Consider the following 72089-nt stretch of genomic DNA (forward strand, 5'->3'; position numbering starts at 1 on the left):
AGATATTGTTGCTATATTTGTGCATGCTTTTGAAATAAGTGTAGTGATTTTTCATTTTTAAATTTTGCAAAAAAATCATTCAAAATTAAAATCTTTAAAAATATTTGATACTTAGGTAAATAATATATTTTCCATTAGTGACTTCCCATCATAATTTAAGTCTTTACATAAGGAAAAACACCAGAATGAGAGGTAAATAAAAAGATATTGTCAGGGTCTCCATCCTTAGACATGTGGAGAAAACATGAATCATGAGCACAAGCATCATCATCATAAAGGGGAAAAAATCAGAAGCTCTGTGTCCATGGATAATCAACATAGTACCAGAGCTGCGAGATCTGTAGAGGGATGTTAGAGTGGGGAAGGGAATGCAAAGGACGAGCCATAAGAGGACCAAGTGAACTATGTCAGAGTGGGGAAGCTAAGGTGAAGGTCAAGCCATCATGGTACTCTTGTTTTTGTGAAGAGGGCAATGACATTGGTGAAATCTTGTAATTCAGATAGAACAACACAGGTTTAATCACATCTTCTATGGCAGATTTTTTTTATTGCTAAATATTTTATTATATTGCGTAAAAATTGGAAGGAAAAATGTTTGTAACGAGATACTCTGTTTTTACATTTGATTTTAATTAAATTGTAAAAATTATTATTATAATATTAATTATATTTCTAATGAATTAAATGTTTTTCAAATCCCAACTCCAATAAAAAACACTCTTTGATTTGTGGTAAGGCTCTTTCAAAAGTATTTAATTTGGATTAAAAAAATGGGTTATGGGCTACATTTTTTTTTGTTGAATACTAAAAATATATAATTTATTTATTTTTTTTTTTTGGGTTACGGGCTATGTTTTTTGTGTTTACTATTAAATAATGATGAAAAGATAAAACCTAGGTAAATGATTTCTAAATGATGCCCATGAGTGTTGCCTATGCATAATTGTAAACAATAAGGGTGCCTTTACTTATGAGTGAAAATATGTTCCACTTACCTTTGAAGTGGCAAATTATTTTGTTGCTAGTGTAAAACATTAGGTGAATACTATACTAGAGAGTTCATGCAAAATCTCCATGTATTGTGGGTCCATTAGATGATGTAGAATTATAAAAGTTTCCATTGTTGGCAATATAAGAACCATCCTTTGAATAGTTGTCACATCTTATATTGTAGGTGACAAGAAGATCTCATTTCTCATTACTAAGAAAAATGCGCATATGGCACCAAGCCTCTTTGATATGTATAGACAAACTATGAGACTCCATGGAGATGAGGCAATGTATTGTTTCTGAGTTACTCCACAAATGCATATGTAGAATGTTATGCACTATGAAAGAACCTATGACAACTCATTGTGGTCCATTAAGCAAAGATCTCTTTCAACAAACAATATCATTCAAAACCTACTATTGAAACAACTAATATACAACAATAGAAGGACTATGCTAATTTGTCATCCTTTAGGTCTAGTTCAACTTGATGCCAGTAATAATACATTGTCTTGATTTACAACAATCATAGAGAATTTCCTAAATGAAATAATCATCAATAATAAAAAATACAAATGAGAATAAAAATATAAATATACCATATATAACCGTTAAACCACCCTTATAAACTTCCATTTATAACCGTTAGACCACAAACCTTAAGCCTGCCCCTCAGCCTTGAAATTCGGAAACCGCGTTTTCTCTCGTCGGAACCGGTGCAGGGTCCAACACTTTGGCGCAAAAGGCGTCAAATATGTCGTCATTTCTGTTCAAAGTGGTGCAGAGATTCGGATGGTCTTATTTGTGAGGAGGCGGATCCCGGCTTTCTGGCAGGTTTTATGGGGATGGACGGTGGAATAAAAAATTAATCACCATTATAAGGTACGGTTAATAGTTATATAAGGTATTGATGGTGGAGGTTGCTTTGATGTTCGTGTAGCATATATCAATATGGATGGATATTTTTAGTTCAGATGTTCAGTGACAAAGGTTCAATCTACAAGTTCTTAAACTAGCATTTGCACCTGATGTTGCAAAGGAAACGCCGTAAGGCATAAAGTGTGGAAGAATAGCAACATGTGAATGGGCATTGTTGAAAGCAAGGGTGGATGATAATGAGTTGCAATTGAAATTGTTAGTTATGTGTATGCTGAATATGGATATTTTGTAAATAATAGTGTGTAGAAGAATAGTGACATGTGAATGGACATTGTTGAAAGCAAGCGTGGATGATATTGAGTTACACTTGAAAACTATTAGTTATGTGTGTTTTGAATAGGGATATTTTGTATGTAATAGTAGTTTGTGGAAGAATAGCAACATGTGAATGGACATGCTTGAAAGCATGGGTGGATGATAATGAGTTATAGTTAATGTCACGTAGAGGTTATCCATTATCCATGTAGTAGTTGTTGTTTATGTGAACGTGTTTTTGTACATTATTTTAAGGTTTTTCAAATGGGCATCTTTGAAATTTTGGAAAAGAAATTGAATTGTTTGGCAAGTTTTGGCCTACTACTCATAAACATCAATCCAAAAAAGGGGTATGTGTTGTAGTATTTGTAAATGAGTAAACATTTAAAATTTGGTTTTATATGAAAAAAAGATTTAGTATGCATAATGAAACATTAAATCAAAACAATAATAATAAAACAATTTTGCATACCGTCATCTACAGATATTGTAAAGCAACTCTAGCCACATTTTGAATATTGCTACAGGGGCTTACGCTGTAAAGACTCCACATTCAAAACAAAATGGAAAGGTAGGATGAGAAACATATTGGATCATAAAGCAATAGAGAGTATAGTGGAAGCATGGGATCCTTATAATTATCGCTGGTCCTCCTTAAGCCTTACTAGGATTGGTGCCTTTTGGTGGCTTAGGCAAGAAGAGTGATTTTCTAGGTATCATTTTCATTTTGTTGCTCCTATGGGGCTTCTTAGATTCAGAATTTGAAGGGACCCAACATCGTAAAAGTGTTGTTTGGTGGCTTGGGCTTGTAACACATGAACTGGTACTTAGCCCCAAACAACTCGAGAGTGTACAAATTTCCGAGGACAAAGGATAAAAAGGAGTTACTATTAAAATTTAAAATTCCCGCTTAACAAACTCTACCTGGGATTCCTTGAAAATTTTAATTTACCAGCCTCCACATTTCATCAAAAGATAAGAGCCTTACTGTAAAATAAGGATTGAAACTGAAAAGTAATGAGCTGTTATCATTTTTTTCCATTCCACCAGTCACAAAACATTAAACATGTATGTACCAGTTCACTCTACATGATTCATGATTTATTGCAGAAATGGTAAAAAAACTCAATGCTTATTTCTTCTGATCTCAACAGAAATTTGCATTTTGAAATCTTATAAATCTATTAAAATAGTAACAATAGTACAAAATTATATCTTATTTTTGAGTGATCAGGAACTTTACGGCCCTAAAAGTTTTATTATGAGTAAAAGTTTATAATTTCATTGTCTTCTAACAGTTTTGTGTGAATGAACTCTAAATTTCTTGCACCATTGTGACTTGAAGTAAATGCACAAGTGGTATATTGTAGGGAGATAGAGTCAACCTGCAATTGTTTTGGAGAAACCTATAGAGCTTGTCAATCAGTAATCCTTCAAAAGGCCTAGTGCTCTTATTAGTCTTCAATGTGATTTTTCCTAGAAGATACACAAACCTTGTATTCTTTGCCAATTCAATCTACTACAATTCCTCATCTAAGAGTAGTTACTTTCTTCCACTGTATTTCTGCTTGCATAACTTCTGTCATGTGAGGAGGAATGAGTTCCTCTAAGCTTGAGATAGTCTTTTATGCTTTCAAAAACCTGGTTGATAAATTCAGAGCCTTCAATGTTTGGGGCATCTTTGTAACCATATTGGGCTACACATTTATATTACACTGTACAAAACAATTATTCAAGTGACACCTTCCATTAATTCCATTTCAGCAAACAACAATCTCAGTTGTATACCATGAACCATGTCGTCAAAATTTTGAGGTTCAGGGTAAATAACCGAGATTGCTTTTGTTGAAACAGAACTGATGGGATGTGTCGCTCGAATAATTGTTTTGTACAGTTTAATTTCTTGATGTACATTTGGATTACGTGGTTCATGGTATGTAACTGAGATTGTCGTTGCTCAGATGGAATTGATAGCAGATGTCTCTTGAATACTTGTATTGTACAGTGTAATTTCTCGATGTACATTGGCCTCAAATATAGAAAAGAAAGTATAGACACTAAGTGCTCACTCCTAGATGAGGATCTAAATTGGTGAAAGTTAGTCCTGGCTATTTAGTATTGTTTTTATATTACAGTACCATTTCCTATTAACGGACGATAGAAGATAAGATAAGACTAGTTTTATTAATGGCAGTGGGTGACCAAAAGAGAGGTCAACGGGGCTCAAAAGTACACCAGTTACAACATACTGTGGAAGTGCCCATTACTTGTCATTAGGTATAGATGTAAAAAGTAGAGGAGGGAGAAGAAGCATCCACATCTGTATCAATCACTCTGTAGCTACCGATGTGCTGCTTGATAATGTCACCTAGGGAGTGCCTGGGTAGTACCAATCTATAGTCTACATATTTAAATTAGTGCTGGAAAGGGGTTTAGCAAATTTCAGTCCTTTCATTAGTTGAGTAGGGTTTGATTCCCAACTTAAATCGTAATCTAGAATGAGATTCTTGATTTTTCCCACAAAGAAACTCTCTAAATTAGCTAATTTGTAAGTCTATTTCAATTGTTACCAACCTATATCCTTTCTGAGCTGGATGATAGGTATCACGCCTCGTTACCAAATGCATATATTTTTTATTATCTTATTTTTGAGCCCTGGGGTTGGCTTGATTGGCCTTGGAGTTAGACATTAAACTTCTCAGAAATGGGATGCCACAAGTTCAGCTCTTACGATTCCTTTGGGGTTATGCACTGTAATCAACGCTGATGGTCTACCTGGTTTACCATCTATGAATCATGGGGAATACTTGTAATCAATGCTGATGGTCTACTTGGTTTACCATCTATGAATCATGGGGAATACTTGTAATCAATGTTGATGGTCTACCTGGTTTAGCATCTATGAATCATAGGGAATACTTGGAAGGTCTCTGTGAATTTAACAACATCTATTTAAATTCAACATCTATTTAAATTTTATAGTTGATTGTATTGTGACATGTATTGTTTTGCTATCGCTAGTCAATCAAAAATTAAAATTATACATTAAATTGGAGCAGGTTCAAAGTTTCTTTCCATTTTCCAAATTGCATATGTTTATCTCAATTGCCTAACTTGATTGTAACTTGTGAAACAATTTCGTTTTCTCCTCTATTGGTTCTATTATGATGTTTCTACTTGCATTGATTTCATGGGTTAATTTCCTGTGTTTTATCTTTGGCATATGATATATATTGTTAATTGTAACAATGATCTGCATCTATGAACAAGATTTTTCTAGTTGTGATATATCGCCATGTCCATTTCTCAAACCTCAAAGGCGAAGATTCTCCAACATTTTACTTCTCACATATAATGAATTTCTTGTTTTTCCCCATCATATTTCTAGTTGAATATGTTTCATGCGTAAATCCACTATTTTTCAAATAGCTTAAACTGTTCATATATTTCCTATACTTATATGTTCATGTGTCTCTTGCACCTATCCAAAGAAAAAACGTCCAGTAGTAGCATCACGTCATGGCATAAAGCAATAGTGCTTCCTTATTGCAAAAATTGCATTTGCGACAAATCGTTATCATTTTTGATAATTTCCTTCATTTATATAAATATGATGGTTCTCAAATGACTCTTTAAAAAAAATTGTATATCAGATGAGATTTCTGACTCTGATGCACATCCAGTAAAATGCTTTTATAGCTGATCTGCCATTTGTTGTATTGGTTGTCACTTGCTATTTTCAAAGTTGCAAGTTCCTGATCGATGTTGCAACGATATCTAGCATCACCTCTAGGGGACAGTTTGTTCCTTTATACAAAAGATTGATATTACAAAGAGTTGAGAGCTGCATAAGAGCATCAGCCATAGGCCCCAAACCATTTTCATCAGCTGCAGATATATTGTCAGATTGTAGATTTTCCAATTCTTCATCTGCCACCACTGTGATGCATTGGAAGATTGCGAGCAGCCTCTCCAGAGGGAAACTCCGTGGACCTTTAAGGAAATTTTCTTGCTCCTCATGTTCCTTTCTCTCTGTGGATTTTACACTCCTATTCAGAAACCAACAAAAGAGAGTATACAATAATTACTCCAAAGTGATGCTTGGGATTGCATAATTATATGGAGGAAACGTTAACTTCTTGCTACCATGAAATGGGAAAGAGGGCATAGTATTCAGATGAGCTGGAACTTCTAGATAAAAGAAATCAGATCCTTCCTTATGTGAAACCAACTAAATTTATTTTTAAGAATCAGATGAATCATAGGGAATACTTGGAAGGTCTCTGTGAATTTAACAACATCTATTTAAATTCAACATCTATATAGCATCTATTTAAATTTTATAGTTGATTGTATTGTGACATGTATTGTTTTGTTATTGCTAGTCAATCAAAAATCAACATTATACATTAAATTGGAGCAGGTTCAAAGTTTCTTTCCATTTTCCAAATTGCATATGTTTATCTCAATTGCCTAACTTGATTGTAACTTGTGAAACAATTTCATTTTCTCCTCTATTGGTTCTATTATGATGTTTCTACTTGCATTGACTTCATGGGTTAATCTCCTGTGTTTTATCTTTGGCATATGATATATATTGTTAATTGTAACAATGATCTGCATCTATGAACAAGATTTTTCTAGTTGTGATATATCGCCATGTCCATTTCTCAAACCTCAAAGGTGAAGATTCTCCAACATTTTACTTCTCACATATAATGAATTTCTTGTTTTTCCCCATCATATTTCTAGTTGAATATGTTTCATGCGTAAATCCACTATTTTTCAAATAGCTTAAACTGTTCATATATTTCCTATACTTATATGTTCATGTGTCTCTTGCACCTATCCAAAGAAAAAACGTCCAGTAGTAGCATCACGTCATGGCATAAAGCAATAGTGCTTCCTTATTGCAAAAATTGCATTTGCGACAAATCGTTATCATTTTTGATAATTTCCTTCATTTATATAAATATGATGGTTCTCAAATGACTCTTTAGAAAAAAATTGTATATCAGATGAGATTTCTGACTCTGATGCACATCCAGTAAAATGCTTTTACAGCTGATCTGCCATTTGTTGTATTGGTTGTCACTTGCTATTTTCAAAGTTTCGTATGGTGTAAAATGCTAATTAAGTATTTTAATGCTGACAAGTATCTCTGATAATAATGGAGCCGAAGTTCTGGACAGACCCAGAAAGTGCCATCAAGAATGCATACAACCGGACTGATGGGAAAATTTTAGCAAAGGCAGCTGATTTAGGGCCCGGTGGCTCCACAGCAGTCACTGCTATTTTAGTTGATGGGAAAAAACTCTTTGTAGCAAATACAGGAGATTCCAGGGTTGTTATATGTAAAAACGGCACTGCTATTCAGCTGACTGTTGATCATGAGCCAAGTATTGAACACCAAAACATCGAGAAGGGTGGATTTGTGACACTCCTGCCAGGTACCACTACAAATGCTGTGCAGAGATTAATTTTAATGAGAACATACTTAAATAATTTCTAGCTCAAGAGTAACATTTGAATGGTCACAGGGAGAAACTGTATACTTAATGGCGTTCTTTTTTGATATATTAGGAGATGTACCTCGAGTTAATGGTCAGCTTGCTGTAGCTCGTGCGTTTGGTGACAGGAGTCTGAAGCAACATTTAAGTTCAGAACCAGATGTGAGAGACACAGAATTTCTCATTTTGGCTAGTGATGGATTGTGGAAGGCAAGGCATTTTTTCCAATCATTGACTTATTTGCATAGTTACTGTTAGATGCATATTTTTTTTGGCAAACTCATCTCATGGGAGAAAGCATCTAGGAAATTTTTTGATTACTGTATTGTCATTAATTTTACTCGAATACTTCATCTGAAACGCCGTAAGGCATAAATTGAAGAACACAAATGTTGTTGTGGTTATTCAGTTTTACAAACTAAATATACTTAACAAAACTATTGTAACAGAGTCTAATTCATATATGTTCCCACAGATGAGGAGGTTGTATTGTAAGCCTGAATGCAATTACTCTGTTCCCACAGATGAGGAGGTTGTATTGTAAGCCTGAATGCAATTACTCTGCTGAAGAATAAAACTTAATTGTCTTGCCCCTGGATATTTCCTTGACATGTTGTCAGGGTTTTACCACATAAATCCTGTGTATTAATCTATATAATTTTGTGTGCGACTTTATTGTGAATAATCTAATTTGCAGACTCTGAACAACATACCTGAGCTATTCACAACTCCTGGGGTTATGAGGTGAAACAGTTCATATCTTTTATAATTACGTGACCTCCTTGCCCCACAACATACAACATTTAACAATCAATAAATTGTCTTTCTCCCACAAATTGAACTGATTTACTTCCTCTGTAGCAGGCGACTGAACAACACGTCTAGAAATGGTCCTTGTCAAGGTCATTATCACCGATAGAGATATTTTGACAAAGGAAATTTGACACTGCACGCAATCTACAATCACAAACAAATAAGAGATGGATTAAAAATAAAATTCCTATTTCCCACAGCCAAAGTGATGATCAAAGATTTTAGTCGATATTTTCAATACAGCATAACAACACTAAACATTGATAAATCATAAACAAAAAGAGTCATACCTTCATTGCAAGTTCCTGATTGATGTTGCAACGATATCTAGAAGCACCTTCTAGGGGACACTTTGTTCCTTTATACAAAAGATTGATATTACAAAGAGCTTAGAGCTGCATAATAGCATCAGCCATAGGCCCCAAACCATTTTCATCAGCTGCAGATATATTGTCAGATTGTAGATTTTCCAATTCTTCATCTGCCACTACTGTGATGCATTGGAAGATTGCAAGCAGCCTCTCCAGAGGGAAACTCCCTGGACCTTTAAGGAACTTTTCTTGCTCCTCATGTTCCTTTCTCTCTGTGGATTTTACACTCCTATTCACAAACCAACAAAAGAGAGTATACAATAATTACTCCAAAGTGATGCTTGGGATTGCATAATTATATGGAGGAAACGTTAACTTCTTGCTGCCATGAAATGGGAAAGAGGGCATAGTATTCAGATGAGCTGGAACTTCTAGATAAAAGAAATCAGATCCTTCCTTATGTGAAATCAACTAAATTTATTTTTAAGAATCAGATGAAAAGAAAAACAAAAAAGGAGAAAAGCAAAGGATCAAAGGAACTAAAGTTCTTACTTTTTCCTTCGCTTACGATTATCTAATCCCCCAGACGAATCAAACAACGTGGCATCAAGAGTCGCAGGGTTCCTTGATGCAATGAAGGCAGAGATGAGCAAGTACTTGCCACAAACAGAAAGATGAAAATCTAGATCTTCATGTATTTCATCAAAACCTTGTCTTCTTGTCATGATTTTCCTTCTAACCTTGTCTCCAGAAGTAGGGACATTGAATATTTGGTTCAAGGCCGGTGCAATGTGTGGCTCAAGATAAGAAAACAGCCTCCGCTTTCCGTTTTCATCGGGAACCACAGCTTCTTTGCTAATTGGTTCACAGTATTTTTGAAACAAAGGTTCCAATGCTGTAGAGAGTTCTGTAACTCGCCTGCAAGCTCTACTGAAGGGCTTCAAAATAGCATTGTTCAATATCAGAAACAAAAAGAAAACAAGTTTAAATCAAGCAGCCACATATTTCATTGAAACTTTTAAAAACTTCGAAAGCCCCTTAACTTGAACAGCAAAGAGAACCGTGGCACGGTTTGGACACCTGAGATCAGAGAAGCCCAACTTTCTTGCTGCTGGGTGGATCTTCCCATACAAAATAAGCAAGTGTATAGTGTGCAGAAGAGACAGAACTTTCAGCAAACCAAACTAATAACCTCATTGACAGGAGCCAATCAACAAGATTTACACATTGCGACATACTCCTATGGACGCAGAGAAATAGTAGACACATGAACCCAAATTTGCCTCGTGTTTTTCTAATAAGATTTGAGCATTATTGTTTCATTAACAGAAATCTATAAGCATATTTGAAGAAAAAGGTAGGCACAGGTACTTACTTGAGAAATGAGGCATACAGCTCAGTATTAGGCTGCCCTTTGATAAGGATTTGATACAACTCATCATCAGTATAGTCCCGAAAGTAGACTGTCAATGGCTCCAGAGCACCAGTATGGGAATAGAAGGAATCTGGAGTGATATTGCTGATAAAAATCAAACCCAAATTGGGCATTCTTGTCAAATCAGATAGCTTGAACAATGCCGAGATGAGGTTGAAACCATTGTTCCACTCATGCAGAAGTTCAATATTGTCAAATATCAAGTACACCACCTCTGGAAAATCCAATCTCCTGACTTCTTTACTAAAAGAATCATTGTCCCTCTTCCCTTTGTCTTTCTGCGAAGGATCATCGCAACCAGAAGCCTGAAGCCCCCTTCCTGTATTTTTTTTGGAGGAACCCTTAAGCCCCTTTTCTGGACTTTTTTGGGTATTCTTGCGAGGGGAGCCCTTAAACCCTGATTCCTGAAACCCTTTCTCTGGACTTATTTGGGTATCCTCGTGGGGAGATCCCTTAAACACTGATTCCTTCAGCCCTTTATCTGGGATTTTTTGGGAATCCCTGGGAGGAGAGCCCGTAAACCCTGGTTCCCCATCTTTCCGAGATTCTATAGACCCACCTACCAATTTCTTTTCATATTTTTTCTCAATGGCCTGAATACAGGCTTCTTTCAAATACACAACAAAATCTGCAATTTTCTCGCAGCGCTTCGCACTGCTATAGTTATTAGCTTTCGTTCTTCTGTGGGATATCAGCTGGTTCAGAATGGATTCAAACAGCAGACGAGGGCTAAAACAAGATCTACAGCTCGCATAGGCAAAAGGGCGGTTCAAACGCTTAAATATATCTAAAACTACACTGGTTTTGCCAGTGGAAGGGCCCCCATAAACAAGCAATGGCGTCATAAAATCCCTTGGACCCCCAACGAGCGATATGAGCACTTTAATCTGTGTTTGTCGCCCGGGAAATCCATCGCAGAGGCATTGTTGGCTGCTGTGCGCCTGGTGATCCGCCTTTTATTGCATGTAAAGTGAAACGTTTTTTTAAAACATTTTTTATCAAATCAGACGGCTGATTTTTGTTCAATCGTCTAACAAAAAATCTAATGGCTACGATTAGGACAGAAAGGCAATTGGGGGAGTTCATTTCAGAGGGGAACGCCTTACGGCGTAATTAAATGAAAAAGGTTTAATCCGAATTTTCTACGTTTGTAAAAGGTTCAATCGGTCGTCTTTTTAGAACGATTATTTTTTATTGAAAAAATAATCTTGATGTTAAATGGATTTAGTAAGGTTTTTTTTTTTTTTTTAGAAAATTATAAGACAATTCGATAAATTAAATGTAGAATTTAAATTCTATTTCCCACTTGCTTTCCAATCAAATTAATTAGAAAATATATCCAGAAAATTAAAATATTCAAACTATGCTCGTAAAAATTATGAATACATACTTAAAAGAGTAATAAGGTAGAGGCTTTTGGTTAACTCTAAATTATTTTATAAAAAGTCAAGCAATTGTTTTCAAAATTTTCATTAAAATAATAAAAAAATATATGAAAATATATATTTTTAATTTAAAATAAAAATATTTTTATGACAATAATAATTTTATTTTATTATTAAGTTTAAGTTTTGAATTTGTGACTAGAAACATAATATATTTTAGTCATCGAGTTTATTCAAATTTTATTTAAACTTATTTAAATTTAATCATTCAACATGTTATTTATGGAAATTGAACTAATGTATTTACTAGTGAACATGTTTTGTTATATCTTGAGGAGTTATTGATACTCTTGAAAATACCATGAATTTATATTTGAAATTAGTATATTATATATATATATATATATATATAGGCATTTCTGGTCTTAATGGGAAGCCGTATTTGTTGATCGTTAATTAAAGTTCAAGTAATGTAAGAAATAAAAATATAATACTGAGAAACTACTAACAACTACTATATACTGGACTACATAAAGAAAGAAAACACCTTCTAGGAAGCATAACATAACATCAAGAGTCTCAGGAAGTAACTAAGATTGGGTCTTGAGTGCTTGTACCAGCTAGAGCAGGAGGTTTTAGGTCACACTAAAGATGACTTTCAAGGTGAGCTTCTCAAGCATCCAAAATAGCATGATAACAACATTGATAATGTTGCACCTGCTTGATTTCATTCAAAGATGAGATTATAGCATTGTGGTCTTCATGCTTCTCCTTCAAGACCTTGTCCGTGAGTGTTTTCATCTACCAATGGAAGGTTATGGAGTTTAGGTGCTAGCTCAATCTTCCCCTAGTATGGCTAGGGTTAGGAACCTAATAGGTTGCGCCTGCTTGGATTTCTAAATCAAAATAAGATTGATGTTTGTTGGTTGTTAGGGCTTCGAGTTGGCAAATTTCCTTACAAATTTCAGGGGGGTGGCAGAATGGAAGCTTGTTGCAGCATCATGGCCTTGAGCTTGGGCATGTGACCTTCCTTAAGGGCCTTTGTCCTCAGCTCCTTGATAGTTTTCCATTCATTGCCAGGGCATATTGCACCAAAAGAGGTATTCGGAAAGGTGGCATACCTACAACAGTTAGGGACTCAAATGATTGAGATTAAGAAAGCCAAAAAGGGGGTACATGGATTCCAAGGAAAACAAGGCCTACAAGTAAAGGAGAATGTATGAAAAGGAATGATAGATGAAAGACTCTTGGTAGGGTCTACTGCTCGCTAGGAGACACCAATATATAGGCTACTACCCAACCCAATTGAGCTCAAAACAAAGGAAACAAATATCCAACAACTAGAATGAAAACCAGAGATTGTAATTATTGAACCGGAAGAGTATAACCATACCCCGAATTGATCAGTTCTTTGAGCTTGAACCAATGAGATCGTGTGTTCTAGAGAAAGGTTAATGCCACCAACTCCTACAGAATCTAGCACTAATGTTTTCATCAGTATCCCAATATTTGCAACCCTTGCATGCCCAAAGCCTATCTCCTAACCATTGCTCAGGTGTCAATGCTAGCTTCAAGGTCCTTCAAACCCAAAATTCAGGTTGCCTTGCATGCAACCGTATGTCGATTTGTTTCTAGAATTGAATGCCAATGTACGAGCTTGATAGAAATCCCGTTGACTAAGTTATATCTCTACATATTCTCCACCGAACATAAATCTTCTTTTATCAAATTCCCATGGGAATTGTCCCACTTGCGGTGGGGAAAAAGCTTAGGCATACCAGAAAAGTGAGAGAGAAAGGTCTCTCCTTTCAAAATGGTCAGGCATAATAAAGATCAACATAGGAATGAGGATTAGTTTATGCAGTTCGCATGTGTGTTGAATGGGGAGGGTTAGCCACACCAACCCCTCCTCTTAAATGTTGTGGGAGGCAGTGAGGTGGCAGGCTCACCGACCCCGGCTCCCCTCATCTAACCTCCAATGTCCCATCTTCCAACACACTAATAAGGGAGAAAATCAGTACATATTTCCCCGCCTCTCCTCATCTAACCTCCAATGTCCCATCTTCCAACACCCTAATCAGGGAGAAAATCAGTACATATTTATAGATGACGTCATTTTTAACAATTGTATTTGATTTGTGTTTATTTATTTCAACATGTAAATGATATACCATGTTATATATAGTGTTTCAATAAGAGGTTTTTACAAAATTGAAGAAAAATACAAAAAAAATGTTTATTTTAAAGATATTTTTCATTGTTATTTTTTTTTCCTTGTAAATTTTATTTAGAGGGATGACTTGAACTTGGAGCTTTTGGAGACCAAAGTCCTGGCTTACATGGCCATCACCAATCCGGATACCTCACCTAGAGTAAATTTCATATTTTTGTTACTCAGTTCTTAAAATAATAATAAAATTATAATAGAAATTGGGATGTAACTTTATAATAGAATAGTGTTGTGTGTTGAAGTTCAATGGATCTTGAAAGCAAGCATAACTCATTAAAAAAGTCATTATTTTCAATATAAAATTATAATATGTAAGATCAAAGGAAAGAGTGTTTTAATTTAAAGATTGAGTTTTAACTAGCAATTGCACCAGATGTTGCAAAGGAAACGTCGTAAGGCATAAATTTAAGAAAAATTGAAAGGTTTCCTGCAAACTATTTACCATATCACCTAGCTATTGAGACATTTTTTTTAATTGTTTGTGGAATTGAAATTGACTTTTAAGCTAAGCTCTTATCACCTAGGTCTTGAGGCAATTTTTTGAAGTGTTTGTGGAATTGAAATTGACTTTTAAGCTAAGCTCTTATCACCTAGGTCTTGAGGCAATTTTTTGAATTGTTTGTGGAATTGAAATTGACTTTTAAGCTAAGCTCTTATCACCTAGCTCTTGAGGCAATTTTTTGAATTGTTTGTGGAATTGAAATTGACATATAATCTAAGCTATTAGTGGTTTTAAGCTGTTAGGTTTATTTTTATGAATAAATATTTCAACAATAATTTCAATATTAGAAGATTCATCTAAATACCATAATAAATAACCATATTAATGAGAAATTTATTTGTTAAAAAACAAAATTTCAAAATCGTCAATGTAAGATTTTGTAATTTTTGATAGAATATTGTCAAAATTTGCAGTTTTTTTGGGTTAAGTTTTGAAAGATTAAAAAATTGATTAAAAATTTAGAAAATTTTAATTTTAAGTTGTTGAATTTAAATTTAAATATAATTTTAGTGGGTATAATGATTGATAATATGTATTTAGTTGTTCATATGTAGTATGGATGACTAAGATAATTGTTGTTATCTTCTCGACCTAGGTCCAATATTGTAACAGTTTAAACAAGTATATTCTAGTAACAAGTGCAACTTCGTAGCGGCAGTCCCTGCCTATAAGAGACTATGCATGCACTCCACGTAGTTGTGGTTCCATTTTGCATGCACTCCACGTAGTTTAGTTTTGACTATGAATTTTTTTTAGGGGGTGAGGTATAAAGTCATGAAAGGTGGGAGTTGAGTCAAGTTTATATCAAGACTAACAAGATGGCAGCGGGGCAGCTAGTCTATTACATAATGTATATTCTATCTTATATCCTGGAGAATAATCTAATTAAAAATTAGTATAAAAATTTATATACAAAAAGCAAAAAATACTTAATATATAATTATTTATCTCTTTTATAAATTTATAAAGATAAATAAATAAAAATAATTTTAAAATTACCAAAAAAACAACATTGTACCATAGCATAAACAACGTGATAATATTATAGTAACGAGAATTCATTTAATATCACTCACTCGTTGTCATTACTAAGAGTTTAATGGAATCCATGAATTTATTATTCACTAAGAGTTCTAAGCAACTGTACATATTTTAAATAAATTTATAAGTTCCGTGGAGAGAGAAACTGTGAAGTGGAGAACAAACGCCCTACCCATCATGCAGAGGCCCACGAGTTAAGTATTGTGTGAGTGAAAAGGACACGTCCTATCAAAAGTTTTAGAAGATGGTCGCTGAGTTGTAACTCTATTCATATGGCGAACATGCATGATGCATGAGCTGTGTCCACCATTGACAGTTGTAATACACAATACGATATCAATGCCTGAATCAACAACTTCATTATTATTTCCATGAGCCCAATACAATGTCCCCTGAAACAGAAGATGGGTTCTGTGTCCACCACTGACAGTTGTAATACACAATACGATATCAATGCCTGAATCAACAACTTCATTATTATTTCCATGAGCCCAATACAATGTCCCCTGAAACAGAAGATGGGTTTCTTTACCTTTCGTCCATGGAAAATGCCAGAGAAGCACTCCAGAAAATTCAAGCATAAAACCTAGAGAATCCATGAGTTCAGCTGGAGAATACAACAACCCAGCTGAAGAATACAACAGTTCAGATGCTTTTGGTCCACTCCTGCCGAACAGATAACTGGTGCCTCTAGGTTGAGTCCAGCCTTTGACACTTTTGAGGATTAAGATCAAGGGCTCTCGCGCATGAACCAAGATTTGATCTTTTTTTTAGCTTGTTTACCATAGAGACAGTAAAGTAACAGTTTGTCACTGAGTTCCAGCGGCTCAAGTCTGAAAAATAGAGTAACGCGGAGATCAAGGAGATGTAAAAATCATGGGTGAAATTGCATGGGATTACATGAAATGATTCAGGCCGATTTGGAAGCAGTTCCAACCCAGCTTCAACTGATTCCAGCGGTTTTAGAATTACACCATATGTACCTCCACACACTAGAAGGGCTAAAACTACAAATTTGGAACGATGGAAATGCCGAAAAGCTTTGCAAATTCAGAGATAGTGACAAAGCGTTGCAAATTCAGAGACAGTGACAAAGCAATACAATGCCAAAGTGTAGATGATCATTGCTTGGACTCAATTAATGGGTTATTGTGGAATCTTTACATGAAAAACAGGTCACAACCTACACCTGTAGCTTTTGAACTTTTAATTTGTACAGAACATTATTCACTGGTAAGAACTTTTATTTACTAGTGCTTTTGAACTTTTGTTTGTACAAAACATTATTCACTGGTAAGAACTTTCATTTACTGGTAAGAACTTTTAGTTTGTACAGAACATTTTTTACTGGTAAATGAGGTGTTTTTTAATTTTAAGTTTTTACAGAACATTATTTACTGGCAAATGAGGAGCTTTTGAATTTTTCGTTTGTACAAAACTGAATTTTTCGTTTGTACAAAACATTATTTACTGGTAAATGGTAAATGAATTTTTTGTTTGTACAGAACATTATTTAATGGCTACTCCCAATCTGTAACTCATGAGTCATATTCTAACGCAATTATATGTTACAGTGTGTTTGAATAATGTTGAAATCATGTGCGCTTTCAGTGTATTACCTCTGAAAAATACGGGGTATATCCTCCTTCCCTCGAGCCGCTCACGCCCTCCCAAGCGCTGGAACTCCTGTTGCCACTGCTTGTGCTGCACGATTTTCTTTCTATTAGAACTTCTGCAATAACTATGGTCTTTCCTGAAACACCTGAAATACAGGTAGACTTAGATGCACGTTTAATCAAGTCTTGGGATATGGCAGGTCACACTCATCCATGGACAATGGCTGAAGAGTCTGCCTGCTGAATAAACCTTATTTATTGTAACATGGAAGAATGGACCTAGAAAAAACAAATAGCAGTCAAATCAGAGGAAAGTTGGGAGAGAGAGTATCACTGTACCCAAATGTACCCATTACTCTCGTTGTAACATGGCTCTTTCCTAATCCAAGAAGCTTTGCTAAACCAAAATCAGAAACCTTTGCATTGAATTCATGATCTATCAAGATGTTGCTTGATTTAATATCCCTGTGAACAACCTTTGGTTCTAGCGCCTCATGCAAATATGCCAATCTGCAAAGAATGCAATCAGGCTTTCAGAGCTAAAATGATGACAAGGAAATTAAATGCACGTCAAACAGGTGGTTGCCACAAAGTTTTTAATTCAATAATAGCCTTGAAGAGAAACAAACTTACAGCCTAATATCATATCTCAAGTTTTAGATCGTATCCAATAAAAATATTTAATGAAGTACAGTTATCTACGCATAACATAGTGGGAAGAATAATAAGAAGAAAGATAACAGGACACAGACGCTTTTGCAGTCCCAAAGATAATTTTCATACGGGCCTCCCAAGTCAGAAAGCCCCATTGCCTCATAGCTCCGTGAAGCCATTGCTCCAAATTGCCATTATTAACGTACTCATATACCAAAATCCTGAAAGGAAATAAATAGTGAACATCATTGTAAAATAGAGAATAAGAGAACAGTGCATTAGCACTTTCACAGATAATCAATTCTAGTTCTTGCATATACTATTTTTTTATACACAATAAAAGCGTGAAAAAAAAATGCTCCACATGAATCCTGCATTAATAGTTTGTACCTGTGAGTTCCTTCTACACAATAGCCAAGCAACCGTACAAGATTTTTATGTCGGACACGGCCAATGGCCTCCACTTCCACCCTGAACTCTTTCTCTGCTTGGCCTCTGAAACAAATCACAGAGAATCAAGTAATTAAGAAAAGAACCTCCAAAAAAGAGTACATACCTGCATTTTATAACAAGAAAGGTTTATTAAGAAAGCAGAACAGCAAAGACTGCACACATTATTTAAAGATAAAACAACTTACAAATTGTTAAATAGGTTCTTAACTGCAACTATAGTTCCATTTGCAAGCTGACCCTTGTAGACAATTCCATAACCACCTTCACCAAGTACGTTTTCCTTTCACCAAGTACGTTTTCCTTTGCAAAATAACCTGTGGCAATTTCTAGATCTCTTAAAGTAAACCAATAACCCCATCCAAGATATGAGACTTCAGGCATACCACTCATCGGTGAAGCTGTATTCGTTGCAAAAGATGAGGAGCCTCAATAAATAGAATGTGCCTCTGACCTTCCCCCGTCTACTAATTGTGAGACTCCTCCCTTCTGTTGAAGAGAGGAACCCCCTGGACTACTCTTCTTTGCATCAGAAAAACCCTTTACCCCCACGGGCACCAAAACTTTGTCCGAATTTTTCTTGCTGGAATTGCCCTGATTAGTGAAGCTAATTGCATCACCTTGGGGAGGATTGTTAATCCCTTTTCTATCAACCTTTACTTCTTTTATCTCCTTTGAAACTTTTGGGATCTGGTTAATGGGCAGCTTTTCTAGTATTCTCCTCGACTTTCTCCGAGAACCAAGCCAAAGAGATAACATAAAGAGAATTAAGAAAATGAATGTTCCAACAGCCAAACCAATCAGGACCCAGAGTTTCATCCCAAAAATGGATGTCTTCTTGGATAACTGAGCATTCAAGAACCCTCCAGACGACATTTTTAAAGTCTAGTTCCACTGCCAGAGAACAGTAATTTTCAGGCAAGGAATAGGAAGGTAACAATCAACGTTGCATTAAACCAAGCAATGAAGTAAAATGAAATCATCATACCACGAACGTTCTATCAGTGCCAATTGCCAAGGTAAACAGCTAAATTCCCCAGAAGCGCAGCTTGCATCTGCAACCAAACTAGACAGGACACACACTAAACCCATGTTTGAATGTGAACCTTTATAAATATCCCATCACCAGCCAAAATTGCTTTTACAAAATTAAATCTGTGTTATGGTCGATAGCTTTTCACCGATAATAATCTGAAAGTAGAGCTTGTCCGTTATGGACTTTTAGGGAAGCTTACTTCAATTTTTAAAACTTACTGAAGCTACATTGCAAGAATAACAATTTATAGGTATAAACCAATTTAGCAGCCAGTGCCTGCACACCCAAATGCTTTTGGCAGGCATAATCAAATGACACTTCCTGATTAAGTATGCATGGTATCGATCTAAGCCTAATCAGTAAAAATAGCATTGGCTATGGTTACGCGCAGAGGATAAAAAGAATTGACAGTTGAGTTTAAAACTATGGCTCTGCTACCTGTAAATTACAAAGTTGAAGAAACAATTTTTCCTTGAATAACGAATCCAAAACTAGGCTCTTGCATTGTTGGGGGCATGGGGATTAACAATGTACAAGCAGCAGTAATTAAAAGACGAAATTCAGCACCATAATATGAAAAAAGATTGCAATTTCGGCAATTGAAAATCACCTCTCAGATATGTGGATTACTCGGGTGGTCGTGAAATGAATGACCGTGCTTGAATTAAGAAACTCCCCTGAGAAAAATATCCCATAGTGCCCAAAGTCTCTGTATTCTGCCCTAATTGCCAGGAACCCCTGAAACATTTGCTAACATGCGCGCATGTATGAAAAATGTGTTCGCTAACCTGAATGAAGATAGAGGGCGGTGAATGAAGATAGATAACCTGAATGAAGATAGAGGGCGGTGGAATGAAGACATGTCGACAGCTGTAAACAATCGTGTCAGTGAACGATGACAAGTATAAGGGTGTTGCGTTCATGCAAGGTCCACACGCCAATTTTGAAACTTAGGATAAATTAAGTTGCCCACACCAAACTAACATCGGGGGTAAATACAAAACTTTGGCTAAATTTTTTTTGCACAGAAACTGCCCAACATAAACTTTGGTTAAATACTAAATAACCGGTACAAATTTACGGTCAACGCATGAATTAATAGTCAGTCAACCGCCGATCGAACGCTAATAGTCCCTGCGCTGCCGTAGGCAGGGACTAATAACTAACATCTTCAGGTTTAAAATAATTCCATTAAAACTTCAATATAAGTTCAAAAATATTCACCCTAATCAAATCTGAGGTATATTCTTATAATAATTGACTTAAATATAAGTTCAAAAATATTCACCCTAATCAAACCTGTTGAATAATCCATGCACACCAGGCGATATTAGCAATCACTACAAGTAGACAACCCTTGATCCAGTCCTTGTTGATATCAGTTGTGTCACCTGACATTATATGATGTCCATGGTGATGGACGCGAGGAGACCAAGGTATTGGTATAACAGGACCCTTGTACAAGCTCACAATCACCGACCCGCCTATGCAAACTGCGGCACCAAAGACTTTGACCTGGCCTGGCAAACGTTTAACGCTAAATTTCTCCAATCTGAACTCATTCCACAGAAATCCGAATTGACATCGCCATATCATAACATGCAGGTAATAAATGCTCCCTGGAAAAATTAGAAACCTGATCGTACCTCAACATGACGACCATTACGAAGGTCATCGCAGGTATCCCATTGCCCAACGCGCTCGCCAAATTTGGAAATGTATAATTAAGCCTCGGAAAGAACAAGTTTTGGCTGATTGTTATTCTGCAATATTTGTTTCAATCTTGGAATGAATTTTCTGACATTGAGTTCAACTTAACTTATTTTAGAAATATTCTAGAATCAGATTCCAAAATCTGGAATCAAGATAAAGGTCACCCTAAAATTGTTGATGCCAACAAATTTCATTACAAAATACTTTCAACATCCCCTAATAAAGCAAGAATGAAAATCCTGCAAAAGGTTCCATTACAAAATAAATTTCAACATACCTTAATAAAGCAAGAATGAAAATCCTGCAAAAGATGTAAAATGTTAGAGATGGCTACTCATTCCTGCAAAATGATAATAAAGGGAAAGATCAAACTACAATTCTAAGCCCACGATGATGTGATCAAACTTAAAAGTTTATTGAAAATACTAGATTTGTCAAGTACTACAATATTGTGAGGGGGTACGACACGGTCGTCAGAGAGCACCCCTTTAAAAACGTAAGAGTAGGTTCTGCAACCTACCTCGGTGTCTTTCTGGAACCCGTCTGTGGCTCTCTTGAGCTCTTCGCGGAAGACCTGCACACGACGAATCTTGATCTCATTGCCGGTTCTCAAATACCTGGATTTCAACAAATGTGTACTTAGTAATTTACTCCTGTAGGTGGTTGTCATGACTTCAGATGGGTCGTCCTTGAGATTGAACCGAACCTGGATGACAAAGACACATACCAAAATTCTCATCAAGATGATCCCCATGGCCATCTCTGCAACAATGATCGAAGTCCGAATTGAGGAAAGCTTCTTGGCTGGGACCATTGATGAATCTACCCTGCAAGCCTCAAAACAAGGTTCGGTGTTGGTGTCCCAAATTGCTCTATTTTTACCCTATTCCCATAAGCCTTAACCTCTATTTTATCTCTATTTAACCCTCTCATTCCTACACTAGTCCAAGATAATCATTTTTTTGTACATATACTTCGTATTTCATAATTAAGATTTATTAAGTGCTTTATTAATTACTTTACATAGATTTCATACCTTTTAGTATCTCTTGTAACTTATGTTTAACTTTCCTAAAAGTAATTGAAGAACTAAGTGTTAATCATTATTTAGCGTGATCAGTGCAGGCAGATTCCTGCACTGCCAACGATGTTGCTCCGTGATCTCTGTGATAGTTCGAATCCTTCCACACAGGAGTTTTGATCCACGACTCCTAGTTCGATTGCAGACTATCTGAGGTTGGATATTGGCAGCGTATAGTTAGGGATACTTGCCAAGAATATGGTCTACGACCAACAAAGTTCGTGCTTTATTATAACCATTAGCCGGTTTTGCAATGTTGTTTGTTAGTCCGTTCGGCCAAAAGGCTTGAATAGGAAATGACTGTAATTAGCAGAATATGGCTAAGGCCGAGAGACTGTATATAATGTAGATCGTAGGTAGAGCCAAGCTAGCGATATTTGAGTTTGTAATTTCATTTACTTTGTAATTTTGTATCGCCCTTGGTTCTGGGTTGGACTCGCATTATCATGTATATTTGTTGATCAAGTTTAATACAAGGAACGCGCCATGTTTTCTTCACGTTGTGTCTAATTTTTATTTCATGCGTGAATAAGTGTTGAACCATTTCGTTTCCTAAATGGGAAACGAGCTAGTTGGCTAGGGCCCAGCCAACCCAGCTCGTTTACCCTTGTGCTTTCGCCATTTAAAAGGTTTGTACGAACATTTATTCATTTATAGTTGCGTGGCTTGGATTGTTATTATGTTTATTTCAGAAGTTATGAGTTAAATTCATTTCATAGTCAAGCGTGAACGGATCTGTAGTTTGGAAGTTTAATTAAGTTTATTTATTTCTTTCAATTACTTTCTTGAAATTTCATTCCTGCAATTTTTGTTTTATTTTGCTTCCGCTCGGGTCGTGCAGAAAGATTCTTCCTGTACCAGTGCATGTAGTTTCCTGCACTTCGGTTTATTCATTTAAATTACTTCACAGCAAGTGTTACGTTCCCTTTCCTGCTTCTAATTTCATTTATTCCTGCAAGCAAAAGTATTTTTAATTCAAGTAATCATTCTTAAATTTAAGAGTTATACTTATGAAGGATCTAAGAATGTTTACATGAATTAAGGAAGGACATTATTACAAACACCATACTTTACACTTGCATTTTATGACTTAAGAAAAAGGAACAGAAACGTTATAAGTGAATTACTGAAAGTTAGTTTGATGCATGCAAATTACTTTGACTGCTTCTTTAATTATTCTGAATTGTTTTTTTCTTTAGAAGTTTACTTTCATTGCAAAGTTCAGTTTATTAAAGCATTCTTTTTCACGTGTAATTTACCTCTAAATCTAGCTTGCAATTGCAATTCTTTTCAACACGTCTTTTAATTCTTTCAAAAGTAAATTGGAAACTTTGGTGAAGGAAGCTTTGTCTTAGTGCAGGAGATGGTCTCTTGTCACAGGAACAGAGTGCTCTAAGCCTTGAGGCTTAGAGCACCTCCACAAAGACATAAGTCTTCAGTAAAGAAGGTAAAATATACTTTTTTACATAAGTACTGTACCTGCACTAGTGCAAGCAGATTGCAATAGTACAAGAACAGGTTGCTTGGTGTAGAAGGAAGATCAATTGGGAAATAGATATTTGCAAGGGCCCACTTGTTAAACTGTTAGCCATCTATACTGAAGATAAACATAGTATTTCATTTCAGCATTTAATATTTCTTCCAGTTGTGTGAAAGTTCCTTTACTTGATTTCCTCGCAAATTATTCTTTTACATTCCAGCACTAGAATTGCTTTGGTGTCGATTGCCTTTAAGATTGTTTTCTGTCTGATTTTGCAACATTTCATTTAAGAAGTAGGATTAGGAATAGGAAAATTTCATATCACTTTTGGAATTTCCTGTGCTTCGTCTTTAAGTTTACGAAACCCCCGGGTTGACAATTAAGTGTTGAATGAGCTTGCTTAAGTGCAATTCCTGCACCCAACACCCAGATCCAGCACAGATGCATGGTCGATCACCGGCTGGACTACAAGCCAAAGACTGATACATTCTAGCGAGGCAATCATGACTACACCACACAGACCTTTAAGGACCTCTGACAAATACTCTAGTACGCCCGAAGACGATGATGAATAGTCCCATAGAGAATTGTAACTAACTAATAAGTTTTGTAACTAACTAATATCGTTTTTCAATCTAATGGTTAAGATTATTTCTATCGTCTAACACTTAGATCAAAGGAACATAAAAGCATAGGTGGCATGGGAGGGAGTTCTTTTCAGAGGGGAACGCCTTACGGCGTAATTAGGAAATTTATTGGTGTATAGTCGGTTTCAAAACCATATCGGGTTTCTTTAGTCAATAGGCTTTATGAATGAGTAGTGGTTTTAAATAGGATATGGATTTCAAGAGAGCGAGATGATGGGTGATAGTAGTGCTACACCATAATATTGTATTTCTAATATATTTAAGTTTTATTATTAAAATAAAGGGATGAATAGTTAAAGTTAGCCACTCTATTTTGTATTTTCTTATAAAAGAATGTTTTTTTCGGAAGTATTTTATAAAACAATGTTGTGATGCATTAAACTAGTTTATTAGTATTTAGTTTTGTGTTATTTCTTATGTTTACCCATCAGATCCATCTTCGTTGACCATGTAAAGAGATCCAAGCTATTTTATGTTAACTCTCAAGTTTTTTGACATCGAACTTCTTTCACCATTTGTCTACTTGTTTCTTCTTGGGATAATGGAGGTACTTAGAAAGGAAAAACTATCTCTCTCATTTATTCTTTCAAAATACACTTATCAACTTATTCCACATCATCAACAAGAACTTCATCGCTCCTCCTAATAACTCCAATCACAAGGATGCCTTCTTTGTAGAAGCACAAATTTCCCCAGTAGTAGCAAAAAATTATTCAATATCATAATCAACTTCTTTAGGAGCACACTCAAGTGATACATGATTTGACGATGAAACGACAATATCTAAAGCTCAATAAAAAAATGCCTTAACCACTATCAATATTGCCTAAGACCATAAATTGGCCATACCACAATCCTATGAAACTACAAGATCTAATGCTTAAAAAAAAAGTCTCAACCATTGTCTAAATTGAACTAAGACTCTCAATTGGCTATGCCACAATTTTCCTGGTTCTTTTGATGGTTAAAGTAAAGGCTTGGATATGATCCTTCTCTTCATATATCTAACATCAAACCACACTATTATAAATATAAAAATTCACCTTGATATCCTTCCATATTTAAGGATTGGTTTCTTAATATTGAGATCAAGTTAATCATAAGGGCGACAATGTAGGCTCATGTTGCATATAACTCAATAAATAGAGGGTTCATACACAATCTTATTCCATTAGTACCCAAGACCATTTCTATAGTACACTTTGAGAGCATGTTTATCACATAGGCAATCTAGAGGGCAATTGAGTGCATTGGCTTCAACTTTCTTAGTTTTCCACTTAGATAGTTCAATAGTAACTTGAAATATTTACAAACTTTAGGTGTATCTCCTTAATTATGATCTATATTAGGTATTGATAATTAAATTTGATTGTGGATTACTTCATACTCTCCATCATGAAGTTGTATTGCCACATAGCTTTTCTCTTTCATTATCTTTTCAACGTGCTATGGTTGATGAAAAGAAGTTAGGAAAATTATCATTGTGCTTTCATTCCCTATCTTGATTCCCCTCTCCATAACCAACCTATCCCATAGCTATGCCTTCTCCCATGGTTACGACCTCCCCACCCCTTACTCATTAATTTCACATTCCATAAGTAATCTTCTCACAACACAACAATGTCCCATGCTTTGTAGTTCCCTTTCTTACCAAGACCTTGTTCTCTAACCCTAACAGACACTTGCCACTCCAAATGCTACCACCAATGTGGACAACCCTAATGAACCTATTTCAAACCTCGTCATAATGACACACCTTACATATCCCACTCACCCCAAGCTCTTTACTCATGATTTCTAGATTAAATATCATCTTACTAAGCTTATCATAGATAATGATGGTAGCTAAAAAAAAAATTCTTTATGGCCCTTATCAAATCATTGGATTTTTGGGTTGTCCCCACCCTTAACCACATTATTTAAACTGGGTGAATGACAATCCTTAGTCCTTTATGACCTTTCAATGCAACATTAAATTCACCATTTCCCTTCATTTTTTGAGAGATGATGATGTGTGAAGTCACTTCACTAGATTGTGCAAACTTACCACTAGGGATACATTACAAATATGAGTTCTCTACAACACATGCTTCTTTCACCAACACATCCAGCCTTGCCAAGGATGGTCAACATTTTTTATTCCAATCATTTTCTACATCCTCTCCATAAACATTATTTGGCAATGATGTTGTATGTCAAGTTTTTGTTCATATATTTTTACTTTTGTGTATTATCTAGGAAGTTGAGCCTAATCAAATTTCTTTAGTCCCCACATCAATAAAACCCTTCCTCTTTAATTATCAAGATGTTTTAATTAAACCCCACACATTGTGACCCTCATGATATATCAAGCATACCATCAACCTTATTCCTTGTGCCCCCCTTCCCAAAACCAACCCTATTTTTTATCCCTACTAAGATAGATAAGATTAACAAACAAATTTAGCCACTATTCCAAGAAAGCAAGATTTATCATAGCTCCTCACCTTCTAGATTGTCCACTTATATTATCCCTAAGATGGAAACCCATGGATGGTAGTTAGGAATTGACTATCGACCTATCAATAAGGTGACCATCAAGAAAAAGTACTAGTTTTCTCATATCAAGGACTTGCTAAACCATTTGTAGGGTGCTTTCTATTTTCCAAAGATGGATGTAACTTCAGGACATTTTCATGTTTAAATGAAGGAAACCAATGCTTGGAAGATAAAATTTAAGACCAAATTCATTCTTATGAGTGGTTTGTTATGCCTATGGTCTCACCCATGCCCATGCCACTTTTATGAGACTCATTGATAACCCATTCCATCCACACCTTGGACATTTTGTCATTATTTATATGAATGATATTTGTGGCTTTAGAAAAACTTGGAATGACTATGACCTCCATATTTTCCAATTTCTACATGTTTTGTGTTCCAAGCAACTATAGGTAAAACTCAAAAACTACAAGTTTGGATACCACTTCATTTCTTGCATGGGATTTTTAATTTCTACAAGAGAAAAACCAAACCTTCATAGTGGTAAGTCCATCCCACATTAGCCATCACCATACATTGTAATTGACCTTATAATTTTTTGGGTGATGTCAATTTTTATCAAAATTTCACAATTTTCCAAGCTATCTGTCCTCTATGTTGGAAAACGTAACTAGGTTCAGTCTTCGTAATATACTTGAAGAAGACATTTATTGGTTAAAATAAATTGATTTTGTATAATGTCCCATTTCAACATTTTTGAAAGTGTATTTAGCCAAGTCATCCCTCTTAGATTACAGATCAACCCAACTTGAAAAGACGTGAATTTTCACATGGACAAACTGTGACTATATATTGGCATAAGGACTCCTCCATTTGGAAACAATTCTGTGTATTTTCTAGGATGAGATTCAGATCTATATGGTAGAATTCAGGTGTCTTTTGTAACGGATTTCGTACCTCTTGTGGTGCACTTTCTGCAGTGCCTTTCTGTGATGGCATACAAACCTACTGTGGAGCCTTTATGTGATGGCATATGAGTCTACTGTGGAGCCTTTCTATGATGGCATGTGAGTCTAATGGTTAGCCTTTCTATGATTAGTATGTGAGCTCCTATGATGTATCTCTATGACCTATGGACAAATCTATGAAGGACGTTGGACAGACCTATGTAGGACCTTGGACAAACCTATGAAGGATGTTATGAAGGTAGATGTTTCCTTATGGAGGGCTAACTTGGCACTTGCGATAATGATTGTTTGACTTGTATTTTTCTATGAATCTATAAGGAAAGGATTGTTGAGTTTTCCCCCTTTGGGGGTTTTCCCTGGCCTCTGGCCTATCTATGGTGTATCTTGTGTTTATTTTATTGCATTATAATGGTAATTTCTTGATGAAGAAGAATAATAAAATAAAAAGAAACAAAAATAATATTCACAAGTAATTATAATGTTAAAGAATTCCCTTTTACACTGGAACTCCAACATGGTTTCAGAGTTAAGGTCTTGAAGAAGTTTATGAGAGATCAAGCATATCAAAGTTTGTGTAAGAAATTTGAGCCCATGTATCAGTGATCTGAACTGTCCCCGCACCTCTGAAGAAAAATCAAGAAATCTCGCATATTAATCCTAAGGTAGAATAAACAAATCTCTATAACAATCCATATGATATGAATTCTGTAGTAGTTAATATGAATAACTTTTGAGGTTGTATAAAGCATTCCTCTACAAAGTAATCCAAGCCTCTATGAAACCATGACTTTGATGAATCCAATTTCTTTTTGATGATAACATGAAAGGGTTAGCAATCTAAGCAAGTCCAAATAATATCTTTGAGTTCCTTGCTAAGAATTTGGATGGTAGTATGAACTTATCTAAAGTTTTCAATTGATCTGAGGTTTGTAGAGTTTAAACTCTGAGCTTATTTACAAAATTGTGTTCAATGTTGTAGCTTGAAGTCAAGACCTAGTCTTGATGTCTCTAAGAAGAAAGTTCTTTTGCACATCTCTGTGGCATTGAAAGCAAGTCAAATTTGAGTTTCCAATTGAGTTTGAATTCTACATAACAGAATGACAAGGATTTTTCATCACAAATGTAAGAAAAATGATTCTCGTGGGTAGAGATCCAAGCTTTACCCGAGGTTATAAAGGTTTAAAAACTAGTATGAAGTTGATAATTATGTATTCAAATTAATGACTAGATATACTAGGCCGAGACCTAGTTTTGCTTCCAAAAATAGTATAGAGTAGTCATTGGTTGAAGGTTTAACTAGGATTTGACCTAGTGTCTGACAAAACAATCTCTCGTTGACTAAGTCGAGACATAGTAGGGCTAAGATTTATGAAGAAAATACTATGTAGTTTAAGGAAAACATCCCTGGGGGCTATGTGAGTATAAAGGACCGAGATTCCTGAAATAATTCAAGATTCCATGATAACTTGGGAAAAGTTTTAAAGACTTTTGTATGTGAACTCTGAGATTCATTATATATGTGAGAACGTGAGGAAGGTTTGTTTCCCTTTATGAAGTTGACCTCATTACAATGAAGGAAAGAAAGTCTTGTGACCTTTTGGAAGATCACCTTGCTATGATTATATATTTGCAATCCATGTGAAACGAGAAAATGAACATTGCTAGCAAATCGAAGGATTTCTCTGTGGTTCGATGGCTAACAAAATGAGGTGTATCTAGTAGAGAAACATGACAACATCTGCTGAAGAGAATGACTTATGATTAAGGAAACCTTCATTATTGTTGGAAGAAGCCTTAGCTCTTAAGAATGGAAGATAATGAAAAATGATTCTATAGCTCAAGTTTAAGAGGGAGTTGTTGTTGTTCATAAAATATAAGTGCTCTATCTCTCTTCTTTTAATATTATTGATTTATTTAGTAAATATAATCTCTTGATTTATTTTCATTCCTTGATTATAACTATTATTTTATGATGTATCTAGAAAGAATTGCAAGCAAATACTGAAGACTGTCTAGGAGGCTAGAATAAGTCATAATATCGGAGCAAAGTTTGTGACTAGTCTCAGGATTCAGACAGAGCTTCAGAGGAAACCTTGAATCTTGAAAGGGTTGTGGATTCAGAGGGAGATTTGGATATAGAAAGAACCTTGAATTTAAAAGAAGTTTTGGACTTAGAGGGAGTAGTTTAATTCTCAAGTTTTGAGGTATGTCTTTAAGTATTATCTTTAAATTATATTTTATAGCCAAAGTTGTGATAAGCCTTTGACAAGCCTCTGTCCTAGATGAAGTACTTGCACTTCAGGGACAAGCTTGGACTTGTTAAGATAGGTTTTCTCAGTAAGAGGATAAACATCTTCCCTATGTGTCATGTTTGACCAGATTAGGGAATATGGTTCAATATCATCATGGATAAGAATTATACCTTAGGGAGAGTGATCTAGTATGGGATAGTCATTCTACCCTAGGATAATGGTCTGGTAAAGGACATTCATTCTTCATGTATCAAGGAGGAAGGGTCCTTTAGGCCCAGTTACTAAAAAGAGTAGGTGCCTTTCTTTGTTGACCAAGTCACTCTATAAGAGTGGGTGCCTTTGCCAGGCTCAGGTACTTGTTAAGTGAGTCATTTGGCCTAGAGTGAGGCCTATGATGTTAAGGTTTTTCCGAGATAATCGAAGCCCTATGATGTAAGGATCCTTTAGGGTTTTGACCCTGTGGTGTGAGGAGTTGAATGTCCTCCTTGGTTTGGCCAACCCTGTGTAGTTGGAAAACATATGTTCTTGGAGGTTTGATCCTAGTGATGGAAAACCTATACTAGTCTATGTACCATGAGGTTGAGTTGCCAACTAGATTACGGAGACTAGTTGTTGTACCTTATGCTAAATAGCCTGTATGATGGTACATAGGGTGTGTACCTTGGAAGTAGCCTTGATGGTACCTATATCCTTGAAATATATAGGGTTGGTACCTTGGCAATAGCCTAGATGATACCTAGATCCCTGAAAGATATAGGGTTGGTACCTTGGCAGTAGCCTAGATGGTACCTAGATCCCTGAAAGATATAGGGTTGGTACCTTGGCAGTAGCTTAGATGGTACCTAGATCCCTAAAAGATATAGGGTTGGTACCTTGGCAATAGCGTAGATGGTACCTATATCCCTTAAATATGTTGGGTCGATACCTTGGCAATCACCTAGATGGAACCTATATCCCTGAAATATATAAGGTTGGTACCTTGGTAGTAGCCTAGATGGTACGTAGATCCCTAAAAGATGTTGGGTTAGTACCTTGGCAGTAACCTAGATGGTACTTAGATCCATAAAAGATGTTGGGTTGATACCTTGGTAGTAGCCTAGATGTTATCTAGATCCTTGGAATAGTATGTGTTTTCTTGATGCCTTAGGTGGTACCTAAATCTCTAGATCAACATGTCTTTTGGATTGGCGTCTTGGTAGTAGCCTAGATAGCACCTAGAGTCCTAGAGAAACATGTTCGTTGGGTTGGCGCCTTGGCTATGAAGAAAGAGCTATTATCATTATGACCTTGGTCAAAGAAATCCATAGAGGCAGCTCAGATGAGTAGGTTCCTCTCAGATTCATGCTAATCTCTCTTTAGAGTGAGCTTGTTAGTATCAAGCCTAGGATGAGGCCTTTGGAGTTTCACCTAGAATATGGAAACTAGTTGTTTGATGGTGAAAACATGATCATTTTGTAGTACCATAGGATAATGGTACTATGTAATCCTTTTCTTATAGAAATTATGCAACCGAGAATATCAGGAAGAGTCATTATGAATACCTCCCGAATTAATAGGGAGTGTTGGAAAATGTAACTAAGTTCAGTCTTCATAATATACTTGAAGAAGACATTTATTGGTTAAAAGAAATTGATTTTGTAATATGTCTCATTTGGACATTGTTGAAATTGTATTTAGTTGTCCCACTAGCCAAGTTGGCCCTCCAAGATGACAGGTCGACCCAACTTAAAAATATGTGAGTTTTCGCATCATTAGACAAACCACTATATATTGGCACAAGGACTCCTCCATTTGGAAACAATTTTGTGGTTCTTCTTGGATGAAATTCAGATCTTTGTGGTAGAATTAAATTATCTTTTATAATGGATTTGAGACCACCTGTGGTGCACCTTCAACAATTCTTTTTTGTGATGAAATATGAACCTATTGTGGAGCCTCTATGTGATGGCATATGAGCCTACTATGGAGCCTTTCAATGATGGCATGTGAGTCTATTGTGGAGCCTTTCTATGATTAGTATGCGAGCTCTTGTGATGTATCTCTATGACCTATGGACAAACCTATGGAAAAATTTGTGAAGGACGTTGGACAGACCTATGCACAAACCTATGAAGGACATTGGACAAACCTATAGACAGACCTATGCATAGACCTATGAAGGACATTGGACAAACCTATGGATAGACCTATGAATGACATTGGACAAACCTATGGATAGACCTTTGAAAGACGCTGGAAAAACTTATGCACATGCCCATGGACAGACCTATGAAGGATGTTGTGAAGGAAAGTGTTTCCTAGTGGAGGGCTCACTTGGCACTTGCAATAATGATTATTTGACTTGGATTTTTCTATGACACTATAAGGAAAGGATTGTTGGGTTTTCTCCCTTGTTGGAGTTTTTCCCTGGCCTTTGGCATATCTCTGGTGTCTCTTGTGTTTACTTTCTTGCATTCTAATGGTAATTGCTTAATGAAGAAGATTAATAAAATAAACAGAAATAAAAATAATGTTCACAAGTAATTATCATGTTAAATAATTCCCTTTTATATGTATGCTCCAATTAGTTTCTTTTAGGTTGGATCTCAAATACCAAACCCACCCTTCAAAACTTGGAGTATCTCTTGTCATTTGCAACCACCCTCTAACCGCCTAACTTCCATCAATGCTTTGAGATAGAGTGTGATGTTTCAAAGTATGCTATTAGTGCCATTCCTATAACTTATCATTTAGAAGAATTAACATCAACAAAATTTAAGTACAACATACATGACATTATTTGTTGGGTAAAGAAACCATGGTTCACATAGATTTTCATTCTTTAATATTTTTCAATTCACAATCTAAGGTTTAGGAACAATTTCACCTCAAATGGGCCTCACATATCCAAAAGTTTCATCCAATGCTCAAATACAAGTATGGGTCACAGAATGAAGTAACATATTTATTGAGTCACCCACCTACCCTAGTCTTGCAACTTATGAAGATGAGAGTGGGCCACTTTTTATGATTGGAAACAACAATATAACATAGATCCAATGTTTGTTCCAATTGTACATATGCTCTACAACACCCTACAATAGTGAATCAAACATGATTTTTGGATTACATACTTTGGGTGGGGTGGTTGTATTTCCTGTATCAAATTTGTATGCCTACTACTAAGGTCTATTTTTTGTTGATGAGAGAAGAATGTTCTTTGCTCTATAAGGGATACTTTAGTGTCCAAAATACACTCTCGTATATATATATATATATATAAACATTTTGATTGGCCTCATATGTCCCAACAAGTTAGTGACTTTGTGAGGTGTTGTGCCTTGTGTAGCTACTAAGCCTACCGGTTATAAACTTGGACTATACTAGCCGCTTCCACTTCTTACTTATCCTGGGGAGGATGCCTCTATGGTTTTATTTTAGGCTTTCTACTGACCATCTAGAAAGATGTTTGTGTTTCTATCATAATATCTCATTTTTCAAAGATGGCCTTAGTATTCATGTCTTGTAAGGATGTACGTTATTTCACCATGGAATATATTTGTTTTTCTATTATGTTGGCACAAGTTTTGGCCATCCTCGCACTATCACTTATAATAGGGATGCTCATTTTCGTAGCCATTTTTGAAAGGAGCTTTGGGAATTGTTGGAATGTAAGTTATAACTCTCTACTACTTTCCACCGCCAAACCAATGGCTAAACTGGTCAAATGCACCTTGGTCCAACTACTTTGGGCAGCGTATTCCAAGAGCAAGAAGTGGGAAAGACAATACACAATGAAAAATTGTTATATAGAGCAATGAACTCTATCATGGGCTATTCTCCTTTTGAAACGTGTTATGTGTACCATCTGACTATAGTTAAAAGTAGGTCACCTCATTTGCAACAATGACTCAACGCCTAGAAGTAAGTCACTCATATTCATCCACAGGTTAAAGCCTTCAAAGTAACCCAACATGCATTAAAATGCTACATGATTACTATCATCACTCTAAATCCTTTTAAGTTAGTGATGAGGTAGGACTATATCTTGGAAAAAAAAATTTAAATGGCTAAACATCATAACCTTCATCTATTTTAAATGGCTAAACATTAGTGAAAATGCCTTCAAACTGAAACTTCCACTCCAATTGGGTATATCAAGGAATTAATGTCTCTTAGCTCAACCACTACAATGGGGGCTTCCATAAGGAAAGGAATTAATGTCTCTTAGCTCAAGTCATACTACTTACGTTATGGTTCCACTCTGGCATTATCACTACGTACCTCATGGACAGCCTGAGGAAACTGTTTATCGTTCAATGGTTATCATGAGTATAGCCATCTTAATAAGCATTACCCAAAAATAACCATCCAAGCCCAGGGGAGGAGAAGAGGAATTTTAACTAAATTCAAGACCTTCGAACAAATGGTCAATGCCACAACATAGCAAATTTACATTACTTCACGAGGAAGAAATCCCCTACTTGATCCGAGAAGCTCCTACCCCAAGCAGAGAAGTAAGGGGCTAATAAGATCTTAGTTAGAAAGGAATCGCTAGGAAGTCAATATGGCCAAGAAAGAACGCACTATCAAGAAAACACATGTATGTAATGGAAACTCATTTCTGAAACCCAAACTTCCCTAGCAAAAGATGCCGAGTAAGAATGTGGAGCAGAATAAGACCAGTCTTGCCTGCAATTAGATAGTCAGAAATCGACAAAATAATCCAAACAAGATATACAAGAAAGGGAAATTTAGATTTCTTGAGTGGAAACTTTGATACTCAAAGCCATACATGCTTCTGATGCTTTTATCCCCGAGGAAGCAACAAAGAAACCATTGGACTGAATGGGTTCGTCCAGTCACAAGAAGTGATTTGCACAAAAAATCTAGTCTACCAAAATCAAACTGAAACTTATACTATATTTACAGGACATCAACCTTTCCAGCAACACAAGATTTCTCTAGCTTCTTTTATGCACTGGAGAGCACTACTACACTTCTAATCAAATTGCTCTCAATACTTGTGCAATCTTGCCAGAACTCATGCGAAGAGCATCATCTGCTTGAATTCGGAAAAATCCACCTTCCCATCGAAGTTAATGTCAACCTTGCTGATCATAGTCTTACAGACTGAAATGTCTCTTCCTTCATTCAGTCCAAGCGATTCTAAAATCTGCTGCAGCTCAGAAGAGCAGATGTACCCATCTCCATCCCTGTCAAACACCCTAAACACAGCCTGCATCAATTCACCATGACATTCCAAGCCATTGTCTCCATCAACGTGCTCCTCATCCTGATCATCATTCCAGAGGCTATTGTACAAACTCAAAAATTCATCAAACCCAAGAGATTTGGATGATCCATGAACATCCAAAATGTGATCTAAGCTTACATCCAGACCCACATTGTTTAATATCCTCTGGATATCATTCATTGCTGATCAGTCCATCTAAATCTTTGTCAAATACATTGAAGATTCTCAGCAAGTCTTCAGGGAGCAGTAATGCAGACATAGGTTTGGTCTTTTCTGATCCAGACCTTATAACCTTCACACTATTTCTATCATCTTCTCCTTCATCAACTGCCCTATGCTGGATATAATTTGAGCCATCTGACAGATCACTAGTACTGTAGAACTTCATCACAGACTGCAGTTTCTTATTGATCTGAGAGTGTTGCAAGAAGCATATGATGTAAAGCAAGCAAGATCTGAGGTTCTTGATTGCTCCTAGAATGAGCCTGCAACTTCCTCTTAGACTGATCATCCTTACAGACTCTGAATTAACATATATATTAAGATTATATGTATAATACTTCACTTTGGGACTGAAAATCACAGTCTAATATGCAGCATACAGTCCACCCACAATTAGAAACCGATCTCAGAGATTTGAAGGATCATATTCAAGATCTACATGAAGTGTATAAAACTGTGTCCTCTCTTTATGTATATATAATATGTCAATTATAGGAATATCTCAGTATGGGGATGTGACAGAACTTTTTGTTATTTTTAAATTGCTGTAAACGTGTGACAGCTCCGGAATAACGCGTATTCCAGCTGAGAAGCGAAGGTGTGAGGATTATCATTGCCTAGGACTACACCATGTAATTAATTCCGTCAAAATTGCATTCTGCTGCAATTTCTCCAGACCCAATCTTCTAAATAGAATCGTCCGTTGTTTAGATGTTTCCTTGAATATGTTGTGGAGGTTTGAATCCCTCACGCCATAGTTTAACCAGAGTATTTTTTGCTCTGAAATTAATAGAAATTTTGGTAAGATTTTGATAAAATTGGACTGGGATTTTTGTAAATACAAATTAAAGTTGTCAAACTTTCAGAATTTGGGTGCCCAAAAGTTTACAATGGTGTTGAATCCATTTCAACTATCAAAAACACATGATTCGGTCACTTTTGACTGTAGGGGAAATTCTTCTACCTTAATAAAAGAAGTCAAATGTACTCTCATTAATATACCAAATCATGAAAAAAATTGGAGTCGTCTACAGAAGCGGAGGAATTGCCCGAAAGGCCAAAAGTGGCCGGAATCTGGGCAAAAAAAATTCAAAAAATCTTGTAGAGGCAGTATTTGAATCATGTTTTTAATAGCAGAAATAGATTCAGCACCATCAAAAACGTTCAAGACACCTAAAATTTTGAAGTTTAACAACTATTACTTGGATTTACAAAAATCCTTGCCACAGTTTCTTTAAATATAACTAGAATTTCCATAACTTTCCAAGCAATTCCTCGGACTAATTAGACTACAACAATTTTTTTTAATTAAACTTTAATTATATTTAATAAAATTTTATTTTTAACTACCAAAGAAATAAATTCAGTATCCTAAAATAACCTTTATTTCTATAAATTAAACCACTTAAATTTTAGATTTTTAAAAACTTTTGGTCAAAACTTTGTATACCAATAAGCTAACTCATTTTAAAATATATTAAAAAATATATATTATAACATTACCAAATTTAAAAATAATTAATGATCCCACTTATTAACTTTTATAATATAAAATTTTAACAATTAAATTTCTATACAAATGTGCTAACTAATTTTAAAATATATTTAAAAACGTATATTATAATATTACCAAATTTAAAAATAAATTAATTATTCCACTTATTCATATGTTCGTTCTTTCCATGACATTACAGGCTTGGCAAACGACATTGAAATTGCAGCTCCATAAATTTGCAAGGTTGGCAAACGGCATTGAAATTGCAGTTCCAGAGTTCGGTGACATTTTTTGAATTTTTTTCCAGAAATAATTGAAAGGCGCTGTCCCTCCTTAAGGGACAATCTCAAACTCTCTGTCGGACAGGTATTCATCCCCCATTGAAAATTAAGGAATCGATTTAAGATCTCGTCCTGAGTTACTCTTAAAAAATAAGTTTGTCTTAAAAGAAAGCTTTTTAGTTTTAGCTACATGTCTTAAGTTACATAAGTAACAAGTATATTACATCTATGTGTCATGGATTTTAGTTTTAGCTACATGTCTTAAGCTATACTAGTAAGACATATATTACATGAGTAAGATGTATATTACCTGTCAGCAGTTTATATTAAATTGGAGTTTTATAAAATAATAATAATTTAATTTTGAGATTATAATTTAAGGTACATATTTTTTTATTTAAGTTATATGAGTAAAATGTATATTAAAATGTTATAAAGTTTATTTTATTTTATTTGGTTTGAAATTAGGAAAAAAATCTCTAAATAATATCCTAAACACAATGACTATATTAAATTGCAAGGAAATTAGTTAATATGGAACCTAATCAAAACCCAAACTTACCATCACCAAACCAAAATTTAGAACATCCAAACCTCAACCAAGAACCAAGAAATCCAAATGATGAAATTGATGCATCATTGGCTACATTGAGGTCACTGATACAAGTCATCACGATTGTCCCTTACAAGTTCTTTAAACTCAATTATATCATCCATCCCCAATTCCCAAAGCTAGTTAACCAATATTTTTTATAACAAGACTAGAATGTATGAACATTATAGAAATTTTCTAAAAATAGACCAAATCAAAGACCGAAATATTACTAAACAACATTTTTTGTCTTTGTTTATTGACCAATGAAAAAACCAACATTTACCAATCAACAAAAAATGCATTTGTATAGATTGGTGCACCTACCACTCATTACTAGATAATTGGATGGATAGATGATTTATAGTATTTGTTAAAACTCGCTGTAATAATAGGGAGGCATATCTATATTTCTTAAGGAAGTTATGGGAAGAGTTTCAGCTAGGATTCCATGTGAACTACTGATATATGTTTGGTTTGCAATTTGTTGATCTATCTTTTCTATCTTTTCTTGAGATAGTTTCATAACATTTGGTATCAGAGCTTTGATTCTAGGGTTTCGCTGCTCCAAACAGGGCATCGTGGCATTTTCGCTATAACTTTTTTTTCTGTGACGTTTCAGAAGTCGAAAGAAAAACCCATTTGAGAAGAAATCGCGTTGAACCTTGGGTCCGAATTTCAGAGCTTTTCGCGTGATATTTTCGGAGATATGATATGAGGAAGTTTGTCTTTTTCCAGACTCCTTAATTACATTCAAAACAGGTGACCTAGGGAAAATATTCATAACTTTCTCTCTGGGGATCGGATTGAAATTTCGTAAGAAGGTACAGAAAGAGGACGGACTGTAGTTTCTTTTATGAATTTTTCAGATCCATAGGTCGAAACAGTGACTCGTGGCACGTCGTACAAGTTCACTCTACTGAACTAGTCTATAATCAAGTCACTGTGGGAGATTTCACATAACTCTTCCTTGGAGAATCCAATTTGGGTCAGACTTGTGGCATTGGAAAGAGGACGCAGAAGGATACTACAGGTTGCAATTTCAGAATTGGAGGATCTGGAATGATAGAGATACATCAGATTCAATATCAGGCTTCTACAAAGTGAAAAAAGGTGTGTAGTATTTTTCTAAATTTTTGTGTAAGCTGGGTTTGAAGGAATTCAAAGGGCATAGTAAAGAATTATTATCGGTAACTGATGCCCCGAGGAAAGAAAATGCAAACACCTAGTAAGGAACCTGAAAGCTCTAATACCAAATTTTATGAAACCAGCTCAAGAAAAGATAGAAAAGATAGATCAACGCCTTAGAATTCAGCCTCTTCGAGGGGGCAACCTCCTTTACATTACATAAATGAACAATTCTTGGATGATAAAAATGACAAAACCTCCTTTCTATATATAGGAGTCTAAGGAGTCACAATATAATCCAGCCGACTAATAATAATAATATAAAGCCACAAAAATAACAATAGAGGGATTCTATGGGGAACAGAAATAACAATATGGGGGTAATAGGGGCACAACAATATAAATAAGGGGTATAACTACAATAGTAATGGGGTAATCACTAGTATTATAGGGACCCAACAACTGATACTACAATTAATGATACTTTTCCATTTGGTATACCACACATTCAAGTATAGTGAATTAAAACTATCCCTCACAAAAATTTTCGTATGTTTTTATTACATAATATATATTCTTTTAGTTTGAGTATAATTCTAGCATTCATTTAATGTTTTTACATATTGTGGTCACAATAGAGGAGGAGCCATGCCCACTTGGGAAAACATATGTTCCCCTTCCCAAGTATCACATGTCAAATTAGATTTTGATTAAATGTTTACTTCATTATATTATTTTAGTTTCCTAATTGAAATCGTATAAATGTGTATGCAGGTTCCTACAGTTTCTTAGTTCTCCAATCTTACCTATTCATATCATTCACCACCATCTGATCAACAACCATGGGTTGTATTAATTGAAATATTATAAATATGTATGAAGTTTCTTCCATTTTCTTGGTTCTCCACTCTTACCCCTTCACATCATTCACCACCATCCAATATTTTCCCATTGGTTTTTCACCATGATCATCACATTGCTCCAATGTTTGGTATCCTACTTACCTTGACTGGGGAACTTCCATCATTAGTACAACCCATGGGTGTTGATTTTCACCTACCTCCACCACCTTCACCATCCCATCCACCCATAGAGGCTACATCCATATACCATTTGATAACCTACCCCCCCTAATTTTGACTATCATTATTCCATCCCTATTAGTTTCTCTAGATAGCCCCGATGTAGTCCCTAGACTATCAACCCATGATGGTAATTTAGTGGATGCAACAACGTATGTTTCTTGTGAGTAGGTTGTGTAGCTGACTTCTCCACCAGATAGTGAATCTCCATAATTAGAGAGGAAATTCATGGTGAGATCATTCATTGATGATTGTTTTTCCTTATTATGAACTAAATTGGTTTTAGGCATTTTTCTATTTAAATTATTTTTTATGACTCTGGTGACTATTGTAAGTAGTATACTAGTGAGGTTGGGGGAGCAGAGGAGGACGATGACCTCATGACTAATTATATCATCTTTGGTGCTTGATTATAAAGTATTAGTTTGTAAGTGTGTAATTTTTTATGGAAAGAAATCTAATGAGAATGTTATCTCTTTTTATAGTCCCTAGAGAGACGAAGTATGCCCTAAAATAAAAAAGTCAAGCTCCTTCTTTTACTAAGAAGAGAAAGATCAACCTCCAAGATGCAAATGATGGTGGTGAGTGGAAGTGGTCAATGGGTAACCAATGAGACCTATTTTGTGTATATGTCATCATATGCCATTAGACCATGTTTTAGCATGAGATGTTGTTTGTATATTAGAGTCATTTTCTATATAACTCACCATATGCCATCCATGTTTAGGCATGAGGTGTTGTTTTGTATATTGAGCACACTCTGCCATTTTGTTAAAAATATAAATTTGAGACAATTTTGAGTAGATGAATATATATTCTTGGTGATACATGTAGTTAATGATCTCAAACAAATTGCAACTAGCTTATCTCTTTTTTTTTCTTTTTTCTTTTTTTTCTTTTTTTTTACTAGAGGAATCGGCAACATCGATGGTATCGTACTCGCGTTACACGGGGTCGAATCCCATCGGCTACCTCTATAACCTCTAGGAGGGTCCGCCCAGGCCGCCTTGAACGTCCCTCGGGTTTTCTTGGGGTTTGAACTCATGACCTGCATAGCTGCACGAACGACTTAACAAATCGTTCGCTTGCCACTAGACCAAACCCCCACGGCCAACTAGCTTATCTCTTAGGGCACATTCTCCAAGCATATAAAAAATCTAAAAATCACTTTATTACAATGATTTAAGTAATAGAAATATTTTTTTCATCTCCAAGTTCTATAATAAATCACTTAATAATTTCTACTTTATGTTATATCAAATCAACATGAATGATAAAACTTGAAAATTACTTAATTACGCAGATAATGCAAGAAGAAAAATCAAATTTGCAATCAAAAAATGTTAGATAACAATATGCTTTATATATATATATATATATAAGAAATGAAATACATATGAACAAATTTATCATAAAATTGGTACAATATCTAGCTCTACAAACTCTAACAAGTTAAATCATGAAAACCATAGCCACCATTAAATATCCACCACAAGATTTCATCACTTTTGCTCTTCCCACTAACATTTTTTTCTTCCTTAGGGTTTACAAACGCTATCCATGTTGCATCAAACAAGTGCATGGAAAGAAAACTTTAGTCCTAGTCTCCATATATACTTTTCATTCCAGGGATTTCATACTCAAATATTTGGCCTTCAAATCTTACATCAACAAAAACAACATCACCATGGAACATCATGAAAGATATAATAACCAACTTGTCTTCTATGAAAGGCATCACACCATGCTCAAGACTTATCAATTTCTTCTCACCATGATCTTTTCCTAGCCTCACATCCCATAAAAACAATGTTTTAAAATCATTCATGCTGTTAGCTCCATTATCCATGTATTCTACTAGGTTATAAAATCTAGTAGTACAAGAAGATCCATCATAGTCATCATCATGTATCACACCAACTCCATGTTATTCTCTAAGGTCTACATGCATAACATAAACCATAGCATCACATGAGAAAACCTAAAATTCACATAAAAGAAATATCTCCATGAAACATACAAGACATATCCCTCTCCCCTTTTCTTACTCTAGATTTTTCTCATGCACCCTAATGTCATACTACTATGGTTTACTCATGAGCCTAATGTATTTCTCCATACATACTGCTCTAAGACAATACGATGAATAGAGTACAATTTTGACGAAATATACAACTCTATCTTCCCTTATATATACAATAGGTGATGGAGGCTAACATAATAAGCACATAATTCCATACAAATGAAATATCCTCTAAGCGTGATCCTCTTTGTGTAAATTAAGAAGCCCCCTATTGTATTAGGTAGCTAAATTATTTTACTATATGCTTATCTTTTCACATTGCATTACCATTCACATTGTAAAAATATATTGTTATGCACTAATTGTATTTGTCAATAGCTACACAAATACATGTAAGAAAAATCATTGGAGTCAGAGATGAGGAGTTTAACACTTGTCATCCCTCCCCTCCAATAATGGATTTGTGACACCCCCTCCTCCCACATCTACCCAAGTAACCGACCAACTGGGGTAAATATGCAATGAGAGAGACCACCATAAGGGATTCAACCTCCTTCGTGACCTTAAAGAAATGGAATTGATAGAACACACAAACAAACCTCCCACATCAACAATAACACCCTCAGGAGACATTTCAGCCACTCAGACGTCATGTCCTTGGGTCCCACTAATGTTTTATGCCTTTTAACCTCTGGTATCTCTCATGCTATAGGCATGCTAGTGTACATAGACCTCCAGTCACTCTCATAGGCCTGTGTGCCAGCATCTAGGCACTTTTCCCAACATACTGGTGCTAGCGTCCATGAAATTCAAGGAAATTTTTTAGTCTAGAATTACGGCCATTGCCCATAACTTGTTACAAGTTCTAGAATCTATCAAAGACATGGTGACAAGACTAACAAATCAAAAATCAAACTCATGACTAGGCCTGAGCATCCCCAACTGAGACTGACATTCTGTCAAACACTTGACATCAATGCAACCTACATGTCTAAGATACAAGACAAAGCATGAATGACTGAAAGCACTTATGAAACATAACAAGAAGGATCACCACCTTCTCCATTGAACTGTTATAACATAAATTAGGTCTTACATCCATGATCTTAACATTCACAAGTAAATACATGAAATAACCATGACATGAACCAGTCACATAACCATGCTTATAACCAACATTAAACCATGTAAATATCAGAGATATGAAAACCATCAAATCCACATATAAGAACTTAACTTTCATTAATCGTAGGAAAATTCGACCAAGTTCGGGACTTCCACATAGCACTTGATCATAGACATGGCTGAACCAAATATTTCTTTCAGCCAGTCACCCTCGTGACATATTCCAAGCATGAATGTGGGATCTCATAGAAAAACAATCCAAAATAACTAAGGGAATCTAGAGGTTTAACCACCTCCACCCTCATCAAACTGTGATCACACCAAAACCTATGCTCCAATCACAACCGAACCAAACTTGGAATCCCATCCAGAATCCATCACTATCCTTAAGGAATTTTTTGTCTCCTTGTCTCTCAGGCTTTACCAAAATTTAATCCTGAATCACTAGGCCCTAAACCGCACCAGTCTCTCAGGCTTTACCGCAATCCAAACCCGAATCACTAGGCCCTAAACCGAGACTCCTCCCTCAAGCTTTACCATGTATCCCGCCAAAACCGGTCAATCCATTCCTAAGCCTTTGGGAATGAAACTTGAGACCAACTCCACCCCGGATTCTGAATCCATCCGGTAAAATGAAATTCAAAACCGAGATAAACATCCCAATATACCATGGAATCCAAAAAAAGGCAAGGTTAGGCTGAAAACAACTGTCATAACCCAGAAAAACCATGCCACTGACAACAAGAGAACTATACACCAACATGCAAAGCCATGCATGTCCAAACTAGATAGGAAATCACACATGCAATATGTTACCTGCAAGTATTCCTAATGAAGCTACATGGTCCTGCTTTTCTTCCTTGATCCTTGCTTTCCTTCCTTTTCCTTTTCTCACTTCTCCTTCCGTGATCCAAAGCTAGAGTGCTCCAAGAAAAATCTAAGTGACCAAGAGTGAGAGAGAGAGACAATAATGATAGAGTTCTAAACATGAACTGAAAAAAGGTTACCAGCTGATCCTCATAAGCCTTTTTATGATTGAGGCCTCTAATTTCTTCATTTTCCATTATTTTTCTTCAATTTTCTCCTCACATGCAACCTGCGACCTTTCACCTTACTTTTATCTTAATTTCCTTTATTTTCATAAATAAATGTGCCAAAAATTCCTTTTTCCCTTTTAATGCCTTTGCCTTAGCCTTTGCCAATTTTCCTTAACCAAAGCACACATCGAGTGAGGCCCACTAGGATATCTTTCCCCAATATTTAGCTTGGAATAAGCGTCGGTTAACCATGGTCTTGTTTTGCCTTTATTAACTTTTATTACATGAAACTTTCACTAAGGCTATTACAAACCCCCCCCCCCCCCTTGGGGAACACCGTCCTTGATGTTAAACCACATCAAGACCTCAACAAAACCACTGAAAAGAAAACATACTGCCCATGGAGCTTTATAACTTAGCTCGTTGCAGTATTTACAATGAAATACATGCTCAAAAGAAAAATATCATGACAACATGACAATATAACAACTGTACTACTTATTGGAGATTTATAACTTAGCTTATAGCAGTATTTACATCCATATATGCATATAAAAAAATATCATCAAAACACATGCCAAACATATACCAACACCAAACCAAACTGCTTTGCCTCAACCAGAAAACAATGAAGGATACATGGCCAGCATTTGATCTGCCATCTGATCTTCCATCTCCCATGTAGCTTCCACTACACTTTAACTTGCTCTATGGCTCTATTCCTGAGCATAAGATGCTTCTGCTACAATATGCACTAAGGCTCTGGCTAGTGTTAGCACTCCAATATTTCTCTAGAGTGTTGGAGAAAGAAATGATTAGAGGTAACCACAAACCAACTTTGGAGATTAGGATCTAGCCTTCCTAATTCTCAGAGAGGGCTCTCTCTTTCTTATTTAACTTTGTTTAGTTATTTGATTTTAGGCTAGTTATGAATGTGCTTTGGTTTTGATTTAGATGTGGTGGTGGGATCAATTAGATGAAAAGAGGGGTGTCTTTTACCATTGGGCCATGGGGTCAAATGTCAGACAAACAGGACTAGATCAAGTTCTAAAAATAGCGTCTATAGGGAAAGATAGCAGAGTTACTTCAAATCTCAAGGTTGGATGGTGAAGTGGTTTGTAACCGGATCCAAAGAGAAATTAAAGGTTCCTTAGGTCGTATTATGAAGAAAGTGAAAGAGGTCAACTGGGATGGGAGAGCAATTAAGGATTCTCAGATCTGGATATCAAAAGAAAACATGTAAATGATTAACTGTTGAAAACGGAGTGTACTTAAACAAATTCTAAGATAAACTTCCAGTTAATTCATTCAACTTTATATAACATTTATGTTTGTGAAAAACATAAGAAAATAACAAATTGACAAAGAAAATACTTCATTGTAATAGCTCAACACACGAATCCTGTAATGCAATCTCTTTACTACTTGGTCCAGTCTGCAGACTTGAAAAATTGGTACAATAACCCTTAGGTTTATGGTCAAAATAACTTTACAAATGTATAGAAATCCACACTCAATACTTAGAATTATGAAGTATTTATATTCTATACAAAAATAATTTACAAAATATCCCAAACTGTTTTGGGAAGTAATCTAGGAGAAAGAAAAATCTTCTTGCAAGAAGATAGAGACATCTATTGAACTATTGTTTGTTGTCCCTGTTTATTAGGTTGTGTTGTCTTTAATCTTTGATCTTTTGCCTTTTAATCTCTGCTTTGTTGTTTGGTATTCACGCTGGATGTTCTATTTACTCTGACCTTTCAACTGATACACTTTCACTTGATACACTTTGACCTAGCTGACCTGTCATTATCCTTTTACTATGCCTTTTTACTCTTACTGTACATTTTTACCTTCTGACTGTGTATTTCTACAGTAATTCATTCAGTTTCTCCCATGTTTCAGCATCTGGTAATTGGATATTCATCATCTTCCTGTAAATCTCATCTGCCTTTGCATACTTGGTAAAAGTAGGCTTATTCACAAAAAGGTGTTTTACCTCATGCTGGAGGTAAAACAAATTCTTAAAAGTTTGGTATAAGACCTTGCCAATAGGTATCCTGTTCATGGATGAAGTATTCACTTGATCTCTGGCTACTTCTCTGATTTTTCTATTGTAGTCTTCTTGTGTCATCAACTTATCGATTATTACCAAGGGATTGGTAAACCCTTTTGCCTCAAACTTTCAAATTTAACCATGAATATGTTAATGGCCAATTGCAAGGTTTGTCACTTATCTTCCAAGGTTAACATTAAATTCCTCTTGGTGAGGACCCTTTTCACTTCCAAAATTGTACTTGTTCTTTCAAGTATCTCTAATTCCTACAACTCATACTTGTTTTTGGATTTGAGGAAGTGAATGATCCTTGTAGCTTCCTCTGGAATGTCTCCAAGTTCTGCTTTTACTCTCTATATGGCTTTTGTAGCCTATTTTATTAAGTCAATCTGCTCAAAAATTACTTGGATGGATGGCCAAATATCATTGACAGAGTCAATGATATTGGCCCACAATTATTCCTTAGCCTGTCCAAGGGGTTCCTTCAATGTCAGTTCCTTCTCCAGGCTTTTTATTCTTTCATTCATCCTGGTTGCTTTCTGCACTTCTTCTTTGTGCATAATCTGGGCAAGCTTGTAATTAGTCTCCAAACTGGTCACCTTCTCCTTGAGCTTGTTATTTTCAATGGTCTGAATGGACATGTCTTCCATTGTCTTGACCAATCTGCTTGCCTCATCACATGCTGACCCTATTGTTGTAAACCCTATTTCTAATGTAGACGATGTAGAAGTTGGTAGTGTTGTAGCCATTGGAGCTGTAGGAGCTAAGTATGTTACCAAAGTGGAAGGTACTGCAGTGGTTACTGCTGGGATAATAGTGGTAGGGGCATTCTCTAGACTAACTTGTTTTACTTGTACCAAGCTATTCAATTCCTTTTCCATCTCCTTTAGCTGATCATTCAATTGAAGCACCAGGTCCATCATTTCCTCATAATTCATTTGGCTCTCCAGGACCTTTTTTGTTTGTGGGTGTTCTGAATGAGGCAGCTTTAGTTGTTTCTTGGGAGCTTCTATATCCTCATTCTTCTTTTTTATCAACTTTTCAGCAACTTTAATGTCACTTGGATCATGGCCCAGCTCAATGACTAAGTCCTCCAATGACTTGATCTCGTTGTCTTTGGCCTGTGAGGAGGCCTTTTCCAATTTATATTGGGTTGTGATGTTGTCCAGTGAACCATGTAGCCTATGTGCAACCATGGCTTTTCTTATGAGGATGGAGCAGATCATTTCTCCAGCCTGCTTGTGGAATTTTATCTGGTCAATGGGATGAACATCCCTGGCCAATACCTCAAAATCAGTTTTTCTGTAATCAGTTGAGGTATTTGGCTACTGAACAGTTGGCTGCATGAATGAGACCTGCATCTTTCCTACTTTGATGTCAAAAGCTGACATCAACCTACTCTGGTTGGCTGGTGTGTGCTTGAAGTATTGGGCATATGTTTCAGCCTTCAACTTCTCATTTCTCATATTTATCTCCTTGTACTTGTCTTTAATGTCCCTTTCTTTATCAACTGGCCTAGTGAAGGAGGAAACCTCAACACTTAGCTGTCTCTCAAACATTTTAGTGTTGGAGGTTGATGGTTGTTGTGTTTCACCTGAAGCAGTTGTGTCTTTGCTTCTTTGCCCCATTGTTTCAGTGTTAGTGATTTCCACTGATTCAATGTTCTCTTCCTGTTCAGACACAGGATTCAACTTGGGCCTTTTTCTAAGTTCAAAATACTCATCTGTGATCTCCATGGCAAAACTAGAACCCTCCTCCCTGTTTCTCTTTAGATTCCTCTGCTCATTTGCTGGGGTTTGTAAAACAGGAGGATTATTCATTGGTTCCCCTAGTTCTGGAACCTACAAGAAAGAACTCTAATCAATTTTCTTTTCAACATCAATGAGTGTGTTCTCTACATCCACTACTATGTTATCCATGTCAATCAATGTGTTTTCCAACCATTCTGATTGGTTGGAAAACTGCTCAATATCATGTCTTGGGTGGTGGACGAAAGGTCCCAATTTGACCTTGAGTCTTAACTTATTTATGACCCCCTGAGGGTCATAATGCCACATGAAGTTGTTCCTGAATTTTAAGTCCTGCAATATCTTGTTAGCCTCAGGTCCAACTTCTCTGTTATTACATATGAAGGGGCCCAATTGGTTTTTCATTTTAAATTGGGTCTTCTTCCTAGCTGCTAGGAAGTTTACTTCATCTGAATTGATGATCTGCATAAAATGCTCAACTGTAAATATCCTCATAGGGAGGTATTTGGTAAGCTTATAAGGGGCAAGTTGGCATCCATAAACTCTGATTTCAGTGTGGTTCTGGTACAGATACCAGTCTCCCACCTTGCTGTTCTTAGCCAGCTATAATACTCTTTTAATTTCATGGTTGATTCTAGGCTGAAGGGTATTAGTCAGCATGTTCATGACTGGATGGAAAAATGAGTCGATGAAGTCCTTATAGGTGAATGCAGTGGAGTATTTCTAGATCAAAGGTGTCCAATAAATAACTGACCTCTCTTTCCCCTTGGTATCCAACTTCTAGATGCTGACAGGGAATTTATCTGCTTGATAATACAAAAACATATGAAATAATATTGAAGAGTACTTGAAAACTCTCTCAGTTGGTAGTCTTGTGAACTGTTCATGCATCATATCTGCAATGAATTGAGCATAGTTGTACATGACAGCAGCAGGCTTGCCTGGGCTGAAGATGGAGAGAAAGGCCAGGATAACCTCATCCACATGCTCATCTGAGGTATATGCTAGGATGCAAGAGAGCATGGTAATTATCTTTCTGCCTCTCTCTGAAAAAATGGTGGTAGAATAAAGTGGACTATCTGTGGGAGTATGGTGGTCTTCTATGATGAAGGTCTGGAAATTTTGTGCTATTTTAGCCAGGTCTAATTTTACATATAGGTCTAGCAAGTCACCAATAGACAGTGGGGTTTCATTTGGGCTTGGTTAGACCTGCAGCATTTGGTTGATGGATTCTGCAGTGATGGTGAATAACAGCGACTAGTTGGGCAAAACAATATCCCTTTGGCTAGGAATATAGCAAGCATGATAGAAATGTATGATATCGGGGAATGGGCGCACTTATATGAATAAATACTTGGGTAAATTGGATTCCCAAACGTGGATGTCATCATTTTGGTTTAGGAATTTATCCTTACTCCAGCAATGGAGCTTTAGGAGGTAGGCTGGTGAAGCAGTATCTTTTATTTGAAAATAACTATCTGCTAATGCCAGGTGGTCGATGTCTATGTGAGGGGTTGACAGGGGTCTCACGTCTAGAGAGGTCATGGGAGCCATATTTAGGAGTAGAGGTATGAATTAGGCTTGTGGTTGTTGCAAAAGCAAGGATTGGAAGCTCTGGTTTAGTGAGAGGGTAGTTACAGTTTGAAAAAGAAGGGATTTGGGCATTCAAGTGAATTACTCTTCAATTTAGACAAATATTAATTAATTTCAATTAATTAATCATTTAATTGGACTATACGCTTTCAAATTAAAGAGGCATTCTGGTTTTCCCAAGAATACCTAGAATTTGGTGGTATGGGCTGCCAACTGATTTCAATGGTGAATGCAGAGGGTATTGTTGCTTCAGTTGTGCACTGGATGCTCGAATTGGGTGTCCGGAGCTTCTTCGGGTGGCAGAAGGTGGTCAATTTTTGTTGCAAAGGTTCAGGGTGTTGCAGAATGGCTTGAGTGGCATTTACAGTGAAAACGAGCAAAAAGGGTGAAATAGGGCTTCTCCAGCCTTTTAATCGACAACAATTAGATTTTGGCGCAAAATTTACAAATGAACAATGGATGCTTTTTGGTCTTGGCGAGGAGGCAGTTTTTAGGGCCATCAGACCGCTTTTGGAGGGCAAGCGGTATTTCCTTGTGAGCACATGATCTAGCCTATGGCTTCCACGTAGCAGAATAGTGCCCAGGAAAAATTGTGAATCTCATGTGCTCTCGGGCTGCTATCTGTTGGACGGTGAATGTACGCAATATAGATGTGCATCGTCGGATCTAGGGGTGGGATATCAGACGGTAGTCGCGTGATCAAGATGCACGGAGGGAATCGGGGCTAGGATTTGCAGGGCCCGGGATTTAATTACAACTAATTTGTAATTAAAATTAATATAATAAAGCCGAGGTTTAATATAAGTCGCGGGTTTATTAAAGTGGGACCAGGGGTTGTTGTGGTGGGGTTTTTAACTGCACCAAGGGTTGGTGGGTTAAAAGGGGTTTATCGGGGAAATATGAAGCGGGGAGTTATTTAATTTATGCGGGGGGATAAATACTTAGTATAAGGGGGTTTTTTATGGGATTTGAAGGGAAATAGGGAAATTAATAAGGGGGGAGGGTAATATTTGCAATGGGGTATGGGTTTCACACTAGGGAAAAGGGGTTTTTGGTAAGGGGGTAAGTTTTGCAAGGTAATTTACTTAGGAAATGTGTGAAACCAAGGGGTAAGGGTCAAAATGAAGGGAAAAAAGGGTATTTTATAAAAAATGATGAGATAATGGGCAAATTAGTAAGTATGTGAACGTAAAATGAGGGGGAATTAGTCAAACAAGCTTGTGAATACCTTTTCACTCTCATAAATGCTCTTGCACATGAAACATAGGATTAAGCATGATAAATGTGCTTTTGACTAAGCAACCTTGTACATTTTCAACATTTCTTCTACCTACCCTTTATTTATCCTAACATTTTTTCTTCACTTTATTGGGTGCATTTGAGCTTGCAGGCCCTTTATTTCCCTTTCTTTTGACAAGAAAACTATCTAGCTCTAACCTTATAACTTCCAATGGCTCAGAGTAAGCTGATGAGCACATTTTTATTCTCTACCTAACTACTGATATGCCAAGGTTAAACAGTTTGGCTAGATCTTCATTCTCTATCTATTAACATAAAATTTAAAACATGAATGAGTCAAGATTAAGGTGTTTGACCATCATGGATTGTGACATTTCTAACGAGCTGCACACAACCTTATTTTGCATAGTAAAGTAAAAAGTAGTGGCATTTGAATTTGCACACTTTCATGATCTGTTTTATTTCTTTTTTGGGGTTCATATTTTTCACTTTTTTTTTTTAATCTTTTTCTCTTTCTCTTTTTTGTCCTTTGATAATTATTTTAGGACATACCCTCTTTACATTTTTTAATATGGAAAACATTTTGCAGAAGGCAAAAGTATGTACAATAGTACAAGCCTAACCATAGCCAATTCAAAATTTTCAATCCTATTATTATAGGACCCTAACAGTGGCTCCACATGGGGATGGCATTTCCTGGTGAAATGTCAAGAAATTTAAGATTAGTAGCCTTTGAAACTGTGACTGAAGTTAGTTTGTAAATTGTTCTTCTGTGATTCTGCTTTATTCATACATATGATGGTGAAACCTTCAAAGCTCAAGGCCTTCTCTTCGGGCTTCAACTTCAAAATATTACCATCCAATCCAATCTAAACTCTGCACTGTTATATACAATGAGTAAAGTAAAGTGAACTATTGTTAATCTGTGGAAAATTAATGCTTCAGCATTCTACCATTGACAAGTCCTCCTAGTAGATTTGTCCCATCTAACTCTCTCAAGAAAAATGCATTGTTACCTCTATAACCATAAATGACATAAGGGCCTTTCCATAGAAAATCAAATTTGCCATGTTTGCCCTTATCTTCTCTTCTTGAATCCAATTTAAGTACTTTGTCACCTATGTAAAAATCATCAGCTTTAGTCTTTTTATCAAAAATCTTTTTGATTTTATCCTGGATTACTTGTGATTTGACATAGACTTCTTCTCTGGTTTGTTGCAAGTGTATTGTTTGATTTATCCTCCTCTAGATATCATTTGGTTCTACCTACAACTCCTAGATGATCTTCATCACTGGAACTCCCAAAGAGGATGGAAAAACAACATCCATTCCATATACTAACTGATAAGGAGATGTACCAATGGACTTTTTGGTAGTTAGTCTGTCTGCCCATAAGGCATTGACCAACTTTTTGTTCCATGTCTTTTTGTTGTCTTCTAGTAATTTCTTAATGATATTGACAAGGCTTTTGAGAGATAAAGGTAAATGCTTTCTTTTTCCCTCAAATATCTAATATTTATGACAGGAGGTCACATGTTTCTTAACATTTGCAAAAAGAGTGGGCCAGTAAAAACCAGCCCTCAGAATTTTGTCAGCAGTAGTTTTCCAATACAAGTGTCCTCCACAATCTCCTGCATGAAATTCTTGCATAATTTTATCAGATTCATATTTTAGTAAACAGTTTAATAGAATACCACCATTATCTTTCCAAAATAAAGCATTATCTATGATACAATATCTCATTGATTTCATTTTCAAAAATCTAGCTTTAGTTCTAGATAAACCAGGAGGAGCTTGTAAGTTTAGTAAGACAAATATGATATCTGCATACCAAGGTGAATCTGTAAAAGGTTCATTGATCTGTGGAGTCGCCATCTCTTCCTGATCATCTAGGGCACCAATGAAATTTATATCTAGGGCCTGATAGTTCGATTCAACCATGAGTTTGGCTAAACCTTGGCCTTTGATAAGTTATTTAGGATTTATTTCTATGTCATATTCCAAAATAGTGGCAATCCATTTGCCTCTCTTTCCTTTAGGCCCATTTTGTGTCAAAATTTCCTTTACTACTGAATTTGGAACATAAGCAATGATGTGTGAATACAAGATGTATACTCTAAAATCTTTAATAGCTTTCACTAAAGCTAATGCCTGTTTTTCCATTATGTTGTATTTTAGTGTTGCATCTCTTAAATATTTACTGAAAAATGTAATGGGTTGTTCATATCCTTGATCATTCTTTTGCAACAAGACTGCTACAATAGTATGTTCTGAAGCAAAAGAAAAAATTATGAAAACTTTTTGAAAGTTAGGACTTATAAGGACTAGAGTTTTGGTAAGGGTTTGTTTGATGGCCTCAAAAGACTGTTTAGCTTCCACTATCCATTTAAGTGTTGAATATTTTCTTAACATGTTATTTAGTTCTCTAATTAATTCTACTAAATTTGAAATGAATCTCCTAAGAAAATTTATTTTACCTAAAAATGACTGTAATCCTTTGATGTTTCTAGGATGAGTGATGATCAATATTTTCTCTATTCTAGCAGGATCTATTCTAATTCCATCTTTGGATATTATATGTCCCAAGAGTTTACCTTCTTCTAGACCAAAGAGTGTCCTTTTGGGATTTAAGGAAATACCAAATTTTCTGCATTTAATGAAAACTCTTCTCAGGTGATCTAGATGTTCATTATCAGATTTAGAAAAGACTATGATGTCATCTTGGTAAACAACTAGGAATTCATGGATTCCTTTAGCAAAAGCTATATCCATAGCTCTTTGAATTGTTGCTTTTGCATTCATTAATCCAAAAGGCATTTTCAAATACATGAAAGTACCCCAAGGAGTAGTAAATGCAGTTTTTGCCTAGTCCTCTGGTTGAACTAAGATTTGGTTGTATCTAGAAAATCCATCAAGCAATGAAATTCTGGATGAACCTACTACCCTCTGAAGAATATGGTCCATTTTTGGGAGAGGATAGTTATCTTTCAATGAGACTTTCTTCAAATTTCTAAAATCAATGCAGAGTCTGATTTCTCATGTTTTCTTCCTAGTAGTGACTAAGTTTGAGACCCAATCTAAATATCTAATGGGAGCTATGATTTGGGCATCATACATTCTCTTTACTTCCTTCTCAATAGATGGCATAAGAACTAGATTAATTCTCCTAAGTTTCTGTTTAAAAGGTTTATGATCTTCTTTGATAGGTATCTTGTGTTGAATTATGTTGGTGTCATAAGACTTTAGGTCTTCATAACTCCAGGCAAATACATCTTGAAACTATTTAAACAGATTTATGTATTTAACCTTTTCATTTGGAGGTAAGGCTTTTGATATTTTAATGAGTTTAGGTTTTTCTTTAGTTCCTATGTTACATTCTTCTATATCTACTCTTAAAGGCTCCATTTTTGGTTTCCTAGCTACATCATTTGAATCAAACAAATCTTCTAAGGGGACTAATCCCTTAGGCAAAAAATTATTTTTAAGGTTTAGAATTTCAGGATCATCATTCATTATTTCTTATATTTCTACATTTTCTAAGTTATCTATTTCTAGTTTAGTGAAATTAGTGGGTTTACCTATATCTAAAATATTTACATCTATCCCACTATCTATGTCATTGTCTACTATACAATCTGTATCTATATTACAATTCTAAAACTCACCTTCAACATTCATGAAATCATAAATTTGAGAATCCTATGAGAAAATATGCCAATATTTCAAATTGTCAGGTATGACAGGCCTATGTCTCACTTCTGCAGTGTACTGGTGGTGGGGCTGAAAAGGAAATTTGCAGGTACTAGCAAAAGTGGCCAAGCTATGGGCTTGCATATTATGTTTCCTAGGAATGGCAACGAAGTCTGTTTCCAGAAGTTCGTTGATCAAATCTAGGAAAGTCTCTCTATATTGGCTCTGTCTGGGATTATTTACAGAGTATTCACCTTTGATTTGTTTAATAATCAATTTTGAGTCTCCCATTATAGAAACTCTCTTGGCTCCAAGTTTCCTAACCATTTGTAGTCCTAAGATTAGAGCTTCATATTCTGCCATGTTATTTGTGCATTTAAAATTTAACCTAAATGCATGACCTTCATAATGATTATTCTCCTTGTTGTGAATCCACGCTCATGCACCTGCTCCTAGTCTATTCACAGATCCATAAAAATCCAAATGCCATAGTGATTCATGAAAAATGTTTTCACTGTCAAGTGTTTTGTATTTATGTTCTACAACCATGATTTCCTTTTTGTCATGGTCTGAATTGTACACGATGAAAGAGTCCATATCAGAATGCATGGAGTATATAGGGAAATTTTGTGGTTTCTCTGCACTACTCACCATGTATTTCATCAAGGTCTCTCTATAAAGTTTTCTTTGTTGGCCAAAAACAAAGATGGTGGCATATGACATATCTAATTGTAAAGATCCCTACAATTTTTCTCCCCATGAGCAAGATAACAACATTCCATATTTGGGTGTGATGTCATCAACTACTATGTCCATCACAATACTCTTTGTTGGGCATTGGACTAGAGTCACACACAAATCCTTGATCAGGTCGAGGCATTTAACTTGGCTAGAGTCAAAGGAAAATAGGTCCTTATATGGTCTGTTGATATCTAAGTTTAGTCTCTCCATGATTTCCTTTGGCATTAAATTATGGGATGCCCCTGAGTCTACCATAGCATTATGTAATATTTTTTCATGAATGTTCAAACTAATGTAGAAAGGAGGGGTACCCCCTTGCTGATGGGTGCCATTTACTTCAGGGCCAAGCAATAACTTAGGCTGATCATCATTCAAATTCACAACATCCTCCCCTTCACCTATATTCAATGTTTGAGTGATCTGTGATCTATATGATTCATTTTTTACTAGTTCAGTCAAAGGGACTGATATCTTCAATTTTTCTATCTCAGTTTTAATGTTGAAAGGTAATTGAGTTTTGCTTGATTGGATGAGATCTTCCTTAGCGAATATGGTCTGTGTGTTTTTTAATTCTTTTTCAGTATTAGGCACTTCGGTCTGTGTTTAATCAATTTTGTTTTGAATTCTCTTATTTGGAATGTTTTGAGTAACTATTTCAGTTTGGGTTTCAGATGAAGTTATATCTACAATTTTTGGGCTAGAAATCTCCTGAGTTCCTCTAGGGAGGATTTGTAGGACTCTTGTTACAAGAGCTTCTATTATATTTTTAGTTTGGGTCTGGATTGATCTCTTAGTCAGAGTTTCATTGTTCTTTTTACTTCTTAGGCTATACTATTTGTGGACCTCATATATGGCAGATTCATAGCCCTGTTTAAAGTCGAAGGATTCCTTATATTTTAATTTCAATTATTGCAGCATGTACACTTCTTGTTTTTCCTGAGTAAGAAAAACAACATATTCATTTTTTATTCCTAATAATTTTATCTGGTTGTCATCCTATCCTTCATGGCTTTGTGAAACCTCAGCATAGTTTTCCTGGAAGGGTGGTCTAATTTTTTGATCTGGTATTGCATTCTTTCCAGTGTTAGGATTCTTCCTAAAATTGGGGTTTCTTATTGGGAGTGGTTGTTGATTCTCCCACTGAATTTTTCTTTCCATGTTTTCTAATCTATCCATTATTATTTTTACACTCTTTGCTAAACTATCTATTTTACCATCAGAAGTGGAAGTTTCCTCTTTAATGACAACTCTCTTTTCATTTCACATTCTAGCTTTCTTAGCTAATAGATTGGCTTCTACACTAACAACATTACTTTGCATTTGCTCCAACGTTTCATGGTTTCTTTCCCTTAATTGGTATGACATATTAGTGCCAAAACCATCAGGTAATTTGATTAATGCTAGGTCTGGTGGAGGCTTAATATTAGCAAGGATTGCATTGTAGATGTTATTGAACCTAGTACAATAATCCTAAACTGACTCATTAGGAGCTCTTCTAATGTTATCATATTCAGAAAGTATTTCCAAAGGGTTTTTCTTTCTGTCCCATTTATCAATAAACAATCTATGAAAAGCAGCTAAGTCTGCAATATGATTAGCAGGTAAAGCTTTGAACCATTTCTTAACATCCCTAGTTAATGTTTGGGAAAACAACCTCATTTGGACATCAGACTCATCAATCTCATGCAACTCGAAATAGTCAGTCATATTGTTCACATGCTGTTGGGTAGTATAATGACCAGTAGCATCAAACAAAAAGATTTTTCTTTGATAATCTTGGGGCATGGCATGGACTTGTGCTGGTAAAACTAAAGGTGCATATATGTCCGCCATGGCTAAGATTATGGCTTGACTAGGGGGTAAAGTGTTGGTACTTGACGTAGGGCTTGAAATAGATGGAGATGAACTAGATGATGATGGGGAGTTTGGTTGGATAGGAAGTTGATGAATGACTGGTTTAAGGGAATGGACTGTGGTGGATACAATTGATGAGGTGGTAGTAAATGAAGGTGTATTTACAGTATTTGAAGATTGTGAAGAAATTTTAGAGGTAGTAGTAGTGAGGGCAGCTAGTTCAACTGATTGTTGAAGGTAAGCATCATCTATATGGCTTATCAATGTGGAGGTTAAAGCTTCTAACTTTTGAAAAGTATCCAACACAAGTTTATCTAAATCTGGATGCATAAGCACCTTTTTTGACTCAATGAATTGAATAAAATTAGGGTCTAACACAGTTTCATGAATTGCATTCTCTGATTTAGTTCTAAACAATAAGAGGCAAATGACAAATCAAATGGAATTTCCTCTAAAGTTGATAATTCCTCGGGGAGTGAATTTGCTTTAACTAACTGGCTGCTACATGCTTGAGTTTCTCCCTTTTTTGGTTTTCTTAAAATCCTGTATGGGTCGTCAACTATGGTAGTAGGGTTTGGATCAGGATTTGCCCTGGTATACTGAGTCTTCTTGGGAGCCAGAATTTTAACTTTTTAATTGTTTTTATGAAACTTTTTAACGACACTCTTAAAATGACCTTAAGGGGCACAAGATAAAATTTAAGGCTTCCTTAAAGTTTTATTACACTGAGGATTGAAGTCCCTAGTATGGTCACCAATATGTTAGCACTCCAATATTTCTCTAGAGTGTTGGAGAAAGAAATTATTAGAGGTAACCACAAACCAACTTTGGAGATTAGGATATAGCCTTCCTAAATCTCAGCGAGGGCTCTCTCTTTTTTATTTAACTTTGTTTAGTTATTTTATTTTAGGCTAGTTATGAATGTGCTTGGGTTTTGATTTAGATTTTGTGGTGGGATCACATACTTAGATGAAAAGAGGGGTGTCCTTTACCATTGGGCTTGGGATCAAATTTCAGACAAACAGGACTGGATCAAGTTCTAAAAACAGTGTCTATAGGGAAAGATAGCAGAGTTAATTCAGATCTCAAGGCTGGATGGTGAAGTGGTTTTTAATCGGATCCAAAGAGAAATTAAGGGTTCCTTAGGCCGGATTATGAAGAAAGTGAAAGAGGTCAACTGGGATGGGAGAGAAATTAAGGATTCTTAGATCCAGATATCAGAAGAAAACATGTAAATTATTAACTGTTGAAAACAGAGTGTACTTAAACAAATTCTAGGATAAACTTCTAGTTAATTCATTCAACTTTAGATAACATTTAAAGTTTGTGAAAAACATAAGAAAATAACAAATTGAAAAAGAAAATACTTCACTGTAATAGCTCAACACATGAATCCTGTAATGCAATCTTTTTATTACTTGGTCCAGTCTGCTGACTTGAAAAATTGGTACAATAACCCTTAGATTTATGATCAAAATAAATTTACAAATGTATAGCAATCCACACTCAATACTTCGAATTATGAATTATTTATACAAAAATAATTTATAAAATATCCCAAACTATCTTGGGAAGTAATCTAGGAGAAAGAAAAATCTTCATGCAAGAAGATAGAGATAGCTATTGAATTGTTGTTTGTTGTCCCTGTCTATTAGGCTGTGTTGTCTTTAATCTTTGATATTTTGCCTTTTAATATCTGCTTTGTTGTTTAGTCTTCATGTTGGATGTTATATTTACTCTGACATTTCAACTGATACACTTTCACCTAATACACTTTGACCTGGTTGACCTGTCATTATCATTTTACTGTGCCTTTTCACTCTTATTGTACAATTTTATCTTTTGACTGTGTATTTCTACAATAAGTCATTAAGTTTCTCCCATGTTTCAGCATCTAGTAATTGGATATTCATCATCTTCCTATAAATCTCATCTGCCTCTCTATACTTGGTAAAAGTAGGCTTATTCATTAAAAGGTGTTTTACCTCATGTTGGAGGTAAAACAAATTCTCAAAAGTTTGGTATAAGACCTTGCTAGTAGGTATTCCCTTCATGGACGAAGTATTGACTTGATCTATGGCTACTTCTCTGATTGTTCTATTGTAGTCCTCTTGAGTCATCAACTTATCGTTTATTACCAAGGGATTTGGTAAACCGTTTTGCCTCAAAATTTCAAATTTAACCATGAATCTGTCAATGGCCAGTTACATGGTTTGGCACTTATCTTCCAGGTTTAACATTAAATTCCTCTTGGTGAGGACCCTTTTCACTTCCAAAATTGTACCTGTTCTATCAGGTATCTCTAATTCCTGCAACTCATACTTGTTTTTGGAGTTGAGGAAGTGAATGATCCTTGTAGCTTCCTCTAGCATGTCTCCAAGTTCTGCTTTTACTCTTTGTATGGCTTCTGTAGCCTGTTTTATTAAGTCAATCTGCTCAAAAATTACTTGGATGGATGGCCAAATATCATTGACAGAGTCAATGATATTGGCCCACAATTGTTCCTTAGCCTGTCCAAGAGGTTCCTTCAATGTCAGTTCCTTCTCCAGGCTTTTTACTCTTTCATTCATCCTCGTTGCTTTATGCACTTCTTCCTTGTGCATAATATGGGCAAGCTTGTAATCAGTCTCCAGACTAGTCACCTTCTCCTTGAGCTTGTTTATTTCAGTGGTCTGAATGGACATGTCTTCTATTTCCTTGACCAATATGCTTGCCTCATCACCTGCTGACCCTATTGTTGTAGACCCTGTTGCTGATGTAGATGGTGTAGAAGGTGGCATTGTTGTAGCCATTGGAGTTGTAGGAGCTAAGGATGTTGCCAAAGTGGAAGGTACTGCAGTGGTTACTATTGGGATAACAATGGTAGGGGAATTCTCTAGACTAGATTGTTTTACCTGTATCAAGCTATCCAATTCCTTTTCCATCTCCTTTAGCTAATCATTCAATTGAAGCACCAAGTCCATCATTTCCTCATGATTCGTTTGGATCTCCAGTACCTCTATTGTTTATGGGTGTTCTGAATGAGGTAGCTTTAATTGTTTCTTGAGAGCTGTTATATCCTCATTCTTCTCTTTTATCAAATTTTCAATAGCTTTAATGTCACTTGGATCATGGCCCAACTCAATGACCAAGTCCTCCAATGACTTGATCATGTTGTCTTTGGCCTGTGAGGAGGCCTTTTCTAATGTATATTGGGATGTGATGTTGTCTAGTGAACCCTGCAGCCTGTGTACACCCATGGCCTTTCCTGTGAGGGTGAAGTAAATCATTTCTCCAGTCTGCTTGTGGAATTCTATCTATTCAACTGGATGAAAATCCATGGCCAATACCTCAAAATCGACTTTTCTGTAACCAGTTGAGGTCTTTGGCTGCTAGATAATTGGCTGCATGAATGAGACCTGCATATTTCCTGCTTTGAGTCAAATGCTTACATCAACCTGCTCTGGTTGGCTGGTGTGTGATTGAAGTATTGGGCATATGTTCCAACCTTCAACTTCTCATTTCTCATCTTTATCTCCTTGTACCTATCTTTAATGTCCCTTTCTTTATCATTTGGCCTAGTGAAGGAGGAAACCTCAACACTAGGTTGTCTCACAATCTTTTGAGTGTTGGAGGTTGATGGCTGTTGTGTTTCACATGAATCAGCTGTGTCTTTGCTTCTTTGCCCCATTGTTTCAGTGTCAGTGATTTCTGTTGATTCAATGTACTCTTCCTGTTCAGACACAGGATTCAGCTTGGGCCTTTTTCTAAGTTCAAAATAATCATCTGTGGTCTCCATGGCAGAACTAGAACCCTCATGACTGTTTCTCTTTGGATTCCTCTCCTCATTTGCTAGGGTCTGTAAAACAAGAGGATTATTCATTGGTTCCCCTAGTTCTAGAACCTGCAGGAAAGAACTCTGGTCAATTTGCTTTTCAACATCAATGTGTGTGTTCTCTACATGCACTACTGTGCTATCCATGTCAATCAATGTGTTTTCCAACCATTCTGATTGGTTGGAAAACTTCTCAATATTAGGTCTTGGGTGGTGGACGAAAGGTCACAATTTGAGCTTGACTCTTAACTTATTTATGACCCCCTGAGGGTCATACTTCCACATGAAGTTGTTCTTGAATTTCATGACCTGCAATATCTTGTCAACCTCAAGTCCAACTTCTCTATTATTACATATGAAGGGGCCCAGTTGGTTTTTCATTTTAAATTGGGTCTTCTTCCTAGCTGTTACGAAGTTTACTTCATCTGAATTGATGATCTGCCCAAAATACTCAAGTGAAAATATCCTCATAGGGAGGTATTTGGGTAGCTTATAAGGGGAAAGTTGGCATCCATAAACTCTAACTTCAGAGTGGTTCTGGTACAGATACCAGTCTCCCACCTTGATGTTCTTAGCCAACTATAATACTCTTTTGATTTCTTGGTTGATTCTGGGCTGAGGGGTACTGGTCAGCATGTTCATGACTGGATGGATAAATGAGTCGATCAAGTCCTTATAGGTGAATGCAGTGGAGTATTTCTAGATCAAAGGTGTCCAATAAATAACTGACCTCTCTTTCCCCTTGGTATCCAACTTCTGGATGCTGACAGGGAATTTATCTGCTTGATAATACAAAAACATATGAAATAATACTGAAGAGTACTTGAAAGCTATCTCAGTTGGGAGTCTTGTGAACTGTTCATGCATCCTATCTGCAATGAACTGAGCATAGTTGTACATGAAATCGGGAGGATTTCTTGGGCTGAAGATGGAGAGAAAGGCCAGGATAACCTCATCCACATGCTCATCTGAGGTATATTCTAGGATGCAAGAGAGCATGGTAATTATCTTTCTACCTCTCTCTGAAAAAATGGTGGTAGCATAAGGTGGACTATTTATGGGAGTATGGCGGTCTTCTATGATGAAGGTCTGGAAAATTTGTGCTATTTTAGCCAGGTCTAATTTTACATATAGGTCTAGCAAGTCACCAATAGACAGTGGGGTTTCATTTGGGCTGGGTTGGACCTGCAGCATTTGGTTGATGGATTCTGCAGTGATGGTGAATAACAACTACTAGTTGGGGGAAACAATATCCCTTTGGCTAGGAATATAGCAAGCATGATAGAAATGTATGATATCGGGGAATGGGTGCACTTATATGAATAAATACTTGGGTAAATTGGATTCCCAAATGTGGATGTTATCGTTTTGGTTTAGGAATTTATCCTTACTCCAGCAATGGAGCTTTAGGAGGTAGGCTGGTGAAGCAGTATCTTTTATTTGAAAATCCATGTCTGCTAATGCTAGGTGGTCAATGTCTAGGTGAGGGGTTGGCAGGGGTCTCACGTCTAGAGAGGTCTAGGAAGCCATATTTAGGAGTAGAGGTATGAATTAGGCTTGTGGTTCTTGCAGAAGCAAGGTTTGGAAGCTCTGGTTCAATGAGAGGGTAGTTATAGTTTGCAAAAGAACGGCTTTGGGAATTCAAGTGAATTACTCTTCAATTTAGACAAATATTAACTAATTTCAATTAAATAATCTTTTAATTGGACTGTACGCTTGCAAATTAAAGAGACGTTCTATTTTTCCCAAAAATATCTGGAATTTGGTGGTATGGGATGCAAACTGGCTTCAGTAGTGAATGCAGAGGGTATGGTTACTTTAGCTGTGCATTGGATGCTCGAATTGGGTGTCCAAAGCTTCTTCGAGCGACAGAAGGTGGTCAATTTTATTTGCAAAGGTTCATGGTGTTGCAGAATGGCTTGAGTGGCATTCACAGTGAAATCAAGCGAAAAGGGTGAAATGGAGCTTCTCCTGCCTTTTAAACGGAAACGGTTAGATTCTGGCATGGAATTTACAAATGAATAGTGGACGATTTTTGGTCTTGGCAAGGAGGTGGTTTTAGGGCCATCGCACTGCTTTTGGAGGGTAGGTGGTATTTCCTTGCGAGCACGCGATCTAGCATGGGGCTGCCACGTAACAGAACAATTCCCAAGCAAAACTCGAATCTTGCGTGCTCTCGGGCTGCTATCTGTCAAACGGTGAATGTGTGGGATATGGATGCGCACTGTTAAATCTAGGGTGTGAGATTAGACGGAAGTTGCGTGGTCAAGATGCACAGAGGGAATCGGGGCCAGGATTTGCAGGACCCAGGATTTAATTACAACTAATTTGTAATTAATTAATACAATAAAGTCGGGGTTTAATATAAGCCGTAGGTTTATTAAAGTGGGACCAGGGGTCACTGTGGTGGGGTTTTTAACTGAACCAAGGGTTGGTGGGTTAAAAAGGGTTTATCAGGGAAATATGAAGCGAGGAGTTAGTTAATTTATGCGGGGGGATAAATACTTAGGATAAGGGGGTTTTTTATGGGCTTTGAAGGAAAATAGGGAAATTAATAAGGGGGGAGGGTAATATTTGCAATGGGGTATGGGTTTCACACTAGGGAACAGGGGTTTTGGGTAAAGGGGTAAGTTTTGCAAGGTAATTTACTAGGGAAATGTGTGAAACCAATGGGTAAGGGTCAAAATGAGAGGAAAAAAGGGTATTTTATAAGAAATGATGAGATAATGGGGAAATTAGTAAGTAAGTATATGAGGGCGAAATGAAATGAGGGGGAATTAGTCAAACAATCTTGTGAATATCTATTCACTCTCATAAATGTTCCTGCACATGAAACATAGGATTAAGCATGATAAATGTGCTTTTGACTAAGCAACCTTGTACATTTGCAACCTTTCTTCTACCTACTCTTTATTTATCCTAACATTTTTTCTTCACTTTATTGGGTGCATTTGAGCTTGTAGACCCTTTATTTCCTTTTATTTTGACACGAAAGCTATCTAATTCTAGCCTTATAACTTCCAATGGCTCAAATTAAGCTGATGAGCACATTTTTATTCTCTACCTAACTATTGATCTACCAAGGTTAAACAGTTTGGCTAGATCTTTATTCCTTATCTATCAACATAAAATTTAAAACATGAATGAGGCAAGATTAAGTTGTTTGACCATCATGGATTGTGGCATTTCTAACAAGTTGCACACAACCTTATTTTGCATATTAAAGTAAAAAGTAGTGGCATTTGAATTTGCACACTTTCATGATCTGTTTTATTTCTTTTTGGGGGTTCATATTTTTCACTTTTTTTATCTTTTTCTCTCTCTTTTTTGTCCTTTGATTATTCTTTTAGGACATACCCTCTTTACATTTTTTAATTTTTTAATATGGAAAACATTTTGCAGAAGGCAAAAGTGTGTGCAATATTACAAGACTAACCATAGCCAATTCAAAATTATGAATCATATTATTATAGGACCCTAACAGTGGCTCCACATGGGGATGGAATTTCCTGGTGAAATGTCAAGAACTTTAAGATCAATTACCTTTGAAACTGTGACTGAAGTTACCTTGTAAATTGTTTTTCTGTGATTCTTCTTTATTCATACTTATGATGGTGAAACCTTCAAAGCTCAGGACCTTCTCTCTGGGCTTCAACTTCAAAAGATTACCATCCAATCCAATCTAAACTCTGCAGTGTTATATACAATAAGTAAAGTGAATTATTGTTAATCTATGGAAAAGTAATGCTTCAACATTCTACCATTAACAAGTCCTCCTGGTAATCTATCCCATCTAACTCTCTTAAGTAAAATGCATTGTTACCTCTGTAAACATAAATGACATAAGGGCCTTTCCACATAAAATCAAATTTTCCATGTTTTCCCTTATCTTCTCTTCTTGAATCCTATTTAAGTACTTTTTCACCTATGTAAAAATCATCAGCCTTAGTCTTTTTATCAAAAATCTTTTTGATTTTATCCTAGATTACTTGTGATTTGACATAGACTTCTTCTCTGTTTTGCTGCAAGTGTATTTTTTGATTTATCCTCCTCTGGATAACATTTGGTTCTACCTGCAACTCCTGGATGATCTTCATCACTAGCACTCCCAAAGAGGATGGAAAAACATCATCCATTCCATATACTAACTGATAAGGAGATTTACCAATGGACTTTTTGGTAGTTAGTCTGTCTGCCCATAAGAAATTGACCAAATTTTTTTTCCATGTCTTTTTGTTGTCTTCCTGTAATTTCTTAATGATATTGACAAGGATTTTGTTAGAGGATTATGCAAGTCCATTACCTTGAGGGTAATAGGCAGTGGAATGGCCAAGGGTGATGTGGTATTTGTTACAAAAGTCTACCATTTTCTTGGATTTAAAAGCAGTTTCATTATCAGTAATGAGCTTTTGGGGGCATCGAAACCTTGACAGGATATTATTTTAAAGGAATGAGATAATGACAGAGTTTGTGGCTTGTCTAGAAGGCATGGCGTCTATCCATTTGGTAAAATAATTAGTGGCTGTCAAAATCCATTTATGTTGGGCTGAGGAGGCTGGGTGAATTTTTCCAATGAAGTCTAAACCTCATTGTTGAAATGACACTTCTGTGGAGATGGGTTTGAGAGGTAAAGATAAAAGCTTTCTTTTTCCCTCAAATATCTGTCATTTATGACAGGAGGTCACATGTTTCTTAACATCTACAAAAAGAGTGGGCCAGCAAAAACCAGCCCTCAGAATTTTGTCAGTAGTAATTTTCCAATACAAGTGTCCTCCACAATCTCTTGCATGAAATTCTTGCATAATTTTATCAGCTTCATATTTTAGTAAACAATTTAATAGAATACCACCATTATCTTTCCAAAATAAAGCAATATCTATGATACAATATCTCATTGATTCATTTTCAAAAATCTAGCTTTAGTTTTAGATAAACCAGGAGGAACTTGTAAGTTTAGTAAGACAAATATGATATCTGCATACCAAGGTGAATCTATAAAAGATTCACTTATCTATGGAGTCGCCATCTCTTCCTGATCATCTAGGGCACCAATGAAATTTATATCTAGGGCCTGACAATTCGATTCAGCCATGAGTTTGGCTAAACCTTAGCCTTTGATAAGTTTTGTAGGATTTATTTCTATGTCATATTCCAAAATAGTGGCAATCCATTTGCTTCTCTTTCCTTTAGGCCCATTTTGTGTCAAAATGTCCTTTACTACTAATTTGGAACATAAGCAATGATGTGTGAATGCAATATGTATACTCTAAAATATTTAATAGCTTTCACTAAAGCTAATGCCTATTTTTCCATTATGTTGTATTTTAATGTTGCATCTCTTAAAGATTTACTGAAAATGCAATGGGTTGTTCATATCCTTGATCATTCTTTTGCAACAAGACTATTTCAATAGTATGTTTTGAAGCAAAAGAAAAAATTATGAAATCTTTTTGAAAGTCGGGACTTATAAGGACTGGAGTTTTGGTAAAGGCTTGTTTGATGGCCTCAAATGTTGTTTAGCTTCCACTGCCCATTTAAGTGTTGAATCTTTTCTTAACATGTTATTTAGTTCTCTAATTAATTCTGCTAAATTTGAAATCAATCTCCTAAGAAAATTTATTTTGCCTAAACATCATTGTAATTCTTTGATGTTTCTAGGATGAGTAATGGTCAATATTGCCTCTATTCTAGCAGGATCTATTCTAATTCCATCTTTGGATATTATATGTCCCAAGAGTTTACCTTCTTCTAGACCAAATAGTGTCTTTTTGGGATTTAAGGAAATACTAGATTTTCTGCATTTAATGAAAACTCGTCTTAGGTGATCTAGATGTTCATTATAAAATTTAGAAAAGACTATGATGTAATCTTGGTAAACAACTATGAAGTTATGGATTTCTTTACCAAAATCTATATCCGTAGCTCTTCGAAATGTTTCTCCTGCATTCATTAATCCAAAAGGCATTTTCAAATATATAAAAGTACCCCAAGGAGTAGTATATGTAGCTTTTGCCTAGTCCTCTGGTTAAACTAAGATTTGGTTGTATCCAGAAAATCCATCTAGCAATGAAATTTTGGATGAACCTACTACCCTCTAAAGAATATGGTCCATTTTTGGGAGAGGATAGTTATCTTTCAATGAGACTTTGTTCAGATTTCTGAAATCAACACAGAGTCTGATTTCTCCTGTTTTCTTCCTAGTAGTGACTAAGTTTGAGACCCAATCTGAATATCTAATGGGAGATATGATTTGGGCATCATACATTCTCTTTACTTCCTTCTCAATAGATGGCATAAGAATTGGATTAATTCTCCTAAGTTTATGTTTAAAAGGTTTATGATCTTCTTTGATAGGTATCTTGTGTTGAATTATGCTGGCGTCATAAGACTTTAGGTCTTCATAACTCCAGGCAAATACATCTTGAAACTCTTTAAATAGATTTATGTATTTAACCTTTTCATATGGAGGTAAGGCTTTTGATATTTTAATGAGTTTAGGTTTTTCTTCAGTTCCTATGTTACATTCTTCTATATCTACTCTTAAAGGCTCCATTTTTGGTTTCCTAGCTACATCATTTGAATCAAACAAATCTTCTAAGGGGACTAATCCCTTAGGAAAAAAAATATTTTTAAGGTTTAGAATTTCAGGATCATCATTCATTATTTCTTCTATTTCTACATTTTCTAAGTTATCTATTTCTAATTTAGTGAAATTAGTGGGTTTACCTATATCTAAAATATTTACATCTATCCCACTATCTATGTCATTGTCTACTGTACAATATGTATCTATATTACAATTCTGAAACTCACCTTTAGCATTCATGAAATCATAAATTTGAGAATCCTGTGAGAAAATCTACCAATATTTCAAATTGTCAGGTATGACAGGCCTATGTCTCACTTCTGCAGTGTACTAGTGGTTGGGCTGAAAAGGCAATTTGCAGGTACTAGCAAAAGTGGCCAGATTGTGGGCTTGCATATTTTGTTTCCTAGGAATGGTAGCAAAGTCTATTTCTAGAAGGTCTTTGATCAAATCTAGGACAATCTTTCTATATTGGCTCAGTCTGGGATTATTTACAGAGTATTCACCTTTGATTTGTTTAATAATCAATTTTGATTCTCCCATTATAGAAACTCTCTTGGCTCCAAGTTTCCTAACCATTTATAGTCCTAAGATTAGAGCTTCATATTCTGCCATGTTATTTGTGCATTTAAAATTTAACCTAAATGCATGAACTTCAGAATAATTATTCTCCATGTTGTGAATCCACACTCCTGCACCTACTCCTAGTCTATTCATAGATCCATCAAAATCCAAATTCCATAGCGATTCATGAAATATGTTTTCACTGTTAGGTGTTTTGTATTTCTGTTCTCATGGTCTAAATTGTACAAGATGAAAGAGTCCATATCAGAATGCATGGAATATATAGGGAAATTCTATGGTTTCTCTGCACTACTCACCATGTATTTCATCAAGGTCTCTCTATAAAGTTTTCTTTGTTGACCAAAAATAGAGATGGTGGCATATGACATATCTAATTGTAAATATCCCTGCAATTTTGCTCCCCATGAGCCAAATAACATCACTCCATATTTGGGTGGGGCGTCAGCAACTACTATGTCCATCACAATACTCTTTGTTAGGCATTGGACTAGAGTCACACACAAATCCTTGATCAGGCTGAGGCATTTAACTTGGATAGAGTCAAAAGAAAATAGGTCCTTATATGGTCTAGTGATATCTAAGTTTAGTCTCTCCATGATTGTCTTTGGCATTAAATTATGGGATGCTCTTAAGTCTAGCATAGAATTATGTAATATTTTGTCATGAATGTTCAAATTAATGTAGAAAGGAGGGATACCCCTTTGCTGATGGGTGCCATTTACTTCAGGGCTAAACAATAACTCAGGCTGATCATCATTCAAATTCACAGCATCCTCCCCGTCACCTATATTCAATGTTTGAGTGAGTTGTGATCTATACGATTCATTTTTTACTAGTTTAGTCAAAGGTACTGATATCTTCAATTTTTCTATCTCAGTTTTAATGTTGAAAGGCAATTGAGTTTTGCTTGATTGGATGAGATCTTCATTAGCGAATATGGTCTGTGTGTTTTTATCTTCTTTTTCAGTATTAGGTACTTTGGTTTGTGTTTCATCAGTTTTGTTTTGAATTCTTTTATTTGGAATGTTTTGAGTAATCTTTTCAATTTGAGTTTCAAATGAAGTTATATCTACACTTTTTGGGCTAAAAGTCTCCTGAGTTCCCCTAGGGAGGATTTGTAGGACTTTGGTTACAGGAGCTTCTGTTATCTTTTTAGTTTGGATTGATCTCTTAGTGGTATTTTCATTGTTCTTTTTACTTCTTAGGCTATACTATTTGTGGACCTCATATATGGAAGATTCATAGCCCTATTTAAAGTCGAAGGATTCCCCATATTCTAATTGCAATTGTTGCAGCATGTACAATTCATGTTCTTCCTAAGTAAGAAAAAGAACATCTTCATTTTTTATTCCTAATAAGTTTATATTGGTGTCATCCTCTCCTTCATGGCTTTGTGAAACCTCAGCATAGTTCTCCTAGAAGGGTGGTCTAATTTGTTGATATGGTATTGCATTCTTTCCAGTTTTAGGATTCTTCCTGAAATTGGGGTTTCTTATTGGGGGTGGCTGTTGATTCTCCCACTGATTTTTTCTTTCCATGTTTCCTAATTTATCCATTATTCTTTCTACACTCTTTGCTAAACTATCTATTTTACCATTAGAAGTGGAAGTTTCTTCTTTAATGACAACTCTCTTTTCATTTCTCATTCTAGCTTTCTTAACTAATAGATTGGCTTCTACACTAACAACATTACTTTGCATTTGCTCCAATGTTTCAGGGTTTCTTTCCCTTAACTGGTATGACATATTAGTGTCAAAACCATCAGGGAATTTTATTAATGTTAGGTCTGGTAGAGGTTTAATATTAGCGAGGATTGCATTGTAGATGCAATTGAACCTAGTACAATAATCCCGAGTTGACTCATTAGGAGCTCTTCTAATGTTATCATATTCAGAAAATATTTGCAGAAGTTTTTTCTATCTCTCCCATCTATCAATAAACAATCTATGAAAAGCAGATAAGTCTACAATATGATTAGCAGGTAAAGCTTTGAACCATTTCTTAACATCCCTAGTTAATGTTTGGGCAAACAACCTCATTTGTACATCAGACTCATCGATCTCATGCAAATCAAAATAGTCAGTCATTTTGTTCACATGTTGTTGGGTAGTATACTGACCAGTAGCATCAAACAAAAAGATTTTGCTTTGATAATATTGGGGCATGGCATGGACTTGTGCTAGTAAAACTAAAGGTACATATCTGTCTGCCATGGTTGAGATTCTAGCTTGACTAGGGGGTAAAGTGTTGGTACTTGAGTTAGGGCTTGAAATAGATGGAGATGAACTAGATGAGGATGAGGAGTTTGGTTGGATAGGAAGATGATGAATGACTGGTTCAGGGGAATGGACTGTGGTGGATAAAATTGGTGAGGTTGTAGTAAATGGAGGTGTATTTATAGTATTTGAAGATTGTGCAGAAATTTCAGAGGCATCAATAGTGAGGGAAACTAGTTCAACTAATTGTTGAAGGTAAGCATCATCTATATGGCTTATCAATGTGGAGGCTAAAGCTTTTAACTTGTCAAAAGTATCCAACACAAGTTTATCTAAATCTGGATGTATAGGCACCTTTTTTGACTCAATGAATTGAATAAAATTAGGGTCTAACACAGTTTCATGAATTGAATTATCTAATTTAGTTCTAAACAATGATGGGTCAAATGACAAATCAAATGGAATTTCCTCTAAAGTTGATAATTCCTCGGGAAGCGAATTTGCTTTAAGTAACTAGCTGCTACTTGCTTGAGTTTCTACCTTTTTTGGTTTTCTTAAAATCCTATCTAGGTCGTCAACTATGGTAGCAGGGTTTGGATCAAGATTTTCCCTGGTATAGTGAGTCTTCTTGGGAGCCAGAATTTTGAATTTTTAATTGTTTTTATGAAACTTTTTAACGACACTCTTAAAATGACCTTAAGGGGCAAAACATAAAATTTAAGTTTTCCTTAAATTCTTATTACACTGAGGATTGAAGTCCCCGGTATGGTCACCAATATGTTAGCACTCCAATATTTCTCTAGAGTGTTGGAGAAAGAAATGATTAGAGGTAACCACAAACCAACTTTGGAGATTAGGATCTAGCCTTCCTAATTCTCAGAGAGGGCTCTCTCTTTTTTATTTAACTTTGTTTAGTTATTTTATTTTAGGCTAGTTATGAATGTGCTTGGGTTTTGATTTAGATTTTGTGGTGGGATCACTTACTTAGATGAAAAGAGGGGTGTCCTTTACCATTGGGCTTGGGATCAAATTTCAGACAAACAGGACTGGATCAAGTTCTAAAAGCAGTGTCTATAGGGAAAGATAGTAGAGTTAATTCAGATCTCAAGGTTGGATGGTGAAGTGGTTTTTAATCGGATCCAAAGAGAAATTAAGGGTTCCTTAGGCCAGATTATGAAGAAAGTGAAAGAGGTCAACTAGGATGGGAAAGCAATTAAGGATTCTCAGATCCAGATATTAGAAGAAAAAACGTAAATGATTAACTGTTGAAAATAGTGTGTACTCAAACAAATTCAAAGATAAACTTCCAGTTAATTCATTCAACTTTAGATAACATTTAATTTTGTGAAAAACATAAGAAAATAACAAACTGACAAAGAAAATACTTCACTGTAATAGATCAACGCATGAATCCTATAATGTAATCTCTTTATTGCTTGGTCTAGTCTATTGACTTGAAAAATGGGTAGAATAACCCTTAGGTTTATGATCAAAATAACTTTACAAATGTATAGCAATCCACACTCAATACTTCGAATTATGAAGTATTTATACAAAAATAATTTACAAAATTTCCCAAACTGTCTTGGCAAGTAATCTAGGAGAGAAAAATCTTCATGCAAGAAGATAGAGACAGTTATTGAACTATTGTTTGTTGTCCCTACTTATTAGGTTGTGTTGTCTTTAATCTTTGATATTTTTCCTTTTAATCTCTGCTTTGTTGTTTGGTCTTCACGCTAGATGTTCTATTTACTCTGACCTTTCAACTAATACACTTTCACCTGATACATTTTCACCTGGCTGACCTGTCATTATCCTTTTACTGTGCCTTTTTTACTCTTATTGTACATTTTTACCTTTTGACTGTGTATTTCTACAATAAGTCATTCAGTTTCTCCCATGTTTTAGCATCTGGTAATTGGATATTCATCATCTTCCTGTAAATCTCATCTGCCTC

At 35.8% G+C, this 72089-nt stretch overlaps 2 protein-coding genes and 2 pseudogenes across 3 annotated transcripts; all 4 read right to left on the reverse strand.

Moving 5' to 3' along the window:
• Positions 1-8896: 8896 nt before the first annotated feature.
• Positions 8897-16010, reverse strand: LOC149178386 (origin of replication complex subunit 5-like). The gene is made up of 4 exons (XM_089422071.1): positions 15744-16010; positions 10194-11206; positions 9371-9748; positions 8897-9107 (listed from the first exon to the last, which is right to left on the reverse strand). The coding sequence occupies exons 1-4, from the start codon at positions 16008-16010 to the stop codon at positions 8897-8899; spliced, it is 1869 nt and encodes a 622-aa protein (XP_089278197.1).
• A 1316-nt stretch (positions 16011-17326) lies between these two features.
• LOC149178387 (putative receptor-like protein kinase At2g42960) lies at positions 17327-19908 on the reverse strand (annotated as a pseudogene). Its single transcript, XR_016258436.1, has 6 exons — positions 19778-19908; positions 19120-19197; positions 18320-19025; positions 18072-18176; positions 17780-17902; positions 17327-17537 (listed from the first exon to the last, which is right to left on the reverse strand). The product of XR_016258436.1 is annotated as a putative receptor-like protein kinase At2g42960 (transcript).
• LOC149178388 (WAT1-related protein At5g64700-like) lies at positions 19133-21480 on the reverse strand. Its single transcript, XM_089422072.1, has 4 exons — positions 21401-21480; positions 20814-20930; positions 20467-20719; positions 19133-19186 (listed from the first exon to the last, which is right to left on the reverse strand). The coding sequence occupies exons 1-4, from the start codon at positions 21478-21480 to the stop codon at positions 19133-19135; spliced, it is 504 nt and encodes a 167-aa protein (XP_089278198.1).
• Positions 21481-34812: 13332 nt separating this feature from the next.
• On the reverse strand, positions 34813-35205 carry LOC149178389 (calmodulin-like protein 2 pseudogene; annotated as a pseudogene).
• Positions 35206-72089: the final 36884 nt, after the last annotated feature.

Source organism: Pinus tabuliformis, chromosome 4_1 (assembly GCF_031772625.1).
Source record: "Pinus tabuliformis cultivar Carrire ecotype Pingquan chromosome 4_1, CPIR1, whole genome shotgun sequence".
Lineage (NCBI taxonomy): Eukaryota > Viridiplantae > Streptophyta > Pinopsida > Pinales > Pinaceae > Pinus > Pinus tabuliformis.

Coding starts and splice junctions, on each gene's coding strand:
- LOC149178388 (XM_089422072.1), bottom strand. CDS start 21,480: ATGAGATCAAGATTCGTCGTGTGCAGGTCTTCCGCGAAGAGCTCAAGA. Junction 20,720..20,813: donor GTAATGGTCGTCATGTTGAG/GTACGATCAGGT, acceptor GAATGAGTTCAG/ATTGGAGAAATTTAGCGTTA. Junction 19,187..20,466: donor GTGCATGGATTATTCAACAG/GTTTGATTAGGG, acceptor GTTTGGTTGCAG/ATGCAAGCTGCGCTTCTGGG.
- LOC149178386 (XM_089422071.1), bottom strand. CDS start 16,010: ATGGATTCTCTAGGTTTTATGCTTGAATTTTCTGGAGTGCTTCTCTGG. Junction 9,749..10,193: donor CTGTATGCCTCATTTCTCAA/GTAAGTACCTGT, acceptor GAAGCCCTTCAG/TAGAGCTTGCAGGCGAGTTA. Junction 9,108..9,370: donor AATCGTAAGCGAAGGAAAAA/GTAAGAACTTTA, acceptor GTTTGTGAATAG/GAGTGTAAAATCCACAGAGA.